Source organism: Panicum virgatum, chromosome 9N (genome assembly GCF_016808335.1).
Source record: "Panicum virgatum strain AP13 chromosome 9N, P.virgatum_v5, whole genome shotgun sequence".
Classification (NCBI taxonomy): domain Eukaryota; kingdom Viridiplantae; phylum Streptophyta; class Magnoliopsida; order Poales; family Poaceae; genus Panicum; species Panicum virgatum.
In genome coordinates, this window is record NC_053153.1 from 63,238,834 (window position 1) to 63,309,485 (window position 70,652).

Below are 70,652 nucleotides of genomic sequence, written 5' to 3' on the forward strand. Positions count from 1 at the left end.
GAGCCCGTGGGGGCTGTCCCTGTGCGTTCCGGCGACCGGTGCGAGATCCGCGCGCGGCGGGGCTCGGATGGTCTGCCCCGCCGGCCAAATCTGGCGCGCCGCGGCGGAGCTGCCCCTCGCGGCGCCCCCGGCTCCCTCCTCCTCCTCTCCGGCGAGCTCGAGCTCGGCTTCTCCGGCGGGGAGGCGGCCATGGCGCGGCAGAGGACCCCGACGCGCGCCCCTCCTCTCTCCGGCGGGGAAGCGGCCATGGTGGCGGCCGAGCACACGGCGGCGCGGCGCACGGCCGCGAGCACTGCTGCGGTGGCGCGGCCGCCCTCTCCCTTCCCTCGGCGTTCGCGCAGGCTGGCCCTCTCCGGTGGCGGATCAGAAGCTCTAGCTCCGCGGCAGCTCGACAGCGACGCCGAGCTTCCCCTCCCTCCCTCCTCCCTCTTCCGTCCTCCTCACGGCGCCTGGGTCCCGCCGCGGTCCCCTCGCCCAGTCTCCACTTCCCACCCCGCCTGACCACCCGCGCAGGAGGCCTCCACCGGAGCGGCGGCGTGGCCATGGCGGGCCGGAGCGGTGACGACGCGAGCTCTTCTCTCCTCTGGCGCGGCTCCTCGAGCACGGCGGACGGAGCTCGGCCGTGGCTCCCGTGGGCGGAGCTCGGCCGCGCCTAGCTTCGCCCCCGTGCGCCTCTCCTCCTTGCAGCTCCAGGCGTCATCCCCATGGGCGAGGAGACCGTCGACCACGACGGCGTCCAGAAGCGGCGGCGGGCCCGATCCGGCGGCGCCACCTCCCGCCACGTCCGCGCGGCGGGGCGGAGACGCAGTGTCCGTGGGGTGAAGGCGCGGTGGACGCAGGGCAGGCCTGCAGGGCGGAGGCGCCCCTGCTCTCCTCGGCTTTGCGGGGCGGAGCTCTTCATCCTCAATCCTGGCCGGCGCGGCGTAGCGCGCGGTCCTCCTAGTTTTATGATCCATCCTCTTCTCCGAGTAGGAGGTGATTTTACGGGGGAGTCCCTCGGGATTACGATGCCTTCGCGAAACGGTCCACGTCCCGCCGTCGCCGCCCGCGTGAGCAGGGCTGTGGGCTGCCTGCGCAGGCCGCCACCCGGTGCCCGGTGGGCGGCGTGAGTGACTGCGTGCGTGAGGCAGCAGCCAGCCGCAGTGTGGTGGGCGTCGCGTGACGTTTGCAGACGACGCGTGGGTAAACGGCTCGCGCGGCCCGCCGGACTCGCGGTTTCCGGGCGATGACGCCGAGCAAGACCAAGATGGTGGTGGTCACTGCGCGTGGGAGGGACGACGGCCGCGCGGGCTGGCACATTTGGCCCGGTCTCGGGCCTCAGCTGGGGCAGGCGCTCGTCTGCTTTCGGCTCGTTTCCAATCTCTTCAGGCTAAAGACCAAGGAGAGCAAGTGTTTAAAGCTTCAGATTTATGATCAGCCCTACTTCACTTGAAGACAGACATCTTGACGATCAGCCCTCACATGACATCTTGGGAACGGGATGCCAAAATGCTATACATATCAGTTTATTTTTAAGAACAGCATGTAATAAATGTCAGTAACGGATTGGTAACCACTTGTCTCTCAAGCACCCACATTTGATCATGTGCCTAACTTAGATGATGCAATGCAAGTGTCGCCCACAATGCTTGGCATATATGTTAGTCCCCAGAAGAATACCAATATCCAACAACCAGTGTTAATTTTACGGAAATTAAGTTAGATTTGCCCTGGCCCTTGTGGACTGAGCGTAACTCGGTAGGCGCTCCCGTTGTGGACGCTGCCCACCCTCGCTGGCAAAAGTCAGGGTTTGGAGGGTTTTTCTGTGGCCAGTTGCCACGAGGCTTTCTCTTATTGAAAAATTGGTGCCGTGGCCCATCAGCACCCAACTGGACAAATGAGACATAAGGGATGTAGAACAAAACAATAAATATAAGTTAAACTATACTACCTCCTTTTAAGATTATATCTAATCGCTCCTCCCATTTAGCCTCCACCAATCAATTCGCCAACCTAGAAAACAAGATATGCAGAAAGCACACGAAGATAACATATCAGTGGATAGGGCAGGCATATATAAATGTCCCCTTTAGTGAAAAGTTGGATATGCTCATAGCATTGGGCATGTTACCAACACACGAAGATAACAATCTGTCACAGAAAAAAGGTGTTTAGAAACTCAAGAAACTGTCGAAAAAATAGACAAGCTAAAGTACTAAACATATATCTATCTATCCAATATACAAACTGACTACCTAACATGCGCTGGCTCGCTTACACCAAGACGCGGGGCATGAAGTGGATGGTACTCGACGTCGCCATCGGGGAGAGGGATCGGACCGGTTCGTTGACCTGGCCTACGAGTCTAGGACACCGGCGCCGGCAAGGTCTACCGCGTCACCATGTCGGGGGACGGGCACGTGCTCACTGGTGGAGGCTGTAACATCCCGGATTTTTCCGGAATGTTATAAAGTCGAAAAATGTAAATTTCAAAAAAAATTCGTGGCAATACTGCGATTATCATCTTAAGTAGAATTTCTGCCTTCCAAAATTCCTAGTACTATATTAGGCGACGTGTTTTTCTTCCGTGTCACTGATTTCAGTGTCTCCTTTGTTGGTTTCTTACGTAGTGAGTACCAATGGCGGAAGCAAGAACAGCTGGGTCTCTCCCGGTGGCTAACGTGCAGGTGCTCGCGGAGGCTTGCAACGGCGAGGTCGATGTCCAGCAGCAGGTGCCCGAGAAGTACCTCAGCAAGCATCCCAGCTCTGAGGAGGTCGTCGCCGGCGACGACGGTGCTTGCGCGATTCCGGTCATCGACCTCCGCAAGCTGCAGGACCCGCAGTCGTCGTCGGAGGAGTGCGCCAAGCTGGCGTCTGCCTGTCTGAACTGGGGCTTCTTCCAGGTTGGTACACCGTCCATTTGCTTTGTCATCTCAGCTTATAATACTTGCTTTCAAAACCAAACCATGCATAATACGTGCAGCTCATCAACCATGGACTCCCAGAGGAAGTGACTGGAAACCTGATGAATGACGTGGTCGAGTTCTTCAAGCAGCCGCTCCAAGACAAGAAGGAATGCTCACAGCAAGCCGGCAGCCTCGAAGGGTATGGCCAGGCCTTCGTCGTGTCTGACGACCAGAAGCTGGACTGGGCAGACATGCTCTACCTCCAGGTCCATCCAACCGAGTCCAGGACCATGCGGTTCTGGCCTACTCGCCCTGCATCCTTCAGGTGATGATCTTCTTCCAACCGACAATAATGTCGTAAAAAATAAGTTCAAAGTTACTCCTCCACGGTAGTGGCGGAACTTAGGGGGGCTGGCACGGGTCGTGGCCCCCTAACAACATAATTTTGGTTTAAATACCTTTTAATCTTATCTTAATTTTTTAATTTTATCTTAATTTTAGATTAAATTTTTAAATATCCTTTAATCTCATCTTAATTTTAGCTCAAGTTTTCAAGTACCCTTGAACCTCGGCTTAATCTTAGCTCAAGTTTTTAAGTACCTCTTAATCTTTAACCCACTTCAACCCACAACAAAAGCCTAGAGTATCATTCGGTTCAGTCCACAATCCACCCTGATCTCAAGCCTCGGAAATTCTCTTCGTTCTCTGTACATAGCTAATTGCTAGTCACAGCTCATCACTGTCTTAATGGACTGTACCAGCGGACTAATGTCTCACGATTGGCATCGCGCGAATGCACGACAAGGCGCCGACAGCAAGTAGGTAGGCGGCCACATCTAAGATGGACTGCAACAACAAACCCACTTGCTCCACTAATGCGATCGCATGAGCATCAAAGCCATGGATTCTGTCTATACTTCTCCAATTTAAATCTATATGAATATATTATTGTTGATAGATATGCTCTGTAAACATTATTGATCTCGTATCGCATAATAGAATACATTATTTTAAATTAGACCTATTCTTTATAGGAAACCAATGCAAAACTAAATGAACAAGATATATTTACTGCTCCTTTTTTTTTCCTTTGTGAATTGTCATTGCATGGTTAAATAATATATAGCATGATTAGCTAGTGCACATTAGTACGGTCAATAAAAATTAATACAAATTGCCATTTGTACCTACAGATATTATCGAATAAGTTTGTTCGGACCCGGTTCTCTTTAAATTTCTTTTCAGTTCCGCCACTGCTCCACAATCGAGTTCAAAATTTTGGCATGTCTTGCTTATCTCAATTTTCAAATCTGGACGAAATGCATCAGGCATTCCGTACACGTGTACTCCTCGGAGGCCAGGCAGCTAGCGTATCGCCTGCTGGAGTTCGTGGCCAGGGGCGCCGGCGCCGAGCCAGCGTCGCTGCGAGCCGTGTTCGAAGGGCAGGCGACCCAGGGCATGAGAGTGAACTACTACCCGCCGTGCCGGCAGCAGGCGGACCGGGTGCTGGGCCTGACGGCGCACACCGACCCGTGTGGCTTGACGCTGCTGCTGCAGACGAACCACGACGTGCAGGGACTGCAGGTCAAGAAGGACGGCAAATGGTTCGCCGTGAAGGCTCTCGAAGGCGCCTTCATCGTCAACGTTGGCGACGTCCTTGAGGTAAGTGATGCTTGCGTGGGCGCGTGAGAAGTTGATCTTGTCTTCTAGTTTGGTCCCGATGGGGTAAATTTTAGCCCGGTTACGTCAAAGAAAATCTTGTTACTTAGAAATATTATTAAAACCTTAAAGTTTACTTACCAAACTAATTGCAGAATCTCATGACTAATTCGCGAGACGAATCTAATAAGGTGTATTAATCTATAGTTAGCAAATGCTTAATGTAGCATCGTCACGACTGTAGCAAATTATGGATTAATTAGATTCATTACATTCATCTTGTGAATTAGCACTGCAAAAAGTTTTGTAAACAGAATTTATTTATTACTTCTAAGGACAATCTCAATGGAAAAGTATAATGATGAAAGTGTCATGATCATTAAATTTACTTACATGGCAGAAGAGAGAGAGAGAATGAGGAGTATCATGGAATGTGAGGAGTGTCATTTTCGTAACACTCTAGTCGAGATAAGTAGTCAAAGTAGTCGATAGCGGATCACCAAGTGTCCTTGCAAAGTCGAAGTAGTCGTCGGCGAGTCGCCGAACGTTCTCATGATGTCATAGTAGTCGACGGTGTGAGACTTGCCCTCGACTAGTTTCAAGTCGATACGCGTAGTTGATGTAGTCGCCGGGTGCTAGCGTTGCCAACTTATCAAAGTAGTCATAGCTGCGATGCGAGCGGGAGTCGAGCCGAGTAGTCAAGGTCAATGTAGTCATAGATATGGCGCAAGCTGGAGTTAAGCTGAGTAGTCGAGGTCGATGTAGTCGTAGCTACGATGCAAGCTGGAGTCGAGCCAATTAGTCGAGGCTGATGTAGTCATTCGATCAAAGATCCGATCTCGAACTCGACAAATTGGTTCGCTGTGTGGAGTGGATAATCTTGATGAAGAGGTCCTTCAAGCTCGCCCAATGATCTCGACGATCAGCCCCACAGTGTGTGCCAAGTGTCAATATTTTTACCGCCGGTCTACCTAGGGATACCTTAAAGTAGGAGATTGTTTGGTGACTGATCACTGAATCTAGAACATAATATAAACACGAGGACACAAGACACATATTTGGACATGTTTGGGCCGCCAGAGTAGCGTAATACTCTGCGTTCTGTTTAGAGTGTTTTATATTGTACCCTGCGCTGGGGTACGGTGTTGTGTTGTGTTGCCTGTTAGCTCTTGGGTAGGTTCTGCCGATCTAGGTATCTCTACCCTCCTTTATATACTACAGGCTGTGTGACACTAGTCGGTTACAAGGTAGGAGTTTTAGTAGGATTACAATGTATAGTCCTAATAGGATTAGAGAGGAATCCTAGTAGGACGCCGACTTCTTCCTTCCTTGCGTATCCGGAGATCTATCTCGATAAGGAGTTCTTGGCTACAATATAACTCCCCCCCACCCCATTCGCAAAAGAATGCAATTACGGAGGATCCGTGTCGGTAAAACTAGATCAAATTTACAGCAAAAAGTATTAACGCTCATATCTCCGAATATACTGATATGAAAGTATACTCGACAACTAATCTAATGATACTTATTTTGCATCATTAATGTATTTTTTATATAACTTTAGTCAACGTCGAAACTGTTTGATCCATCGAAAAATGAAAATTGCATTATTGTTTTGTGGATGGTGGTAGTAGTTGCCAAGATAGTCTAGTCTAGGCCTATATTTCTGTTGTCTCCTATGCTGAATTGCTGGTGCTATCCTTCAATTCATTATGCTGCAGATCATGAGCAACGGGAAATTCACAAGTGTTGAGCACAGGGCCGTTATACATCCAACCAAAGAGCGAATTTCAGTGGCATTGTTCCACTATCCTTGCCAGGATATGGTGGTTATTGGTCCTCAGCCCGAGTTCATAAAAGGCGATAAAGTGCGTTACAAATCAACCAATTACCAGGAATTCTTGAAGCAATACTTCACAGCAAAACTTGATGGCAGGATGCACCTAGAGAGATTGAAGTTGGAGCAGTAGCTACCACTCCTACCGTACATTGTGACCAGAAGAGAATAGTTCTGTCTTCAACCATACAGCATCAGTGTTTTCATTCTCAATCTTTAATGCTTTATGTATGTGTGCATCTGTGCTGCATTTCTCCAGAAAAGAAACATGACTGTTTGGTGAACGAACAGACATGTAATTAATATTCATATTTCATCATTAAATAACTAAATAAAGATGGTAATCGGTTAGCATGTTTCTTGACACAAAAATGCACAAACATTGAGAGCAAACGTGCACCTTGTGGAGTGTTTGCAACGAGACAATCCGATATTCACTTTTCACATCTGTAAAAACTGGAGAACGCCTTTCTGGGGAGCGGCCCGGTCAAGGATGGCTCATGCTTACCTTTAGCGTTAACAGGCCAACTGGGACGTCCATAATCATTGGATATTCTCAATTTGTCGTGTGGTCTCTCACATTTAGAACGAGGCTCCCTTGGCTTTTGCTTGTGGTCGCTGATGTGTGGGTCCATGTTAAAACGTTATTCACTCAATTGCAGTGGAAGAAAAAAATAGAGGAACCATTTCCCATATTTATAGGGTGGTGAGATCTTACCCGAATACAAGTTAAGATTTCTATGAAATAATGTAGAATTCCAACTACATCTCAGGTCCGTACAAAGCTGACCGAGCACTTCAAAGTGGAGCATACAATTTTTCTAACTATTTATATTAGTACCAAAAATGAAAACAGGTGCATGCTCTGGTAGGTAGTCAGGTTTTCACAGAACACTGGACGCGGTGTTCGATTTAGACGAGAGCAAAGCATTCTTGTCCAAGGCGATATCTTGTATGTGCGTTAGCTTTGGCCCCGCGAGACGCTGGTGTAAAATTTTAGTTAAAATGTATCTAGAGGATTGTCGCGTCGAGTGTTACAAGATGTTGGAGAACGTTCATGTTGGAAATTGGTGGGCTACAGTGGTCAAGTAAAATGGATCTAGTGGATTTTAGAAATACTAACACCCTATTTTCCGAACAACAAGATTGGACGTCATGAAAATATTCGTGAGTTATGATCAAGATTGTGCGAGTAGCTTACAGATGGGCACCAAGATAAAAAGAAGAAAATACTCGGCATGGAATATGGTTACAGAAAGAGGGTACGAACATAGTATCTATACTATTAAAAAGAACAAAGTCATATTCACCTCTATCGATCGTGGGTGTGCGTCCCCATGGTTCTACCCACAACTAAAAATAAAACACGCGTCTCCTTTGCCTCCCACGCACCCTCCCCTATAGATGGCCAACGGGCCCGTCCGACCCGGCCTGGCACGACGCCGAGTCAGCACGGCCCGGTTGTGCTCGGGCCATCACGGGCCATGCTGCTGCGTGCTTCATGCCTGGCCTTCGGCAAAATCAATAGGTTGTGCCAGCCCACAGCACATCACCCTTACAATACCTTAAACTATTCAACATAATCAGATATTCATCAACACTTTGTGATCAGCATACATATAAGTATACAACATATCACAAATTCACAACACACAAAAGTCAACAGATAATAAGAACATGATAATCAAGATGAGCTATTTTTTACATCATTAAAAATCTTTCTAGGCAAAACTCCTTATGAGAAACCCAAGAAAGAAAAAAAGAGTGCAGTCGGCTCAGAAATAAGTCATAGTGTTATTACAATCCATAGTGGCATAGTTCAAATAGCCACCTAGAATTATAGTGAGACCACACATCACTCACTCATCTCACAGCAAAATAACAATTCACTCATCTTTGTCTCAGGCTCTCAGCTCGATCATAGCAGCAGCAGCACCAGTTCCTTCTTCTTCATCAAGGAACAGGTTCTTGAATGCCTCCTTAAGCTTTGTGTCCTCAGCTTCATGTTGTTCTCTTCTTGCCCATAGCTCCCAATCCTCGATGCAGGTCAGCATCTCCACATTCTCTGGCAATAGGCGACGCCACCGCTCTATGGAGTGTGAAACAAGACTCGTAAGAGACCGTAGATACAGGAATAGACATGATATCTCTAACCATTATAGATAGGATTGGATATGTTAGCTTATGATAACGCCACCAGAGAAGTATGTCAAAATCATCCTCATAAGCAGTGACATAGTTACTGTCTAAGTAAGCTGAGAGCTCACTAACAGCAGGGGTAGATGAAGATGAGGTGGAAGAGATAGACAGAGGACCAACAACACATGAACTACCACGGCCTCCAAAGATCCTTCCCCTTATCTACTTTTTCTTACCAGATTGAGCTAATGGTTGTGCAACCCTTTGAGATCAAGCTACACCAAACTTGGTCTCATATTTGTTAAATAGTTTATACAATTCAATTTTGACATCAGCATAGTACGAACTATAACTCCAATCAGCATTCACTAATGAGCAACCACACTAATATAGTCCTCCTTAGCATTACCTGACCAAATGTCTAAAGTCAAAGAAACAAAAGAAGAAGCAGGCAACACAGATTTGCGCTTACCTGAAGATGAGGTACCATGAGTGTCAGTGGAGCCACACCCTGTCGCCGTCGCGGACCCTCCACCACCATCGCCGGCATCGACATTGATGATGTTGTTCGGAAGGCTGCCGTCACTGACATCAATGCCAAACAACGCAGCAGCATCCTCACGGACGTCATCGTCGTCAGGATGGGCGTGGAGGTCATCAGTAGGATACTCATCTGCCCCTCGGTATGGTGACCCCGAGCGCAGATGGGCCGGATGGCTGACCCTGACCTCCAGCACTGTCCTCAATGGTGCACTGGGCCGGCGCCGAGCCATGTCTATGCCAGAGGAGGAAGACTCAGCATCAGCCACCGACCTGCATAGAGGACAAAGAAGGAGAGTGAGTGAGAGAGACAACCACCGATCTAGGTCTGGGGTTAGGGTTCGAGGACTTATCTACGTTACCGGAGCCTGGTGCCAGACGAGGGCCACCCAGAGGAGACAAACGCAGATTAGGAATTGGAATCGATGGCGAGCGGCGGAGGGACTGGACAGTAACACGAACTCACATAGTTCACCGAGATCGAGAGAGAGGAGAGGAAGGGAGAGGAGGGAGGAGATAGGGTTAGTGAGCTCAAGCCTCAAGGCGAGGCGGAGGAGCGGTGCCGAGGTCACCGGAGTCGGGGACGGTCGGAGGCGAGCATCGACCGACGGATCGAGAGCGGAGCGAGAGGCAAGACAGCGAGTGAGCTGTGAGTGATGCGGCAGGGTGGAAGATTTTAGGGTTAGGGTTTGTTGGGGGGAGCAGGGGGAACAATTTTATATGGTGGGGACTGGAGGAGCTTCGTGGGCTGGGCCGGGGAGCCGTTGGGGGTTCCAGGTCACCAACAGGCCGATCGTTAGGAGCGGGCCATGCCCGTGCCGAGCCACGTGCTTGGGGTGCGGCCCAAGCATAGCCTGCTCCCTCGGACCATGCCAGCTTAGGCCCGTAGGTCAAATAGCTGGGCCGTGCTTGGACTGGGCCAAAAAAAAATCGGTACTCAAGGCAGGCCAATGGGCTCGACCTGCATGGCCATTTATACCCTCCCCTCTCGCGAGCGGTTCCAGCTTGCGCGCCACTTCGGCCTCCCTCTCACGGCGCTATCGCCTCACCCTCTCTCTCGCCACTGCTACCGCTCTGGTCCCCAGTGCAGCCCTTGCTTCCCCTCTCGTTCGTCGACGCCACCGCTCCGACGTCTCCCTCGTGCTTCCCTTGTCCCCCCCCCCCCCCCCCCCCCCCCCTCTAGCCTCACCGAAAGTGAGTAGCCACCTCTCCACCATGCCGCCGGCTGTGGACGTGGGATCGCACCCGCCGTCGCCACACCCGATCTGTAAGCGCTCCGGCCTCCCTCGCACTCTGTGCCTCTTCGGCCTCCAAGATCCGCACACCTCCAGCCTCCCCCGCTTGTTCCACTAACGTCGAGGCAGTTGGCGCCTCTCCATGCACTCCATTATGGCCTTCTCCACCGATCCGTCAAACCGACATCAAGGGAAGAGAAGGCGGACAAATCCCTCCCCACAACCGCCACAGCTGGTGCCAACGCCGGCGATGGGAGCGAGGTGAGCCACAAGGAGTGGCAGTGCTGGGGAACCTCCTCAATGCTTCCAGCAACGGTGGCCGCCGTTGTCCGCGAGCTACTCAAGATGGAGGTCGCTGCCAGAGAGAAGATGTGCTTCGCGGGCGTCGGCTCCAAGCTAAAGGTGATGCCATCGTCTACCCTTTTTGTTTTACTCAACCCCTTGTGTTTTTGAAGCTTCTGTGCGAGCAATGTAGCAGCGGAACTCCTAGCAACGCTACTAGCTTCGCAGTCTGATTTTATTTGGTCTTTGCAGGTGATTTCAAGGACATGGAGGACAAGAAGCACACGACTGTCTGTCAGACGTTTGGCCACTCCGATAAGAAGCTGCAGTATTTCTTGGGGCGGCAGATTTCTGAATATCATTTCATTCTGCATCACTTCAGCATGTAATTAATATAATGCTATCTAAAAATTAATTGCAATCAAATTCTATACTATATAGAGTTAATAGTGTGTCGCATCATAATAAATAATAACATTTGATTTCAATGTAGGCACTGACTATATGTCCTTCCGATTTGGCGGCCTCTTCGTGATGGTGGCGGCAAACTCCGGCGGCGGCGGACATCCATGGCCAGTGGTGGTCGGATCCGACGCTAGCCAAAACTGGGAGGGCTAGCCAAAACTGGGAGGGCAGGGGCGCTCGTCCAGGACTGCGCTGCCACCAGGGGCGGACGTTTGGTTGTGCGCGGTCACCGGAGTCACAGCTCGCCCTCCATGCCGGCTTCTAGTTGCTCGCCTTCGTACGGTAGGTCGGATGCCGCTGCTCGCCCTCATGTGGGGATAGGGGTGTTTATGGGCTATAGCCCTTATGCTCCTTTACAATTCAACTTGGCTTTTAATAGTTTTAATTTAAAATTGTATAAGATCGGAGCTCGATCCTTTTAGGACCCGGCTCTTAGAGCATCTACAAGAGACTCTATAAAATGATTGGAATAGGTAAAATTTTAAAGAAACTCCAAAAACTGGGATCCAACAGCCTCTTTATTCATACCCGATCGGTATCGAGCTCGGGAAAACAATCTGCTCGCTCGGCGCATTTGCCTGGCGACCAACGCTCGCTATCGCCCTCTCTGCTCTCTGCCCCTCGGCCCTCGCGCACCTTCCCTCCCGCGTGTCACGCCCTCGCGCTCCCTCCCTCCTGTCGGCGGTGGGCGCGGTCACGACAGAGGGCGAGGTCCCGGCGTAGGGTAGCGAGCTGGTCCAAATCGGCGGCGACGGCGCTGGAGGTAGGCGGCGGCAAGGTCGGCGCAAACCCCAGTGGCAGCAAGCTCGGCATAGAGGCGGGCGGCGACGACCTCGGCACTGGAGGCGGGCAGTGGCGACCTCATCGTGGACCCTGATGGCGGCGAGCTCGACGTGGAGGCGGGCGACGACACTATAGAGGGGCGGGCTGGCGACCTTGGCGCGAACCCCGGGGGCATCGAGCTCGTAGCAGATGTGGGCATCGAACGGGAAGCACAGGGAAACTGACAGCTGTGGCCCACAGAAAGGAGAGTATATGAAGAGTGGGATATAGCTAGTTTGTTGGTTCTCCAGCCCTTGGACTAGCTTTTTATTTAGTTACCTAGTCTTTAACCTAGTCATTTATCTAGAAATTTTACCTAAGCTCTTGGAGTTGTTCTTAGATTATCTTGTCAAAAAAATTAGGGTTAATTGGAACCATACCATTGCAACTTTCAAGAGTTGGAGAAACACTACTACAACTTTTAATATTGGAGATATGCTACTCCCATATATCTTTGAACACTTTGGGCCCACCAGCAGGGTATGTATTCCTTTTACTTTTCCGTGTGGACTGTATTGCCCTTCATCCCGTCGTCGCCCTCGATCATCACCACCTGTACGTACCGATCCATTGCCGTACCGCTCGGTCGACTGAACAGCATGGCGCGCCGCCCTTCATCCCGTCGTCGCGCTCGATCATCACGTACGTCTCTGCCCTACTGCGCGGTCGACTGAACAGCAGGGCGTTCGATCCATTGCCCCGCTCGGTCAACTGATGACTTGCTGAGAGGCGCCTTCAGCTGCAAGATCATCCACAGGAAATTGTTGTTCATAATACACAGGCATTAGAACGCATTGTGATTTGGAGCATACCGCAGTAACGAGTTGAGAATGAAGAAGTTCAGGCAAGTAGGTGTAGGCGCTGCCACTGTCAAGGACCACCTCCATCGGCTCTGCACCTATTGAAGTCATATGCCTCTTTAAGTTTTACAGGTTTTTACAGAATTGGCAACTAAAATGTGAAGGGAATACAATGTTTTGATAACTGCAGAAAATTCAGGAATCAAACACTGAAATTGATGTCTGACAACACTGAAAAAATCCATCAATTTGGCATGCCACAAACATGTAAACACACATTGGGCAATAGCTAGAGTGCATACCCGGGTGTTCTTGGTGCCATGGCGACCCAGGTTACACCTGAAGCGGGCACGTTCTCTTCCCCTAGGAGTCGACGGCGACGGTGGCCAGCCTGTGGCAGCAGCAGAGGGCCAGCCTCCAAAGCCGCGCACCGGCGCCAACAGTGAGCGCGGTCACCGCGTTGCAGGCCTCGAGCGGCCAGGGAGCCGGGCGGGGGCGGCCGGCCGCGACCAGGGCGCCAGCTTCAAGGGGAGCAGGGCGGCGGCTTGCAGGGGAACTGGGCGGCGGCGGCCAGGGAGCCGGGCGGGGGCGGCCAGCCGCTAGGGTCCCTACGGCGGCGCCATGGAATCTGCAGGGAGCACGAAGCTGTGTCCAAATCGAGGGAGGGTGAACGGTATATCTTCAACTCTTAAAAATTATAATAGTATCAACCCAAATAAATCAAAAAAATTAAGAAACTTTACCACCCTTACGTGGGGCCACTGGAGCCGCAACTCGTCCTCCGCGTGGGCTGCTGGTAGCCGCCGCTCGCCCTCGTGCGGGATGTTGGAAGAGCTGCTGCTCGCCCTCGTGCGGGGCTGCCGAAGCCGCAGCTCTCCCTCACTCGCGCGGGCCGCCGTCCGTGCCTCTACCGGGGGCTGGGCGCAAGTCGCTGCCCGTTGGATCTAGGCAGCGCTTGCCAAGCCGCTCTCGATTCCGGCACTCCTCGTAGCTACTGCTGGTGCCGGCGACTTTGCTCAGAGCAGGTACAATAACGAGTTTATAGCCAAGCTGATCAGTAATTTTGATGATATGGAGGAAAGAAAAGATGAGAGAGAAAAAAGCTTGGCTCCAAGTTAAACATCAAGCTGGACACGGATGCATAGGCAATAGTGGGTCCCAATAGAGATTTTTGTGAGGAAAAGAGAAAAGAGAATGAAATCATATAATAATTAAAAAATATTTGGAGCCAAATAAGAGTCTAATTATTATATAGATTGGCTCTTGTTCCTTAGCTATAAGTCAAATATTTGGCTCTATTATTAGCCATGCCCTTAGCGAGAGGGTCAGTTGTGCATAGGTTCCGAAGATGCAGGTGAAAGCAGGTCATCGAGCATGCCACGACAAATCCTTATTGGAGGCGTTGTTACAAAGCTCTTCCACCCCCCCCCCCCCCCCCACACACAACTATTTTTTATAGCTGTCGTTAGATCTCCGAGTGAAAACCCTTTCTTGACATACCAGATGAGGTGGCAACGATGTCGTCTTCTTTTTGGAGTGCGTCGCCTTGGAGATGCCTCGAATTGGCTAGCTTTGTCACCTTAGTGGCATCAAACAATTTGAACATCATGTTTCTAAGAAGATGATTGATGTGATAATTTGGTGCTATGATAAAACCTTATAAGGATGAAACACGAACGAAGAAGATTAAAGTTTAGTCTTCTAATTTTTTTTTCTTTGTGTTATAGTTTTTTCTTGTATTTCTGAAACCCTCATTTGAAGTTTAGAGCCTAGAAATTTTTGTAATTCTTGGCTATGTATATATATCCAACTTGTGGATATAGAGGCCAGTTAATCCTTTATCAAAAAATGGATACAATCAAGATCACACTTGCTGTGGACGATGCATAGTAGTTTCTTGATTCCCACCACCTCCTGGATGATTTTGCCGAATCCAGCAGTACTATTCTCTCATACTAAATCAGCACCAGCCACCAGCTACCAGCCAGTCAGCAGTACTGTTCTCTCATAACAAATCAGCACCAGTCATCAGCCACAGCCAAACGAACACAACCAATAAAAAAGAGATGTCAACAACGTATAAAACACAAGTACTCAAATGTTGATTCTAAGTACGCTGACCATTTCGAGTGCTATAATGTGTGTCCGCAAGACTTCCCGTGAAGATGGAATGGCTACTCGCGAATTACTACTGTGCGTGAGTTAGGACGCTCCGAAAACAGTAATCCTAATCCAAACTCAAAGCAGTCAATCTTAGATCTGTAATTGCAGAATAAATACTTATTGGCAAAATGGTTAATTAATCTGCTTAATACCAATGGTATGTGGCAAAGTCTACTAACAAACAAATATCTAGGATCCAAGTCTCTCACGCAGGTGAAGGCTAAACCTTATGACTCTCATTTCTGGAGAGGTCTTACGAAGATCAAAGATGAGATTTTTGCTAATGGCTCCTTCATTATTAAAGATGGAAGCGAGACTAGGTTCTGGGACGATATATGGGAAGGTCAAATGCCATTCAAAGACAAATATCCATCACTTTATAAGGTTGTGCATGATCCTCATGCGACTGTGACCAAAGTCATGGCCACAAGGCCACTCAATTTATATTTTAGGAGGGCTTTAGTGGATATCAAGCTGGTTCAATGGCAAAACCTTGTAGCTCATATCGCTAATGTTCAACTGGTGGATGGGTCGGATACGTTTAGATGAAATTTGACCAATTCAGGGTCCTTTACCGTTCGATCTCTGTATCTTTACTTATTAGATAGACAACCGCCTTTCATACATAAGATGATATGGAAATTGAAGATTCCTCTAAAGATTAAAATTTTTCTCTGGTTTCTTCAAGGGGATACTTTTAACTAAAGATAATCTTGCTAAGAAGAACTGGACAGGAAGACAAAAATATTGCGGATGTAATAGTAATGAGACTATAAAACATTTTTTCCTGGACTGTTCTTATGCGAAAATGGTTTGGAGGATTATCTTTTACGCTACAGGTTTAACGCCACATAGATCAATTAGTCATATATTTAATTCTTGGCTATCTAATCAATCTAAAAAGATTAGGAATTTCATCTGGGTGGGGGGTTGCTGCAGTATGCTGGGCGATTTGGAGATGTCGCAATGATATTATTTTTAATACAATCAAATTTAACTCGATTTTGCAGGTCATCTTCAGGGAAACTTCCTGGTTACGTTTCTGGGCGCAGTTGCAGCGTGAGGAGCACGTCAAGAACGCACTCTCCAGCTTGAGCAGACTAATTGAGATAGTAGCTCTTGATTTAGTTAAAGGAGGATGGAAGCATGTCTATCGCTTGTAGTAGTTCTTTGTCTTTCTAGAAACTGGTGTGCTATTTTCTGTTTTTGCAAACGTTGTAATAATGGTTGTGTATGCCCCTGGTCATAGAGGCCGGATTTGGAATCCTTTTTCTAAAAAAATCTCAAAGCAGTCAATCCTAACTGTGATGGGTGGATTCCTTTGATGGCTTTGAGAGTCAAGGGAAATATTCCAAGAAATATTCAGTCCAAAATATAAAGGAAAAAGTCTACATAATCCCCCATCTATCTGCACTTGACTACTTAATTTCCCAACCTATAAAATTGGGTATTCCACACCCAACCTTTTTAAAACTAGACAAATAACCACCCCAGCGGTTTTGGATGGTGGTTTTGTCTTTTTTTCTTTTTTATTTATTTTGGATGAAACATCAAAAAATCATAAAATAGAAATTTCAATTTTGTTAGACTCTACATGAGTGGAATATATAATATGGTATGCTATAGTACAAAATTTTTCATGTACATTTTGATATATTCTTTTCTATAATTAATTTGAATAATTCATAACTATAGTTTTTATAGTCCAATTGCGATGAAATTTTTATAGTGGCCTAAATATTGTATGCTTGAATGATAATAAAAATTTTGTATTTATTGGATCATATATAATTTAGTTATAGATTTAACAAGTATAAACCTAAATAAATCTATAACTATGTAATACATGATCCAATCAATATGAAATTTTTACTACAATTCAAGCATATAATAATTAGGTTTTCGTAAAAATTTCACCACAATCGAACTATAGAAACTGCAGTTATGAATTATTTCAATTAATTATAAAAAAATAGATAAAAATCTACCAAAAATTATATTAAAACATACCATGGTATATGTTCACTGTATAGTTCTGCTCATGTGGAGTCCAACAAAAATTAGATTTTCCATTTTATAATTTTTCTATGATTTATTATGATTTTTCGATGATTCATTCGAAATAAAAAAATAAAACCACTATCCAAAACCGCTTGAGGGGGTTATTTGTCCGGTTTTGAAAAAGTTAGGGTGTAGATTACCCGATTTTATAGGCTAGGGGTTAAGTAGTCAACTGCCGATAGGTAGGAGAGTAATGTGGACTTTTTCCAAATATGAACAGCTTTGAGAATGAATGGAAATGATCCAAATGAAGGAAAAATATTCAAAGAAATTTAAAAACTATTTTGAGTAATAAATAATATGTTCCAAGCAAAGAATACAAAAGGAAAATAGTATATTTTTTAAATAGTTTTACGAATTAGTTCAAAAGGAAATAACTAATAAAAAATAGTAAAATCTAAAAATAAGTAGCAACAAAAATATCAAAAACAATTTCAGCTCAAGAAATAGTAAAAACAGCAGTGAAAACATTCTGCCCGTAGCTTGAAACAGTTCCACACATCCCATCAAAACAAACCAAGTTTTTTTTTGAAACAATCAAAACACAACCTAGCTATAAAAAACTAAAGGAAACACGAAAGAAACGAAAAGAGGCCCACTAACTATATAACTATTAAAGGACCAGAAACACTGGGCCCCAATTAAATTCTACTGCATGCTAGAATGTTGAAAACTACACTTATTGCCGATGTTATCTTCAGCCCAGAAGACTTGAGAACTCATTTTGATTGAAACTGATCATTGTATCTGCCCAACTGTTGGAGGGTTTTTTTTATGAAAAGACAAAATAGAAAAAATGTTATGCTAAGAAATTAAATTTCTAAGTATAAAATAAAATGTCACAAACAAATAAAAATATTTTGTAAGCTAATAAAAAGTTCTGAGCATGGAAAATGTTTTGATAAAAATAGAAATCATTCTCGGAAAAATGTTCTATGCTCGATAAAATTGTCCAATCCAAAACGGCTTCTAGAACCAAGGGAAATATTCCAAACCAAGAAAAAAATATTCACAAAAATTTGTTTCAGTCAGAAACTGATATTGTTTTAGTAAGAAGTTATTTATTCCTAGCAATGAATACAACAAGAAAAAGGTATATTTTGGAACAATTCTATGAATTAAGATAAGAGAAAAAAAATAAAAAAACTAGTGAACCACATGAAATCTAAAAAACAAAAATATTACAAAAATTAGATAGCAACAAAAGTAATCTAAGAGAGAAAAAAAGTTCAGCTCAAGAATAGTAAAAGGAACAACGAAAACATTATTCAGACCTTAGGCAAAAACACTTCCACACTTCCCAAAACCTAGTTTTTTTTTCATGAAACAATCAAAACAACCTACTAAAACTAAAGGAATCAAGAAAGAAAAAGACAAAAAACGCCCATGAAGCGTCCCCTCATAAGAGAAGACTTAAATGTGATACAATTATCAGTCCCAGGAGGCTGATAACACATTTATTACATCAGATGGTACATCACCGTATAACTCTACGCGGAAGTGGGCAGTGAAGCGCCACTATCGCGAGAACAATCACTACAACCCACACGAGAATGTGAAGCATGAAGAAGTCATCAGAGTCTTGCTGTAACACCTGACTCGCGGACAGTCCGCTCGAGGCTGGCGGACAGTCCGCGAGGCATCGCCAGATATTTATCTGGACGGATGTGGGACCCGCTGGTCAGATCTCTCTTCCTCCTCATTTCGTCCAGAACCGAGCGACGCTAGACCGCTCGCCTCGACGTCGCCCTCTCCCCTCGATCTCCCTTCTCCGGCCATCCTAACTCGATTCCTTGCATGAGTACCTTCCCTAGCCCCTCCTCCAGTTTCCCAAACCTCCAGACTGGCTCCTCACGGCCAGAATCCTTCCCACCACCGCCAGACGCCATTGGAGGTGTTGGAGCTCAGTTCCACCGCCGATCCGCCTCTCCGGTCGCCCTCCACTCGAACCGACCGCGGGAATGGACTCGTGGTGAGTTTCTTATGCTTCACAGCCTTTTTCCCCTTCCATGGCGTGTCGCCGGCGCTGGAGCACGGCCTCCGCCGTCGTCACCGCCCTTGCTGCCGCCTAGTGCGAAGGTCAGAAATTAGTTATCGCGGACGGTCCGCCTGGGAGGAGCGGACGGTCCGCCGGTCAGGTTAGTTTTTGTCCAGAGACGATGTTGCCTCTGGTTGTTTTTGCAAGGTTGACTGCGGACAGTCCGCTGTAGGGGAGCGGACGGTCCGCCGTTGAGGCTTGAATTTGTTCCAGAGACGATGTCGTCTCTGGGGGTTCGCAGGGGTGAACTGCGGACGGTCCGCCACTTGGGCGCGGACAGTCCGCAGTAGAGTCTAGGAAATTGTCCAGAGACGTTTTCGTCTCTGGTGGGTTGAGTACTTGAACTGCGGACGGTCCGCCAGGGGTGGCCGGACAGTCCGCAGGTAAAAGGGGAAAAAGTTCCAGAGACGTTGTTGCCTCTGCTGGGTTGGTAGGATAGTGCGGCGGACAGTCCGCCACTCGGGCGCGGACAGTCCGCAGGGTATTTTAGTTAAAGTAAACTAGTTACATTCTTGGGCTGCACTCATTTAATTCATATGCATACGTGTAGCATCCGCATCTGAGGGAGCCGTCTTTGAGGTGATCGCGGCACCACAAGAGCAAACGACGCAAGCCCAAGAGGAGAGGTGTGAGCACCCGGCCCAAGGCCCGTCTGGCCCCAGTGTTGAGCAGCAGGCGCAAGGCAAGCCCCGGTGCACATCCTAGTATTTTAAATTATGACACCTATGTATGTTTCTACTACTGGTGCATTAAGTTCAGAAATTGTTTGGAACCCTAGTTGCATGATCCATAGGATTCCCTGAGTTATACTAGCATGTATAGGACGATAGAAGTGCTAAGCTTAAGGTTACCGGTAGAAGACGAGTGGTCTCCTACACTCGCGAGATGTAGGATGTTAGGAGCCGAGTAATTTCCGGTTACTCGCGAGATACGTTATTATCTTTTTATAATTCAGTATGTGAGATTGGTTTCGAAATGAACATGGAAATGTGAGACCGGGCGGGGATGATGGATAGGTATGGCAGCAGGACAGGGTTCCTGGGTGTCTTAGCCCCGTCTGTGTCGATTAAGGACCGGTGGATGTGGCAGTGCTGATCGGGGATTGAACTGTACTAACCGCATGCCGGGAGTAGGAGGTAGTCGAAACCGGTAAGCCGAGTACTGCCTTGCTTCGAAAGTACAGGAACCCGCACCCAACTCCTGGGGCGAGTCGAGTAGTCGCGGAGAATTGGGATGCATGTGTTTACTTTTGGTGGTCTCACGTTGAGCTCGGCTGACCATATGTCGTTGGGCTGGTTCCTGTAGTTCGAGGCGGGGAGGGGAATGGTTGGTATGTATAGTCCGACGGGGCAAATACGTGCCGTGTTGGTTAGGTCCACCTTGCAAGGTTAAATCGGATCGATTCGCCGTGTCTCGCGGTTATGAGGGCCTTGGTCTCTTTGTCACACCGTAGCAAAAAGTTGTAGAGTGTGAGTTAGGTATGTTTATATAAAATATTGAGCTCATTGAATTATTTTGCTTGCGTTACCTTGATTTCTATAGTAGGTCTTGCAAATGTTAGATAAGAGTTAATTTATATAGAACCTGAGGCTAAAATAATGAAAGTAAGGAACTACTTTAGTTGCCTGTTTTCTGCAAAAGAACCACCAGCCAAAAGCCTTGTATGTCTAGCTATGTGGGCTAAGTTATACCCACTGGTCGGGTAAGCCTTGCTGAGTATTAGAATACTCAGGGTTTGTTGCCAACATTATTTCAGGACACGCAGACATAGACTTCTGCCCCTGCTGCGCCAAGTTCATCCGCCGGGATGCGAAGGGATGGGTGGTCGTGGAGCCGGACGTTTAGTTAGGGATCTCTCTAGTGCTCACTTTTGGTAGCTGTAGGCCCCGTTCCTCTAGACGAACCAGGATTCCAGTATTGAAAAGTTTGTGAATTATGTATTTATTCAAACTTGGTTTGTAAAACTTAAGGTCAAGTTCTATGTATATTTGTTGTATATTCAAATGTGTGTCGTGCTTGTACCATCTGCGCCCACCTTCGCGTGGGACTATCGGTGATGTTTCGATCGGGACGTGGGTTGCGAAAGGATCGCCAAATTAGGCCGTTAAGCTAATGAGCCTGATGTGTTCAAGTGACGGCCATTACGCTTAATTAGAGTTTTAATTTGGCGGTTCCGTCACAGCTGGTATCAGAGCCGAAACTCACCGAGGATGGTACAGGCGTGACTAAATTTCGAGTTTTTCTAAAAATATAAAAATGGGTTTTGTGCGTAGGGCGAGCATGCATCTCATTTTTGTAAGGTTTTTGGGGTTTTTCCGTGGGAATTGGTGGGGGTGTGAGTCTACGATCCTAAGGACCTTTGTAGATGACGTACGGATCGAGAGGGTTGGTAGGGGGGCGTGAAAGGTTGCGAGAGTATCGTCGGCCGGACCGGACCCGCGGACGGTCCGCCGGACCTTGAGAAAAATTTACCAGAGCCGGGTGGAACTGAATCTGGTTGACAGTGCGCACGGCGGACGGTCCGCAGACTCTCCGCGGACAGTCCGGTCAACTAGGATTTTGGGAAGCGGACGGTCTGCCCATGTACTGCGGACGGTCCGCCGTACTAATTTCGGCTGGACCAGGGCAGCTCGGTCAGACCAATTGGTGGCGCCGATCGATCGCCTGGCCCCGCCTGCTAGTATCCTTCAGAATTGTTTTGAAGCCCTACATTCTGCATTGTGCCATGACTTGCAAGGATTAGTTGCTATCGGTTTTGTCTTGATTTACCATGGATGATGGAACTAACCTCGTCATGGTTGAATGCAGAATGGGAGAACCACCGAACCCTCCTGAGTTGGCCCAGGCCATTGCGGCCATGCTCACTGGGCGCGATGAGCAGACGGCACTCCTCCGTGAGCTCGTGGCGCAGGGCAGAGCGCCGCATCCTGGACATTACCACCAGCCGCCTGCTCCTAGATATCCAGAGTTTCTGGCTACTCAACCACCGCTCTTCCATAAAGCGGATGAACCGCTGGAGGCAGACAGCTGGCTTCGGACTATCGAGTCCAAATTCACCCTGCACCAGTACAATGATGGGGACAAGGCAGGATTTGCCGCTCAGCAGCTTAGGGGCCCAGCACGCACATGGTGGGATAATCATGTGACAATGTTCCCCGCGGACACTCGTTTCACTTGGGAACAGTTCAAGGAAGCCTTCAGAGCGCATCATATTCCTGCAGGGGTTATTCGCAGGAAGCTCACCGAGTTCTTGGCCCTGAAGCAGGGCAATAACAGTGTACTACAGTACTCCCAAGCATTCAACACTCTCTCACAGTATGCTGGGTACCATGTGGACACTGACGAGAAGAAGCAGGCCTGTTTCAGGCAGGGGCTCAGTACCAAGCTCCAGGATCGCTTGGCGATGGTCAGGTTCGACAGTTTCAGTGAGCTAGTCAACGGGGCTATCATACAGGAGGACGCCCACCTAGCTCACAAGGCAGAAAAGAAGAGAAAGGCGCCGGCAGCGGGATCCTCAAGCAGTGCCCCTCAGAGGTTTCGCTTGGTGCAGTCGGGCCCACAGCGAGCCCCCTTTCAGCACCAGCCACAGCAGCAGTGGGGATACAGGCCCCCTCAGTACACTCAGCCACAGGGGATGGTCAGCCCTCCTGCTCCTCAGCAGAATGAGCAGAAGGTCTGGGTGCAGCAGCCGGGGGTGCGCCCCAATCTGTTTCCGTGCTACAACTGCGGGCAGCCGGGTCACTTTGCACGGAATTGCCCAATGCCACCCAAGCAAGGCCAGCAGTCGAGCCAGCAGGGTCAGAAGCAGCAAGTGGCCCACTTCAAGCCGGGGCAAGTGCACTACACCACCCTCGAGGGTATTCCTGAGGGAGCTCCATTGATGGCGGGTACGTTCTCAGTAAATGAACAACCCGTTACAGTATTATTTGATTCAGGGGCGTCTCATACCTTTATTAGCAAGGGGTGTATTGTTAGACTGGGATTAAAAATTGAAAGCATGCCCAAGCCATACCACATTCATTCGCCTGGGGGAAAGTTAATCACCAATCAGTTTGTTAAGCAAGTACCCCTATAGTTGCAAGGAAAAATTTTCCCTATGGCCCTGATAATGTTACCAACCCAAAGGATAGATATTATATTGGGTATGAACTGGATGGAGGGTCAGGGAGTTACTCTGGACACGACCTCACAATCCGTGCACATCAACTCCTCTATTCATGGTAGTATGACTTTGAATTTGAGGGATCCAGCGTCTTTGACTCATGCGGTGCACCACGCTGAGGGCAAGAAGCTAGAGGACATACCAGTGGTGTGTGAATATCCGGACGTCTTTCCGGATGATTTGCCTGGAATGCCACCGGACCGTGATGTGGAATTTGCCATTGAATTGCAACCGGGTACGGCACCGATATCTAGGAGACCTTACCGGATGCCACCCAATGAGCTAGCAGAGCTAAAGAAGCAATTGCAGGAATTGCTTGATAAGGGCTACATCCGTCCTAGCAAGTCACCCTGGGGCTGTCCTGCACTCTTTGTGAAAAAGAAGGATGAAAGCCTCAGGTTGTGTGTGGACTACAGACTTCTGAATGCTGTCACAATCAAGAATAAATATCCCCTTCCCCGGATTGATATTCTGTTTGATCAGCTATTCGGGGCCAAAGTATTTTCCAAGATTGATCTCCGCTCTGGCTATTATCAGATAAAGATTAGAGCTGAGGATATTCCCAAGACAGCTTTTTCCACCAGATACGGACTTTTTGAATATCTGGTCATGTCTTTCGGGTTAACCAATGCCCCTGCTCATTTCATGTACCTCATGAACTCGGTATTCATGCCCGAGCTAGATAAGTTTGTCGTTGTTTTCATCGACGACATTCTTATATTTTCCAAGAATGAAGAAGAGCATGCAGAGCATCTCCGCATTGTGCTTCAGCGCCTGCGGGAGCACAAGCTGTATGCCAAATTTAGCTAATGCGATTTTTGGCTCAAGGAAGTCCAGTTCTTGGGCCACATCATCTCGGACAAAGGGATTTCTGTTGATCCTAGCAAGATTCAGGATGTCCTGGATTGGCAGGCTCCTACCTCTGTTCCTGAGATTCGAAGTTTTCTTGGGCTAGCAGGATATTATCGCCGGTTTGTACCGGAGTTCTCAAAAATTGCTAGGCCCATGACCGAATTACTCAAGAAAGGAGTGAGATTTAGTTGGGGTAACAATTGTGAGCAGGCTTTCCAGACCTTGAGAAGACTTCTGACGTCTGCTCCTGTCCTGGCTCAGCCAGATATCACTCGACCATTTGATGTTTATTGTGATGCATCAGGTACGGGCCTTGGCTGCGTCCTTATGCAAGATCAGCGGGTGATAGCTTATGCTTCCAGAGCACTTAGGCGACACGAAGAGAATTATGCCACTCATGATTTGGAATTGGCAGCAGTGGTGCATGCGCTGAAGATTTGGCGTCATTATCTTCTGGGTAATCCTGTGCATATATACTCCGACCACAAGAGTCTAAAGTATATTTTTACTCAGAATAAGCTAAACTTGCGCCAGAGACGGTGGTTGGAATTGATTAAGGATTATGATCTAGAAATCCACTATCACCCGGGCAAAGCTAATGTGGTAGCAGATGCGTTGAGCAGAAGGGCAAGTTGCAACTGTATCTCAGTAACCCCTATGCATGCAACTCTATGCCAAGAGATGGAGAAGTTAAATTTGGCTATAGTACCTGAGGGTACACTTACTCATATTACCCTCACTCCAACACTGCGGGATCACATTATTGCCGCTCAAAGAGATAATATTGGCATGGAAAGGATTAGGCAGAGGCTCATGGAAGGTGACCCTCGTGTGGCATGTTTTCAGTTAGATGGCGAGGGTGTGTTATGGTTTAAGAACCGGCTGGTGGTACCTAAGGATTTAGAACTCCGGAAACAAATTCTTGATGAGGCTCACCTCTCTAGGTATTCTATCCATCCTGGCAGCAACAAGATGTATCAGGATCTGAAACAGCGGTTTTGGTGGACAAGGATGAAGCGGGAAATCGCAAGTTATGTGTCAGAATGTGACACCTGTCGGAGGGTTAAGGCTAGCCACTTGAGATCAGCCGGCCCCTTGCAGCCATTGAGTATTCCATCCTGGAAGTGGGAAGACATTAGTATGGATTTCATCGTCGGTCTACCCAAAACTTCCAAGGGGTATGACTCGATATGGGTTATTGTAGATCGTCTCACCAAGTCGGCCCATTTTCTACCGGTAAAGACCACACATGCGGCGAAGCAATACGCTCAGCTATATATAGATCGCATTGTGAGTCTTCATGGAATTCCAAAAACAATCATTTCAGACCGGGGTGCTCAGTTCATTGCCCGGTTTTGGGAGCACTTTCATGCCGCCCTCGGCACTCGGCTCCTCCGCAGCTCGGCTTATCATCCCCAGACTGACGGTCAGACAGAGAGAATAAACCAAATATTAGAGGACATGCTTAGAGCTTGCGTGCTCACCTACAGTCAGAAATGGGATGAGTGCTTGCCATTGGCCGAGTTTGCTTATAACAACAGTTATCAAGAAAGCATCAAGATGGCTCCATTTGCGGCCTTATATGGACGGAAATGCAGAACGCCTTTGAATTGGTCAGAAGCGGGGGAGAGAACTTTCTTTGGGCCCGATATGGTGAATGAAGCAGAAGAGCAGGTTCGGGTCATTCAGGAAAATTTGAAGATTGCCCAATCCCGACAAAAGAGTTATGCGGACAAGAAGCGTCAATCCACCCTGTTTCTAGTGGGGGATCATGTCTATCTGCGGGTATCTCCAATGAAAGGGGTTCAACGGTTCGGGGTGAAAGGAAAGCTCGCACCTCGTTATGTTGGGCCTTTTCTTATTGTTGAGCAATGTGGGCCAGTGGCATACCGTTTGGAGCTTCCTGCCCACTTATCCGCGGTTCATAATATATTCCACGTATCTCAGCTCAGGAAATGTCTCCGTGTTCCAGAGAAGGTGCTTGACATTGAGAAACTACAAGTGGAACCCGATCTTGTCTATCCCGAATACCCAATCAAAATCGTTGATCACAAAACCAGGGTCACTCGGAATCAAACCAGTGTTTTCTATAAAGTGCAATGGAGCAATCACTCCGAGCGGGAAGCTACTTGGGAGACGGAGGAATTTGTTCAGGCTAAATGTCCGGAATTGCTACAAGTCTATCAAAGTACACACCAATTTATAACTCTCCCTTTAGCTATTCCTTAAATCTCGGGGCGAGATTTCTTTTAGGGGGTAGGATTGTAACACCTGACTCGCGGACAGTCCGCTCGAGGCTGGCGGACAGTCCGCGAGGCATCGCCAGATATTTATCTGGACGGATGTGGGACCCGCTGGTCAGATCTCTCTTCCTCCTCATTTCGTCCAGAACCGAGCGACGCTAGACCGCTCGCCTCGACGTCGCCCTCTCCCCTCGATCTCCCTTCTCCGGCCATCCTAACTCGATTCCTTGCATGAGTACCTTCCCTAGCCCCTCCTCCAGTTTCCCAAACCTCCAGACTGGCTCCTCACGGCCAGAATCCTTCCCACCACCGCCAGACGCCATTGGAGGTGTTGGAGCTCAGTTCCACCGCCGATCCGCCTCTCCGGTCGCCCTCCACTCGAACCAACCGCGGGAATGGACTCGTGGTGAGTTTCTTATGCTTCACAGCCTTTTTCCCCTTCCATGGCGTGTCGCCGGCGCTGGAGCACGGCCTCCGCCGTCGTCACCGCCCTTGCTACCGCCTAGTGCGAAGGTCAGAAATTAGTTATCGCGGACGGTCCACCTGGGAGGAGCGGACGGTCCGCCGGTCAGGTTAGTTTTTGTCCAGAGACGATGTTGCCTCTGGTTGTTTTTGCAAGGTTGACTGCGGACAGTCCGCTGTAGGGGAGCGGACGGTCCGCCGTTGAGGCTTGAATTTGTTCCAGAGACGATGTCGTCTCTGGGGGTTCGCAGGGGTGAACTGCGGACGGTCCGCCACTTGGGCGCGGACAGTCCGCAGTAGAGTCTAGGAAATTGTCCAGAGACGTTTTCGTCTCTGGTGGGTTGAGTACTTGAACTGCGGACGGTCCGCCAGGGGTGGCCGGACAGTCCGCAGGTAAAAGGGGAAAAAGTTCCAGAGACGTTGTTGCCTCTGCTGGGTTGGTAGGATAGTGCGGCGGACAGTCCGCCACTCGGGCGCGGACAGTCCGCAGGGTATTTTAATTAAAGTAAACTAGTTACATTCTTGGGCTGCACTCATTTAATTCATATGCATACGTGTAGCATCCGCATCTGAGGGAGCCGTCTTTGAGGTGATCGCGGCACCACAAGAGCAAACGACGCAAGCCCAAGAGGAGAGGTGTGAGCACCCGGCCCAAGGCCCGTCTGACCCCAGTGTTGAGCAGCAGGCGCAAGGCAAGCCCCGGTGCACATCCTAGTATTTTAAATTATGACACCTATGTATGTTTCTACTACTGGTGCATTAAGTTCAGAAATTGTTTGGAACCCTAGTTGCATGATCCATAGGATTCCCTGAGTTATACTAGCATGTATAGGACGATAGAAGTGCTAAGCTTAAGGTTACCGGTAGAAGACGAGTGGTCTCCTGCACTCGCGAGATGTAGGATGTTAGGAGCCGAGTAATTTCCGGTTACTCGCGATATACGTTATTATCTTTTTATAATTCAGTATGTGAGATTGGTTTCGAAATGAACATGGAAATGTGAGACCGGGCGGGGATGATGGATAGGTATGGCAGCAGGACAGGGTTCCTGGGTGTCTTAGCCCCGTCTGTGTCGATTAAGGTCCGGTGGATGTGGCAGTGCTGATCGGGGATTGAACTGTACTAACCGCATGCCGGGAGTAGGAGGTAGTCGAAACCGGTAAGCCGAGTACTGCCTTGCTTCGAAAGTACAGGAACCCGCACCCAACTCCTGGGGCGAGTCGAGTAGTCGCGGAGAATTGGGATGCATGTGTTTACTTTTGGTGGTCTCACGTTGAGCTCGGCTGACCATATGTCGTTGGGCTGGTTCCTGTAGTTCGAGGCGGGGAGGGGAATGGTTGGTATGTATAGTCCGACGGGGCAAATACGTGCCGTGTTGGTTAGGTCCACCTTGCAAGGTTAAATCGGATCGATTCGCCGTGTCTCGCGGTTATGAGGGCCTTGGTCTCTTTGTCACACCGTAGCAAAAAGTTGTAGAGTGTGAGTTAGGTATGTTTATATAAAATATTGAGCTCATTGAATTATTTTGCTTGCGTTACCTTGATTTCTATAGTAGGTCTTGCAAATGTTAGATAAGAGTTAATTTATATAGAACCTGAGGCTAAAATAATGAAAGTAAGGAACTACTTTAGTTGCCTGTTTTCTGCAAAAGAACCACCAGCCAAAAGCCTTGCATGTCTAGCTATGTGGGCTAAGTTATACCCACTGGTCGGGTAAGCCTTGCTGAGTATTAGAATACTCAGGGTTTGTTGCCAACATTATTTTAGGACACGCAGACATAGACTTCTGCCCCTGCTGCGCCAAGTTCATCCGCCGGGATGCGGAGGGATGGGTGGTCGTGGAGCCGGACGTTTAGTTAGGGATCTCTCTAGTGCTCACTTTTGGTAGCTGTAGGCCCCGTTCCTCTAGACGAACCAGGATTCCAGTATTGAAAAGTTTGTGAATTATGTATTTATTCAAACTTGGTTTGTAAAACTTAAGGTCAAGTTCTATGTATATTTGTTGTATATTCAAATGTGTGTCGTGCTTGTACCATCTGCGCCCACCTTCGCGTGGGACTATCGGTGATGTTTCGATCGGGACGTGGGTTGCGAAAGGATCGCCAAATTAAGCCGTTAAGCTAATGAGCCTGATGTGTTCAAGTGACGGCCATTACGCTTAATTAGAGTTTTAATTTGGCGGTTCCGTCACACTTGCGCCATACGAAACTTCCTGCGGGTGACCCTATGCACAGGCAAGGTTAGGTGCAGGACGGAACCCCTACTCAACGTCCTCGGGAGCAAAGTCTGGATCTTCCTCTGTAAAAATTAGAAAAGGGGTGAGTACAAACGTACTCATCAAGTCCAACCACACCCACGGAGGGGGTATAAGCAGAATATAATGCACAGGGTAAATCAAAGATAAGGCTAGAGTTTAATTTGCGGAAAGCTAATTTTTATGCATAGGTTCATTTGAAAGGAAAGGATTTTCAAAGCAATTTTCTCGTACCGAGTAACACGTAGGGTTGATCCACACAGGATCCAAGTTTTAAATTGCTACTAGACTCCTCATCCGCTGTAGCACACGGCACAGCTGCCGGACACTTTCCAAAACAACTCACACCAGCCCATCCATTTCCAGAAGAAACACTAGTTGTGTGACCAAACTATAACTCGCCCAGTACCATGGGCACGGCTATTCGAATAGGTTTTAACTCTGCAGAGGTGTGCAACTTTACCCACAAGCGGGGTACCACAGCACGATCACCTTAGTGTCGGTGCAGATCCCAACAAAGCCATTACCCATCTTAGCTAGACCTGACTAGCCACCACGGGATCCACCAAGGGGCCATTGACCTATCTCCGAGGTACCGGGGTATAAGTCACACAGAGCTTATCCCTTCTCCTTAGTCACCCGTTGCTCTCAGCTCTCCTGATGGCTATCAGATTAACTAGTGGGGTTTATGCTAAGCCATTGCCACATACAACGGTCGAGTGGTTTGCATGATAGTAGAGTTAGGCAAGATGATACATCAACTCGGTCCTTAATTGTGACAAGATGGATATCTCCCAACCCTGCTCAACCACACAGGTACGAGCACACCTTTTGGCAATTCACACAGAAGTGCCATCCATCTCGTCCTTCTTTTGGTTCCCAAAAATTCCACATTTTCCCTTTCCACACACTCACACATTTTCCTTTTAGAAAATAAGTTGTACCGTGTTTAAGGTCCTAAGCGTTCTAGCAGCGATTAACGTCCAAATAGAACAGATCACATTTAGACATTAATTTAGGTGGTCAAGGAATGATTATAACAAATCAAAGGGTGGCTATCCAACCATGTTTTCAGCAGTCAAAACATATGCAGTTTTATAAAACAGGCCAGTAGGTTGTGTCTATAAAACTATGACAAAACATGCATCAAAAGATGTGATTGAACTTGCCATTCTCAAAGCCTTTCGGGAAGTTCTGATCGAGGTACTGTCCTTCGGGTTCGGGGTCACGGAACTGGTCCTCGCACACTTGCTCGCGGTACTGCTCATCGACGGGTTCTCCCTCGTTCACACCGTGATCTACGACGCTGTTGACGCTCCTTAGTGCCCCAATTTGTATACCGCAAGCGCACGGATCATGTAGCTTTTCCCTTAGAGTATTTCTCCAAGGTTTATCAATCCACGGAACCAAATATACAAGAAACAATCTACTAACATAGAGAATCTTTTGTGTTGAGATGGTGTAAAACGAATCTAATCTACTAAAAGCGACAAACACCGAAGGTAGCAAGAGAAAGTTAGAGATAACCAATCTAGATCACCTAGATCATGCACATGTTGTAGTTCAAAACTAGATGTAGTGAAGCAAGATAGATGTGAATCTAAATGAAAAGCATCTTTAAACCAAAATCTCCAATCCAATCCTTCGATAACCCATCTTACTAAAGCAACGCCCTGTCACGACGCCCCCTTTTGGACTAAGCTACCCCGAAGCATGATAAACAAGTCGAACCCCCTTTGGTAGTTCCGCCATGAACCTCTACCCACCATGACTACAAGATCATGCTAATGGATCTATCTCGATAATAGATCTAGGATGAAGCAAACCCAAAGAAAAGAACAAAATCGAAAGAGAGAACATGGTCGCTAAAGATTCGGAATCACAAGTAACTTCACCATGAATGATTGTACATCACAAGATCACAACCGGGGCCCTACCTTGATCTTGATGATCCTAGCTCCAGAACTCCGACGTGGTCTTCCTTGCAAGGTTTCCACGTCGGCTAGGGAAGCCCCTAGACAACTAGCACGACCCTCGGCTCTCCGAAAGGTGTTTCTCTATCTTCTCTGCTCCTTGGCGTCGTCTCCCGAATGACTTGATGCATGAGCCTCGGGGAGGGGGCTTTAAATAGCCCCAAGAAACCCTAGGTCCAAGGGGAGGCCGAGGCGCCCTGGAAAGGCCCTAGGCCGGCCGGCTTAATGGGCCCAGGCTGGCCGGCCTGGCCCATTCCTTCGCCGCCTCGCATTCTCCTTTCTCCCCAAGTCTTCTGGAGTCTTCTGGAGCTTATCCCTTTCACGATTGCACCCTATTGGACGTCGTTATCTTCGAGATATCTTCGAGGGAAAGGATAGGACGGAGAATCCTTCCTTAAATCTCTATTTGTTTTGCTTAGCCCCGAAGTATCTTGATCTCATCTTGTGGGCTTTGTCCTTTGGGCTTCATTGGAGGGTGGATGTGTATGAACGGGCTTCTAGTCATCATGGCCTTTGGTCCTTTGTTTGTGCTTTGGCCTTCGTCTTTCTTCGTGTTACCGCGTGATCATGGGCCTTGTCATTTCAAGCTCTAAAATCGGCCAAAAACCTGCAAAAACGAAGTACCTCCAAAATATATGTGCAAATATGAAAACAACCAATAATTGGGCCGAGGTTATGATGGTCAGTGATTTTGATATTAAATTCATGCTATTATCAAAGTTAACAGGGGATAAAATGGGTACTTAAGGAGTGCCAACAGACGCACACAAACAAGCACACAATAAAGAAAAAGAAATAAAGATTTTATCGTTGAGCTCAAAACGGAAACAATTAAGATATAGAGATAGGAGTAATATTTTTGGGCGGTTTTCTAATGGCACGGCAGAAATTATGTTAGGAATGGCATGGTAAAGTTTCAGGTCATTCGGAGAATGTTTGGCGCATGAAATGGTAGGTTAAAGGAGTGGTTAGGGCCAAACCGGGGTTCAGGGGCCTCTTTGTAAATATTCTCGGGAGTGGAAGGACTTGAATAGAATTTTGGAAAATATTTGGGCTACTCTGGAAAGAGGCAGGGGTATATTTATAAATATGTTTATATGGTGGAAGGGCTGGTTTTGGAAAAAAGAATAACAACAGGGGTTTCTTTTGGAAATAAACATAGAGAGGAGGGGCTCTTAACTAAAAAGGAAAAAGTGCAGGGGGTCTGGGCAAATTTGCCCTTCTTCCACCTCCCCCCGCCGAGAAACAGGGGAGGGTCGAGGGGGCGCCGGCGGCGGCCTTGCCAGCGGCCTCGGGGCACGACGGCGCTCGGGAAGAGGGGGAAAAGGGAGAGGAGAGTGAGAGGGTTCGATTCCCCTACTTGCTTCGGCCGGAGACGGCCTGCGGAGGCGTGACCACGGTGGCGGGCGGCGGCGGGCGGTGGCGGCCGTGGTGGCGGCGCTGCAAGGTTCGGCGGCGGCCGGGGCTAGGGGGAAAAGGGAGAGGGAAGCGAGGAGGTTCTTTTCCCCTCCTTACCTCGGGCAGTGGCGGCGCGAGAAGGCGGCTTCGCGGTGGCCGGCGGAGGCGGGCGGAGCTATGTGTGGCGGCGTCGCTGGGAGCTTGGGGAGGGGTTGTGCGGTGGTGGAGGTGGTTGTGGAGCTCGGAGGCGAGGTGGAGGGCTCTTTTATAGGCGCTGAAGGCGGTGGAGCGGGCGGGGCGCGGTGGTGGTCGGCCGGCGAGCTTCGCGGGGCACCTTTAATGGTGTGGGGGCGGCTTGGCTGCTTGCCGGCGGCGCGGAGCGGCGTGAGCGCCGAGGGCGTCAGTGTGCAGGGCGAACGGTGGCGCGTAGTGGTGGAAGCGGCGTCCAGGGAGGTGGCTCCGTGTCGCTGTGCCCGGCGTCGAGCTGAGTAGTGCGAGTACGGCGGCACAGGGGCGGTGGCAAATGGCTGGCGCTGTGCCGGGCGGCGCGGCGAGCCTCGGGGGCGCGTGTAACGCGTGCTGCGCACAGGGCGCGCGCGCGGCACATGGGTAGGCGACGGGACGAGTCGGCAGCGGCGGGCGGCGCGGCCGCGTGGTGTGCGTGGGCAGGGGCGCGCGTCAAGGCGGCAAGGGGGTACGGCTTGCGCAGCGGGGATGGGGCAAGCGAGCAGGAGGCGGCCGTGCAAGTGGGGGCGGCAGTGGCCGGGCCGGGCGCCGGTGTCGAGCGCGCTCGGCGCCGTGCTGCGTGGGCGGGAGGGCGCGGCAGAGGAGAGGGAGGAAGAAAGGAAAACGAGGGAAAAAGGAAAAAAGAAAGAGAGAGAGAGCGCGCGGCGGCGAAATTCGCGGCGGCGACTGAGGGGTCGGTCGGCGGATCGGACGGCGACGCACGCGGAACGAGGAGAAAAAGGGAGATGGAATGGTGATTGAATTCGGGGGTCGGGACAGAGATTCGATGGGAAAGGTTTCGGGGGATTTGGGGAGCTCAGCGACGAACCAAAATTTTGAAATAATTTTAAAATTTATTTTTAGCAAGCAATTTATTCGGGTGAATTTTTTGGATGTCACGGCCCACTAACTAATAAGGGCCCAGCAGCACCAGATCCTAATAAATTCTACGTTCTAGAATGTTGAAAGCTACAATCATTGCTCCGACCGGGACTTCATTTGATCGAATCTGGCCATCGTATGATTTGTGCTGTCAGACAACCAGATAGCAATGCTTTCTCTTATATTAAATTAACACCAACCACCAGCCATCAGCTAGCCCAACAGTATTTTTCTCTTAGACATCAGCTACACCCAGTTGAACAAAACCAAATTAATCTCAGTTTACTGCCAACAACAGTATCCGATGCCAAGCATGATGGACTTGGTACTCTGTTCATGATGGACTTGGTACTCTGTTGGCTCCTCGGATGACGGCAAGATGAGCTAGCACAGGCTGAGAAGTTCCACTTGGGGTGACGAGGCGCCACTCCGGGTACAGCTCTTCGCTGGCTGCTGGTCCGGGAACGGATCCCAAAGCCTGCCGTTCATCACGTGGTCACATCTGCAACCGAGGGATTACCGCTTTCACGTTCCCCACGGGGTCGTCTGGATAGCTGGTCAGGGAAGACGACGGAAGAGGATCAACAACCGTTTGGGCGTATCAACAAACACTGAGTACATTTTATATACTTCATCGTCTCCATCAGCATCCATCCAGTCCCAAAAAATTCCAAGGTAAGCAAGTGGAGATTCTCTCCCCTCCCGTTGACCAGCGTGTACTTCTAACTTCCTCCGTCTGGTAATAAGTACACTTGTAGAGCTCAAAATTTGTTATAGATCTATAACAAATTTTAGTCGATCAACAAACAGTACGTTTTATAGCTCAACATCGCCATTAATCAGCATCAGCAGGAGTGTGGAGGAGCGGCAGCCGGAGCTCCGGAATGGCGGATAGAGCAGCTGGGTCTCTCCCGGTGGCTAACGTGCAGGTGCTCGCGGAGGCTTGCAACGGCGGGGTCGATGAGCAGCAGCAGCAGGTGCCCGAGAGGTACCTTAGCAAGGATCCCAGCTCTGAGGAGGTCGTCGCCGGCGACGACAGTGCTTGCGCGATTCCGGTCATCGACCTCCGCAAGCTGCAGGACCCGCATTCGTCAGAGGAGTGCGCCAAGCTGGCGTCTGCCTGTCTGAACTGGGGCTTCTTCCAGGTGGGTGCATCGTCCATTTGCTTTGTCAGATCAGCGTATACACTATCATGCATTCATGTGACCAAACCATGGAACGAATACATTGTACGTGCAGCTAATCAACCATGGACTCCCAGAGGAAGTGACTGGAAACCTGATGAATGACGTGGCCGAGTTCTTCAAGCAGCCGCTCCAAGACAAGAAGGAATGCTCCCAGCAAGCCGGCAGCCTCGAAGGCTATGGCCAGGCCTTCGTCGTGTCTGACGACCAGAAGCTGGACTGGGCAGACATGCTCTACCTCCAGGTCCATCCAACTGAAACCAGGGACCTGCGGTTCTGGCCTACTCGCCCTGCATCCTTCGGGTGATCTTCTTCCAACCAACCTTGTCAAAAATGAGTTCTATAAGTTACTCCTCCACGGTCGAGTTCAAATTTTTTGCATCCACTGTACATTTATGTCTTGCTGATCTCATTTTTCAAATCTGGATGAAATTTATCAGGCATTCCGTAGACGTGTATTCCTCGGAGGCCAGGCAGCTAGCGTATCACCTGCTGGAGTTCATGGCCAGGGGCGCCGGCGCCGAGCCAGCATCGCAGCGAGCCATGTTCGAAGGGCAGATCCAGAGCATGAGAGTGAACTACTACCCGCCGTGCCGGCAGCAGGCTGACCGGGTGCTGGGCCTGACGGCGCACACCGACGCGTGTGGCCTGACGCTGCTTCGGCAAAAGAACCACGACGTGCAGGGACTGCAGGTCAAGAAGGACGGCAAGTGGTTCGCCGTGAAGGCTCTCGAAGGCGCCTTCATCGTCAACGTCGGCGACGTCCTTGAGGTAGGTGATGTTTACGTGGACTCGTGAGAAGATTTGTTCGTACAATTAAGATCACTAGCCTACCAACCCCTGCTTAAGTACGAACTATTTAAAATTAATATATAAATAATATTTATGGATAGTAATTATAATTATTTATCTCACGCCCTCTTTCATCTATCAAATATTCTAACACATACCTAAAATTCAAATTTATCATTATCTAGTTGCAATTAATTTTATTGTGCATCACACCTACATGTGTGTTTCATATATGAACAATTTGTTTGTGAATTGGTATTCTTATCTCTTTCATCCTACATGAATATATGACGATACATATCGTGGATAGATTTATATAAATAATAACATAAATAATTATATTACTGATAGAAAAAGTAATTTAGAACTTATTTTGGTGCACTTGAATATTTTGTTATAATTATATAATTTAGATTCAGATTTAGGGGTTACTTTAACTTTTAATAATGATATAATTAAATAATTTATATGAAAATTTACGAGACTATTTGTATTATCTTAATAATGGAATAAGTAGGTAATATACACAAAGATTAGGGTAATTTATTCTATTTTTATAATAGCAAATGTGGGTAATTTACTAGAAAAGATAACATATCCGATGACTATTATACTTTCAACTGTCAGATTCTTGGCGGGATGTTTCTGATTTTTGTGAAATTTCTAATTTTTTTATTTTTGAAGGGTTTACATAGGATCTTAGGTGGCTTCACGTGATGATTTTAGAAGCCGCCAATTAGTAAGATGACAGGAGTTCTTGGCTATATTAGTTGTCAGAGATAGTCTAGTCTAGGCCTATATTTCTGTTGTCTCTTGCGCTGAATTGCTGATGTTATCCTTCATTTCGCCGCAGATCATGAGCAATGGGAAATTCAAAAGTGTTGAGCACAGGGCCGTGATACACCCAACCAATGAGCGAATTTCTGTGGCACTGTTCCACAATCCTTGCCAGGATATGGTGGTTGGTCCTCTGCCAGAGTTCATGAAAGGCGATAAAGTGTGTTACAGATCAACCAATTACCAGGATTTCTTGAAGCAATACTTCACATCAAAACTTGATGGGAGGATGCACGTAGAGAGATTGAAGTTGGAGCAGTAGCTACCACTTCTACCGTACATCGTGAAGGATGGCAGTTAAAAAAAAATTCTATCTTGTCCACGAATATGAGTACCAGAAAATAATTCTATCTTCGACTATACAACATGAGTAGTGTTTATTCTCAAGCTTTATGTATGTATGCATCTATGCTGCATTCCCCCAGAAAATAAATATGAGTATTTGGATATATTCTCAATCGATCATGGCCCCTCATTTTTTTTAGAATGGAAAAAACATTCCATTAAACGTGAGCTCCAGGTTTGTCACCGGAGACCAACGGAATTACAAATTCTGGTACATGGTCCATGAATATTTTTGAGGCATCCGCGACCAAGCTAGCACCATAGGCAGCCAAACTGTTTGCAACTCGGTTACATGCTCTATTACAAACGGAGATTACAGATTTAGTAAAATCAAAGTACAACAAATCTGGTGTTTACCTGAACAAAGCCCCATACGGACTCCTATCCCAAGCAGATGATCTAAGTGTTTCACTAAGAATTATTGCATCTATCTCCAAAACAATATGAGTCATTCCCAATTGGACAGCATGCTCCACACTGCGCAGCGCTCCTACTGCTTCTGCATGCAGTGGACTTGAAAGCCTTTGTAGCTTTCCAAACCCCACCTCAAAAACATCTCCTCTACTATTTCTTATTACACAACCTCCAGCCGCCAGTACCAGTGTTGTGGCTGTAAGAAGCTTCACAGTTGATCTTGAAAAATTCAGACTCAGGTGGTTTCCACTTTACATTGTATTTTTGGGAGATTTGTGTAATAAAAAAAAGAGGAAGAGAAAACCTTTTTGGGAGAGGGTTAAGGCCCAACCAGCCCACCTCCTCCCTCCCCCACGCCAACTCCTGTCCGTCCCGAGCCCCTCTCTCGTTTCTTTCTCTCATCCCCCTCTCCTTCCTCCTCTCCCATGGCTGCTCCTCCCTAGATCTCCCACTGCAGCACTCAATCCTTGGATGGGAGTAGCAAAACGGAACGAGGAGAGTAAGAGAAGCTCGAAGAGGTGTTTCTTTGGGGCTGATTTGCTTTCCCCCCTCACTTCCCGCGGCTAGGGTTTGGGGAAACCCAAGGTGAGCAAGATTTGCCCTTTTCCTACCCTAATTAGACGTTCATGGTGGAGTATGCCTTTAAGTTTAAGTGGATTAGAGGGGAGAGAGAAGATTTTTGGGTGTCTCCCTCGGATTTCAGTTTCGCTGTTGCTGTAGCTGTGTTGAGAGGATGGTTTGTGCTACTTAGAGGCCGAAATAAATCATGGGGTGAACTACAAAGTTGTAGGGAACATTCATATCTAGTAGTTCGTCGAATTTCGTGATTTTAGCCCAAAGTATTTGAGAGAGATGGATTTTATGAGCTAGCTGTTATTTTCTGACGAAAATCTGGACAGGGCTGAAATAAGGAGGATTATGAAAACCTTAAAGGCACAATTAGACTTTACAACCTTGGGGAACTTGTACTACTTTTCATTACCTTTTCAGATTGGTAAAGATTGTATTTTTATGATAAGTATAGCTTCAGTTTTAGATTTTATAAAATCAGTCTTCCTGTTTTGACAGCGGAATTTTTAGTAAGGTTAAGCTCTTCTTTAGGCCATCTTTTTTACCCTTTCAGCAAAGGTTTATACTACCAAAGTTGAAGGTTGTGGAGTTATCTACCTTCTGGTGAAGTTTCATAATTTTCGGACATACGGATTTTGGGGTACAAAATTATTTAGGCTTGTTGTCCTGATTTTCTAGACAGATTCATATGTCTGTTTTGAACTGCAATTTAGACCTTTTTAGAGGCCTGAGAAAAATAAAGTTTGTACACGAAACATTTAGTTCTTGGTCTATAGATTCCAGCATTGTATTTCTTTGCTGTCATAGCCTTTATGGATTAAATAGTACAAAAAGAGAAGCAGCAGTGCTGCACTTGGCTTAGGCCTCTTTTGCTTTTTGAGTGGGATGTAGGAGCGCACTTACCATAAGTACTTGTTGGTATGAGTCATTATCTAATCTTGCAATGTCAAAACAGGCGCGGATCGCGCTTAAAGCGGCATCTCTTCATCGGAGGCAAGTAAATGTAGCGGTGGTTGCTACTTGCTTTAACTTGTTATTTATTCTACCTCCACTTTAAAATTCAGAACCACAACTAATATAATATAATCTATTTAACCATGTTCTAATTGGGTTGATATATGTTCTATGGGTTCGATGTGAATATTTATGTTTCTCTATTCTGTGGTAATCTGAAAAGTTATACATGACTTTCATAACTATTGGGAAAGGTGTGAATATGTTTTTCTTCCTAACCAATGTAGCTATGTGGTGGGTATTTTTCTGTCTACTTTAACACGAGTGTCTATATACATAAAATATTTGTTGGATGATGGTTTTGATATTATGGTTGACGTTGATAAACTATTTACATATGGCATATACTTAGTAATTTATCCTATGTCATGTCTTCCCGTGAGTAAAATCTATGGAATGCTTGGCGGTTTACTAATGAGTGGGATGATTATAGTAGAGGTTATGTTCCCATAGTATATGATAATCTCTATGGTGTTTACGCTACCTATGTCTCCTAGTGTATCATACATTGGGTAAATTAGAGTTTGGATTGCGAATAAGGATCCAAGCAGTTTTCCTACTATTCTTTGGTATATGTGTAAAAATATAAGGATTGAACTTTGGGTTGACTAGCTCCATTTAGAAATGTTATTTTCTTCCTTTGATATGATAGATATGCTACGGGCTTGGATTATAAAATTAGAGTTCTTCTCTATGTTTAAATCACTTCTGGCTACATGCTATCCTATTTCCTTAAGATTAAGGAGATCTATAGACATGATGATATGATTAACTATTTGGTTGACGTTTGGCATATATGAGATTATATTATTATTTAATCATGATTGACACTATTTATATTACAGAAGCACTGCTTGTATCTCTCTATATTAATTATCATGGACTATTCTCTTTTCTCATCATGGTACATGGCATTTGGATCTGGAGTGTACGGTATTTGGATATTATTTGGATATGGCATCTATCTTATGGCATTACATCATGTTGCATTGCATTGCACTGCATTGGCATATGGAGTTATGTCGTGAACCTATGGTTCCGACCGTACCGGTACAACATCGTTTATTGGGCATAACGATGCAGCTTCATACCTTGTTGGGTATGAAGGCAGGAGTTCATATGCATCCATGTGCATACATTATTGGTTTGGCATAGAGATGCAGCTTCGTACCTTGATGGCTATGAAGGCAGGAGATCATGTGCATTTATATGCATTTCTGTATGGTTTTGGGAGTTGGATGTGAGGAAGTATATTGCGATATATTATGAATAGTTATGTCTCACGCTGTGCTATGGCTTATCGAACTTTGGATATACTATACGTGGATTGTATGGATACTTGGGTATTGGTTTAATGTAGTTGCATTGAAACTAACATGAGTGGAGATACTTTTCCTAGTGAGGTGAGTTACGATTTGGCTAAAGGGGTCGTGGAGTTATTATTTATTTTCCTTCCTTGCCATTTATAAGCCCTTCAATTTCTTTACATGTTATTTATTTGGTTATGGGATATGATCTACATTTATGCAACTGTATTTGTCGCGGTTGTTATGGTAATCTATATGTTATGGCTGGTGTGGGTGACTTTCTATTGTTCTATTAGGATCATAAACTATCGGTCAGGGGTAACTCACTACAAACTAATGCTATGTTTTCATACCATGATCACCTAATTCTTTGAGAAAGAAGCAGATATGCGAGGGCTATTCAACACTTGTTGCGACACTAAATGATTAATTAATCTGATGTGGTTTAAATATCTTGTTAAAGTAGTTTGCTTGCTGAGATTTTTCAATTTCACCCTTGTTTTCTTCCCTCTCAGGTTGTCCTTTGAAGAGAGTATGGGAATATGGGTTAGTTGCACATCCTACACTTTTGCAAGATCCCGCTAAGGCGGTTTGCCCTGAGTCCTAGAGTTGGTAGAGAACCCTTGCTAATGTTGTTAAAGATAGAGTTGTTTTGTCGGAGTATCACGCTTCAACATATTGTCTATCTATTGTTGCTTCCGCTTTGTGCTCGTTTCAAGGTTTATGCTATCAAAATTTTCAATTTTGGCTTCTTGAAGTGTAGTTGTGTAGTATCCTAGGATTGCGTGATACCTGGAGTGTTACAATTTGTGTGGGCAATTCCTGGAGCTTCTCCCACTCCAACAATGAAACTTTGTGTTACTACAAACTTCTGATACACTGGCCATTTTTTGCCCTTCATTAGCTATGTTTCTTGCCAACCACCATTGCCATAAAAAAAAATCAGAATCCTATGCTGCAATTTCTGCTCCAGGTTTACTGTTGTGCTCATTACTTCAGTTCCCTTCCTGCACTGCTCTAGCATCACTCTTACATTCTCAAGGTTCATTTGGCGCCAACATTGCTTAACTCTCTTGCACTTGAAAAAAGGTGGCCACAGTCCTCATCTAGGCAATTACACATTGGGCACACAGTATCAATTTTGACCCCTTTCCTTGCAATATTCCGGCGCACTGGCAAGCTATTGTGAGCCATTCTCCAGGCAAACATTTTAACCTTGTTTTGGAGTTTTATCTGCCACCAAAAGCTCCCTCCCTTTTCAATATTCGAACCAAAGGATGAAGCATCTCTATTCAGCTTGCTGTCCCTGATTTGCACTGCACGTTTATAAGCAGATTTGACAGAGAAGAGGCCTTTTGGGTCAAAATGCCAAGCTGGCCAATCCTCCATCTGCATATCAATGGGAATTGCAAGGATAGCTTGAGCATCTTCTGGCCAAAAGGTATCAAGGATTAATTGTTTTTTTTTCGCGACCGTGGGCATGTTTTGCATTAAGAGAGAAGAAAAAGAGGTCCGTACAAAGAGATAAGGAAAAGGGGTCCTTAACTCGCAGCAAACAAAAATAAAATGCCCTTACACGGCTATCATTTGGCGACCATGCAAGCTATTACAAGCTATTATCAAGGATTAACTGTTCATCCCAGCTTTCTGTCTGTGGATCAATCAACTCTGAAACTCTTGTCAGCAGAGACCGACCTCTTGGTGTAGCAAGTTTTCTGGTGTGTCCTCATGGCAGTCATGGATTAGACCAAATATTAACAGAACTTTCATTTCCAATTCTCCAAATGATCCCCTCCTTTAGCAACTCGACTCCTCTCAGAATACTTCTCCATGAATAAGAAATACCATCACAAGCTGTGCATCGAAGCATTCTTATGTTTGGGAAGTATTTGATGGCCCCTCATATTTAGAACGAGGCTCCCCTAACTTTTGCTGAGGCTCCCCGACCTTTTGCTTGTGGTCGCCAATGTGTGGGTCCAGATCAAAACATTAGTGACTCAATTGCAGAGGAAGAAAAACCAGATCAACCATTTCCCATATTTATAGGACGGTAAGATCTTACAAGGCAAGATTTCTATGAAATAATGTAGAAACCGGACCAAGTACTACAAAGTGGAGCATACAATTTTTCTAATTATTTCTATTAGTACAAAAAATGAAAACAAGAGCATGCTCTGTTAGGTAGTCAGGCTTTCCCAAAACACTGGACGTGCGGTGTTCGGTTCAGATAAGAGCAAAGCATCCTTGTTCAAGGCGATGATCTTGTAGCTCTGGCCTGGCGAGACGGTGATGTAAAATTTCCGTTAAAATATCGATATATGGTACACGGATTGTCGCATCGAGTGTAACAAGATGTTGGAGGACGTTCAGGTAGGGAAATTGGTGAGCTTCGGTGAGCAAGTTAAATGGATCTAGTGGATTTTAGAAATACTAACACCTATCTGTTTTCCGAAAGATAAGATTGGACGCCATGAAAATATCCGTAAGATATGATACAAGATTGTGTGAGTAGCTTACAGATGGGCACCAAGATTAAAAAAAAAAGAAGAAGAAAAAAATTTCTCAGCACGGCCAACTGTGCGCCGGCACATGGTTCTCCCTCCCTATCCCTAGACCGGGTCTTCCTGCACTACGGAGGCTGTCCAGTCCACAGTCCACAGCGCGGCGCAGGCGGCAGGCCGGCCGTCGCGTGGCTCGCTCGCTCGGTGGTACGCCTACGCTTATCCGGCGACGTGATCCACGATGCGAGCGAGACCGACACAGCTGGGACCCTGATCCTCGCGTCCTGCTCTGCTCTGCCTGCTCTACTTGACCCTGACGCCACCTTGTGCTGCTGAAGAGTTGGTCGTCTCTACCCGATCCGCATCCGCCTGATGAATCTTGAGGTGAGCCTGCCTCGCTCGTCATCCTGTTCCCCCTCCCGAAGAGTAGTGGTTTCGATCTCCTCCCTGATTCTGATGCTTCTTGTACTCCTGTTGAAGCTCGGGCCTCATCTGGATCAGGGTTCTCTTATAGATTCTTTTCCCTCTGAATGAGATTAGATTATTACATTGGGTTCCTCCTCGAGCTGCAATATGTCGTAGATCTGTGGTTATTTGTTGGTTCTGATGTAGTTTCCAGCCCATGATTTCTTCTCTCACGAGTAGCAGACCGTCCTTCGGGTTCATGGCCACAACTTGATAGGAGTGTTCGTTGTCCGCTCCCCGTGCTTGCCCAAAAGACTCATAGATTGCTTAATGTACGTTGTTCTCCTTTAATTAAGCACCTTTTTCAGTGTTTAGTTGAGCAATGAAGTGACTACATCGTTCTTTGCCTCTCGAACTGAAAAATAAAAAATGTTGGTTTAATTGATTGATATGCAATAGAGGTGGAGAAAGAGTTAACCGTGTAATTCTCCGATGTGAATCAAAGTGCAAGTTTTAGGGCTATTCCGTCCATAGCCTACTACTTTGCAGACTTGGAACTGGAGATCTTAGTTCTGCTGTTGCAATTTTACCACATTGCTATACGTTTTGCTAATGCTATGAAGCGTTCTCCACTTCCTTGGGAGTTGGGACTTCCAAGAAATTTAACTGATGGTCCAAATTTTCAGCAATCTACCATATATTTTGTTTTCGGAACAACATTTCACTAAAATCGGATATTGACACGTTTGATGACTTTGAAGATTTGTGGATATTTGTCAACTGGCATGCTGGGATATAACTGACAATTGTCCTCATGCCACAGCTGATTAGGTATAATCTCTTTTAGCCGCAACGAAGAGAAGGTGTGATCATGGCATCACTAAGTGCTGACCTTTTCTATGACATACTCAAGCGTCTTGATGCTGCAGCTCTGGCAAGAGCAGGCTGTGCTTGTGCTGACTTCCGTGCCATATCAAATGAAGAGGACTTGTGGGAGAATGCTTGCACATCTCTGTGGCCATCGACAAGACTTGATGATGTTAGGAGCTTGATTGTTTCTGTTGGTGGATTCAGGAAGTTCTATGCTGATTGTTTCACCCTTATATTGAACAAAGATGTTCCTGTAGTTCAGACAAATGAAACTAATCCCTTTGCAGAAGAATGGGCGGAGTCTGACTACTACTATGATGACATGGATGAGCTTGAAAACTCCCAGCCTTCAGACTTTGTATCTCTAATTGATGTATGGTACAAAGACCGTGTACTCTACTCGAAGGTCATATGGGGAATTCCCAACTCAGATGGTGCCAATGGATGGTTCTATAACTGTCCATTCCGTATAGACTTATTTCATCACTCAGCTGAGAACAACGAGAACAATAATGGAGAGGTATTTCTATCAACCATCAGTGACTTACCATTGGTGCCCTCAATGGAGCAAGAAAGGAAAGATGGGAAACTTTGGAGGGAACTGAATGATGGCATAAAGTTGAGCTGGATCATTGTCAACAGAAAGATGAAGCGGGCAGTGAACTTGACAAGTTGGCACCCACTGGGTGGGCAGAGGCACTGGCCGACTGATAGTGATTTTGTTCTACGGTTTGGATCTGTCCTTCCAGCAAAGGAGGTCCTGCCGTGCCAGGTAGCAGAATGCATTCTGCTGATGAAATTCCGCATGACAAGCATGGGGAATGAGGAAGCTGGAGAACCTTTGATGCTTGCATTGACAGAACTGAGTATGCAGATCGAAGACATGGGTGGTGTTCATCTCAATGGGCGTTGCAGCCTCCTCCTTCTCAAGGAGGCACTCAGCTGCCATCGGAGTAGGAATTATGATGAGGTGCTGGAGTCTTGCAATTTGTATCTGAAGGCACAGAGCGAGCTGAAAGAAGAGAAGATACGCAGCGAATGCCGGTTTGACACACTCTGTATTGTCAGTGGCATTACAATATTTGCTGCCATCTGCACCATGTGCTATAGAAAGTTTGAGAACGTTTGACTTAAGTTCCAGAGTTGCTGAATTCTACATGCGTAAAGCATTCTGTATAATGTGGATTTCAGAAATGATGTAATGCGTGCTTGTGAGCTGGTAAACACAGCCAACAAATTGCTGGGTATTAATTCACCTTTAGATCTTTCAGGGGGGAAATAACCTCATTTATGAAGATGAAAAGCAATTACAATTTCCTGCTAGCAAAATTCAGTTACTGCTACTGTACTCGCAATTGATTCAGAAACTGCAATAGTTCGCAGGAACTTAGTTCTTTTTTTTTTAAGGGCTAATTGGGAATTTTAACATCAGTTCATCACCACACATATATTCATACTTTGAAAGCGTACAGCATTTTGATAGCTGTTGCATTGTATATAAGATTAAAGAGCTACACCTATACGAGGTAATGGGACACTTTCTAGTGTCATTTCTAGATTATAAAACTCCTACGTTGCTCATCCAACTACGACAATGAAACATATCATAGCAATATCTGCCTTTAAGAGAACAATGGTTTACCATAAAGATCCTTCATGTCCCATGAGCACTGCTGCACTGCTGAGCGGTAAAGATGGTTAAGACTTAGACCCGTAGAACAGCACCAGACAATAGAAGCTTCTTAACAAAAATATGTTCCATACACCTTGGTGCCAATGCATCATCACCTTACAAAATTTCACTAGTAATGTCATTTACACCAAAAAAAAAATTTCGACGAAACCATTTGAACCAATTTGATAAACACAAAGAAAACAAAAACATAAACAGGCAATGCTCGGTAGGAGCTCAGAATAATGGAGGGGCCAGGGTTATGACCCCATGGACCTATATAACGTGCCCAAACCGTGTGCAAATAAAGAAGTACCCTATACAGCTCACAAAAACAGCAGAACAAGCTGCTGGTGATCATCCTTGCAACATGATGAGAATGCTGGATAACGTGGGCACTCTTCTGAAAAAAGAAGAGGTAGGAGTGTAGAATGGAAGGGATTATTCAGGGCCAGCCATGTTTCAGAAAAGATCGGCTTTCTTTTTCTGCAATTCTTGCTTCCACCTTGGCTGCTCATAGAATTCCTCTTTGGTCATACCAAACACAGTCTGGAATTCACTGTCCGCTAAATATGTCTGCAGGATCAAAACGAAGTTAGACTTTGAAATCGTTTGAAACATGACGGGCAGTAAATGTAGAAGAGGCTGCCATCATTATAATACATATTCCAATAAGAGACGATAACTATTAAAAAAGCATCATCAATTTAGGTGCATCTCTAAAAAAGCCCCAACTTAATCATTGTACTTCAATAAGAGAAAAATTCACTATTCCTTGTGTTCCACAGAACTGCTGGTTGTGCTACTTAGGGAATCATGGTTTAAGATGTCATGAGGAACTAATGAAGGCCTAAAATTTACTAAAAGCATCACTATCTTGCGGGTATAGATAAATCTGAACTATAAGGATAGAACGGTTCCATTATGGGTGTGCGTGTGGATTGAGTTGTAGGTGCTGTACTCTATGTGTTCTTAATGCGATGATACTCAGCTCTCCTTTGTATTCGATAAAAAAATAGAAAAGTTCCATTTTCTGGAGTTCTAGAAACAAGAATTTGGCTGTGATTATTATGTTCAAGTCTTCACTCTTTCATTTTGTACTTCTTTTCTAGTTCATTGTTTTTTTAGTTTTTGCAATAACCTTTGTACTCATAACTTCATTCTGTACTCATAACTAGCAGCAATTGCTGCAAAATGCCTACAATCCTGACTGTTATTTTCTAAATTTTAAGTATGAGAAATTAGTAACCAGCAGTTACCTCTCGGAAATTCGACTTTGATGCAGAGCTTATAATAAATTTCTAAAGCAAAGAAATTCTACTAGCTTGTCTTATGGGATGAGGAAATAGGATCCAATAAATACTAAAGTAAAATGCCCAATTCCTCTATAATTACAACAAATACTCAGCCCTTTCACAAGGAAATGAGGTAACAAAGAAAAACTTTTTTTCAAGGGTGCAGTAGAAGGTACAAACCTCTCTGCGCTTGTAGTCTATTCCACTAACAGGGTCGGTGGACTTCGATATCAAGCGTTCATAGCTAAAGATCGTCTGGCCTCCATTTTCGTTTGCAGTTTGTTCCTGTGAGACATCGGGCTCTGTCCTGCCATCTTCTGTGCCATCTGGCTCTATTTCTGATGGAGGAGAAGCAGGAGCTAATTCAGTCTTCGCAGCATCTGCATCAAGTGAAGGTGTCAACCTTTGGCATGAAACTAGGGGGGGGAAAGAATGTAACCACAGAATTCTCCTAGTGCCATCATCATCTACTTTCTGGCAGTTACTAAGTGCACCCTGTTCCACTATAAACAAAACGCAAAGAAACACAGTCAAAGCACTACAGCAGATTACAGATCTCCTTTTACTCTTCTACAGCGAACAAAACAGGCACGACTTTTAATATTTCTAAAAAAAAAAGGATGCAGAGAGCTAAAAGTATCCAATATTAGTTACCGGAGTTACTGGTGACACAGGAATAATATCAGCGATCTTTCTAATTTTATTGTCTTCCTAAAAGTATCGAAACTGCAAACCAAATTTTGGCCGACAAGGTGACAAGTCTTACCTGCTGTTGGGGACGCCCTACTGTGGTGGGGGCTATGAGATCCCTCGGCAGTCAAAACATTGGACAGTGCGGCAACAGCAGCAGCTCGTTGCGACCCTTGGCCTGAATGAGATTGTGTCTGGGATTTTGACGATGTATTAATGGAGGAGGACAAGGCAGCCATTGCTGATGCACGCTGAGTATGTCCGCCATCACCTGAGCTTGGGGGCCTCTCATCCGACTGAAACACAGTATTGGGTGGTTAGAAGATAACAAAAATTGGGACGGAAATTATTAGCAATACCTGTTTTCCCTGGGAAGATGGATTCAGAGCAGATGAAAGAGCTGCCAGTGCTGATGCCCTTTGAGTTGGCCCACCATCACCTGAGCTCTTAGGTCCACCCTGCAAGTAATTAAAAATGACATGAATGAAAAAAGAAAGAAAACAATATGAGTCACTTCGTAAATTGAAAAAGAAATGTGGACTTACCTCTGAACGCATTCCAAAAAGGACTGACAGTTTCTTCTCAAATGAATTCCCATGAATCTGTTTTAAGGATTGAACTTTTATGACATAACATAACAGGCGCAAGTAAAGAGAAAGGTATGGCCAGAAAACACATCATATTCATATTCAAAATAAGGGAAAAGTCTATTTACACTAACAACGAATAAGAAATGGTATTGTCATAACAATAAATATCCTTTGTGTAACTACACAAGTTACACAATTTATTTCTTATAGACAGAGATACATGTTCTGTATTCTCTTTCTATTTTCAAATTGAAATGTCAACACAACCCTGTGCAGCCTCCCCAAACCACGAAATTAATTCTATTGTGCAGTACAGCTCAACCTAAATTAGTGAAAAATAAAATTATGAAAGGCAACGATAATTAGTTCCTGTTTTCGTGAATTCATCTACATCCAGCTGATACCAAAAGTACTCTAACTATTAACAACAGAACGCTTTTTTCCCTCAAAAGGAACATGAGAAAGTTTTATGCTTGTATCATGTTACCCTTAAATAAAAAGGTAAAACCTTCAAAATATCAGCTATCTTATACATATATTGATAAATAGAGCAGAATTAGAAGCACAAGTTAAATTTTTGAAATACAGAAGTAAATATGTAAGAGTTACCACAGATCGTGTGCTATCCCAGGAGAAGTATGTCCTGAAGAAGCAAGGTTCATTTCCTTCAATGACTTTATAGAGAGGTACATCAGGAGAAATACCTTCAAAGGCCACTGCATGTTCTACATATTTCTGGAAGGGAAGTAGTCATTGCTAGGAGTTGAACGATAGTTAAAAAACTGAAAAACGGAAAAGTTAAACTTGATATCGCACCTCACCAATTTCAAATGCTTTCTGTTTCTCTTTTGTCTCCACACCCTGACCCATCCAAACAAAAACCTCAGAGTGTGTATCCAGTATCATCGTGTCTTCTGTCAACAAATCGTCTTGTGAAAAATTGAAAACTTCAGTAACCTGCATAAAAACGAGCTTTCAGAACGAGAATGATGGAAGCCTGGAACATGAAAATTTTAGATCAAATAAATACAGCAACAGACCTCTAGCTTCCCTGGTAAATGGCGAAGATGTTATTGTAATGAAGCAAAAAAAAAAGTAGAATTAGAGTCAATATAGAACATGAGAAACAGAATGTGATAGCAATAAGAGAAATGTGTATATAAGGGTTTCGATGACTACTAACCATTCCTAAGAGAGAAGGTATACAAATGAGGCTCTCTGATACCAACATCAGTTGAAACATTTTTGCTTGTATAATTCTGCTTTCCACCAATAGCTGACCAGAACGTAGAGTTCTCAGTTCCCTCCTTGCAATGTTTGACAGCAACACCAGGCTGTAAGATTGGGAGTACGAATAATCTTAGTGAGTAATAGTGGCCAGGGTAAGGAAGTATCAATTACTTTCAGTTTTATCAGAGCAACCGGGGAAGGAGGATTTAACACCAACATAGTTATGTGACAGAGTTGGAGTTGTCAAGTATGCTACAACATTTTACCACATGAAAAATGAAATCAGTATAACTTTTGGAAGTATAATAACGAAAAATAGATACCCATTGATGACAGCAATTGTGAATAACAATCATAATTCAAATATAATAGACATTAATCAGCGGTTTATTATGTAAACACTACTCCTGACTAAAATAAAAAAACAAGGAATATAAATGTTAACATATTATCGTATATTATTGTTTCGCTGGTTACCTTGGAATGCATATTGCAAAACCAAATTATATATCTTGTCTTTCATGTATAGCAGGTTCATGATATCAGATTCACATCCAAGGTATTCTGATTTCAAAATAATTTATTATTTTCGGTTATTCATACTTCATATGTCCTAAAAGACTAAGACCAAGTAAATTGTAATAGAGGGTACTATTAAAAATAGGAATATCATAATCGGTTTCATTGCTCCTTACCTTCAAAAACTCGGCAACTTTACCAGCCCATTGTTGTTGTTCATAGGAACTTGAGTTGCCAATCCATATAAACATCGCATTTTTGGATTGCAAAATGAAACAATCCGTGGAACTCAAGGACATTGAGACCTGGAAAGTAAAAATAACTATAAGTTCAAGGGAGTAACATTTTGTGTTGTTCTTAGTTCTTTATAGTTTGAGTGTGCGTTAGCTAAGGATAAAGCTGCTTGTTATTAGAAATGAGAAACTCATCTATTACTATGCCCAAAGGGGCAAATATGAAGAACGTAAAAAAGTGCAGATAGAACCCTAGACTATTGATTAATTACACAAAGTATATATACATCAAACACTTAGGGATGGCAATGGGTATAAATCCACTGGGTTTTGCCGTCGCAGACCTAGACCCATGAAAATTTCTAAACCCATTAAAAACCCATACTGTGATGGGTTTTTGAATTTTGTCAAAACCCGTGCCCGTCGGGTTAACTGATACCCACGGGTCTCCTGTGGGTCTATACTTTATTATACTATCTTTTATCATAATCATCAAGTTTAATATAATAATTATAAGTTTATAGTGTATAGAAATACATGATAAGCAAGAATTTCATTGTTCACTAAAATTACTAGAGGGAAAATAAATATAAATAACAAGTTTTATATTCAAGTGATCATGACACCATACAAAGTCACCAATCCATCATATGCATACAAAACACTACAGCAACAAAGCAACAACATCCCTAGCAGCCATCAAAACATTCAAGGTTCACCAAAATAAGAAGTGAAAGAGAAGGGATATTAAGTTTATTATAAATTTATAAAATAAAATAACAATTGCACTAGGTCGGACCGGGTTTAAAAAAACCATGGGTCTATAGGTTCGGGTATTATAGGAACAAACTCATGCCCATAAACCCAACAGGTAGGACTTTGTACCCATTAACAAACCCATGGGTAAGAAAATTGACCCATACCCATACCCTAATATAATAGAGTAAAAAACCCATCAGGTTTCGGGTACCATTGCCATCCCTGCTAACACTTATATGCATTCTTTAAGTCCAACTGCCCAAAAGAACACTGTAAAACACAATGAGAATGCTAGTATGCAGGACCATTAAGAGAAGAACATAGCAATTCCATCAAGTATATTTCCATACTTCAGAAACAAAAGCGATTGAAGTATGTTTACCCACATTTTCTTATAGATTAAGCTTTTGGATGAGCTGATAGTTGTAAAAATTTAAATATGTTATAAGAGACAAAAATCTTGAGTTCGAGACCAAATGCATTGTTGACCAAGAAACTTGTTGTGCCCCATTTCTTGTCCACACCACAGGCCTAATGGAGGTTAGACATGAGGGATGTGCTGAAGTATTATTATGCCTAGTTTTCCTCATTAGATTAAGCTTTAAGTATGGAAAGTGAACAAAGTCAAGAAAAAAATTAATCTCATTTTAATATCTTTATAAGAACGGGTTTAGGTAATAATACCGCATCAACTTGAAGTGTCTTATTGTTATGAACTGATGTTCCAGAAACTCGAATGAGAGCAATGCCATCAGCACAGTATGTTTCATCCTTCAGACCCTTTTCTTCTACAAATTTCTTGTAACCAGAGCTAATGCCACCCTGCATGATTTACCAAATATATTTATCTGATAATAAAATTATTCTTCAGCTCTATAGACTGCTCCATGAGTTCCTTTGTGGAGCAGCACTCATTTGTCATTAAACATGGCACAGTCACAGTGAGGATCATACCTTAAGAATAACCATTGGCTGAAAAAGTGCAACAAATTGAGGTGGCTCTTTTCCTTGATAAATACGACCCTAAAATGATGCAACCAATACATGAAACTCCTCCATAGGAAATGTTGTATGTGTCACAAAAAAAAAGAATACAGTACCAGGACAGGTCTTCCTTTCATCGAATTCCAAAGGGTATTAGTCATTTGAAAAACCATCTCTTGATCTTCCTATGTGATATAAACCAAGGGTAAGTTCATGCATCACAGAACAGTTGTATGGGTAACTAAGTTCACCATGAACCCTTGTATAGTATATATGCCATTACTATTACAATATGTAAAGTAAAGGATCAACACTAATCAAACTAGCACAAGTTTTTCTTGTGTGTGTGTGTGGGGGGGGGGGGGGGCAGGTTAGAGAATTTGAGCTGCGTCTTAAGCATTTATATACATAAACTATAATTACCTGGAGACTGTGTTTTCCAATCCAATAAGTTAGATAGAACTCTTCTTTTTTGTCACCAGAATGATATGTGTAAAGAACAATATAACAGTCTCCACTGTAGAATTTTCCAAGTTCCTCCTTTGGAAGAGCAGTCTTTGCACTGCCATTAATACACCAAACCTGAAATATTGAGATTGTTCTTATGGTTTCATTTATATTAATGCATTCCCTAATCCCTTTTGTACTTGACAAGAAAATGCAACTTAGAAAGTAAAAAGCAAGTTCAGCTAAACCTCAGGTTTTCCACCACCATCTAGCAAAGGAGGAACTTCATCATTTACTGGCGCACTACTTTTTGAGATTCCTTTGACATCGACACCTTTCTGCTTCAGTAGTGCTACATAAGACATATGCTATTAATAATGACAAAAGGTCAATTTTAACATACCAATAAATAAATATATTACCTGTAACTTTTATCCGGCCTTCCTCTGTGCTGGCATTCCCTGCCGTGTTGCTTACTGGCCATGACTCAAACTTAGATTTGAATGTATGATTCTCATAACCTTGAATCACTTGAGTTATTCTTGTTGTCTTTGGCCTATTTTCTTTAATAATGAATTTCTACAGGAGGTAATTTTTATATAAGGAAAAAAAATTCAAGGCAACAAACCAAGCAATTTGGGTTCTAGGTTTTACCTCAACCGCTGCACTGGCAGTTTTCCTGTCCTCCACCTGTGTTACCCGACCAACCCACACAAATAGTTCAGCCCCACAATCAAGTAAAAAGCATTTATTGTTCTCCAGAATTGATTTTGTAAGAACAATGTCTTCTAACTTCAATTGGCCATTATTGATACTGCAAACATAACAATTAACAGTATGGAATAAAACTATTGGATTAATAAATAAAAGATGTTCGCCTGTGCGATCGAGAAAAAACAAAAGTAAAATAAAAGATGAAGAATTGAAGAATAGGAAGGCATATATAAAAACATACATAGGGCAGTCAGACGTAAAGGTAAAGTAATAGGCTTATGAACCAACTAGAGTCTTGAATTATGCTGCGCAATTTAGTGCGGTAAAATTCTACAAACATCCAAGAAGAACTATATAAAGCACCAGACCAACAAACTTTTGTACTAAATTTCCAAAAGAATTCATCTGTGTTCAAGAAATGAACTTCTGTAGAAGAGTAAGCTGTAAATTCAGCAGAACAAAATATATTACTAATCTTGGTTCTCTCCTCCAAAAAATGTGTTCGTCAGAAAGTTACAAGTGGTACTAACTTGAAGCAAACCAAATACATTTTATTAACAAGTGTCTTTGTGCTCGCCAGACCTATCAGTAACCTCCTTTACCTGGGCTGGTGAATTTTAAAATACCATCTCACACTTCAGAGTGCTTATATGTGACGTTAAGTGATTTAGCTAAGCCCCATCTCAACCATCCAGCCCACACTCAGTTCAGTGATCTCTTGCTGCCAATTATTCACTGGGACTCGTGTAAGCAATGCATTAGGCAAATTTTGACACAGATTTTGATTGTCCTTAAGTGTCACCATGAAAATTCGAAAGCATCATAAGAAAAACTCTGCAGCTCTTGCGAGTCAGGAACAACTGTTTTCAGAAAGGCAGTACCTGTAAAGCTTTGGTGCTGTAGTTTCAAGAACAACATCGTCATCACTTGTAGCCTTCTTACCTATTGGTGCAAAACCTCCGAAAAGGACCCAGAATTCACCGGAATCTGATTCCGCTTGCAATTTCCCATCATCTATTATTGAGAAAAAAGGTATCAGTGAAGTCTGTGGACTTGATGAGGTTTTACATGTATGAAATTTATGTGCAGGTCATCTCACCAACAATTGCAACGTTACACACTCCATCATGATATTTCTCCTTTAAATGTTGAATCACTTCCAAAGCTTTGGCTCTTTCTTGAATATTGGAGTTTGCACCATTGAATTGATATATTTTCTTTTCAGTATCCAAGATAAAGACATCGTCATGGTTCAATGATGAACGAGAAAAGGGAACCTGAATAAAGAAGTCATTTAGTTAATGCATCACAAGGATTGACTTAAATAGTTGATTAAACATAAATGAAGCAAGGAGGTGGAACACAGTGCACCTCTTTAACTCTGATAGCTCTCTTCCCTTTGCAAATGTACAGCCGTGTTTCAAACTTCTCCTCTTCTGGCTTTTTAAACCCAGAAGCAAATCCTCCCTCCATGGGTATGATGCATGGCTTGAAGTATGACAGGAATTTATCAGATTCATAGCCTTGTGGTTCCCTGTGCTGCACTGCACGACCCCCAAGCATGGTGTCAAGCTCGATTGTCTTGATTGCTGCAGTTCCAGCTTCATCCTGCATAACATCAATGCAAGAAGTGGGCATGGAATTTGACTTATAACCTAGAAAATCTGAGGTGTTATAGAAAAACTACCTGGCTAGAATCTTTTCCAATCCAGAAGTGGATGTCAAGAAGATAGGCACCTCCTTTGTTACAAGTCGTCTAAAACAGGACAGATGCATAAAAAAAATCTTGTTTCTAAAGAGAACTACAAAAATGCCTATAGAAAAAAAAGGAAGAGAATCAAAACTACCTGCAGAACTATATACGAATCTCCACAGTAGAATTTACCATAATCTGATTTTGGCAAAGGAACTGGCTTAAAATCTTCAATCCTCCATATTTCTGTCCCTCTGTATTTAAGTTAAGGGGAATAACAACATAAAGAGAACAGAGAAGTTTTGACTGGAAAGATAAAACAGACAAAATAAACCAGCAGCCTATTTCAAGACATCTAAGTAAAGGATACGGTTTATGGCCAACTCCTTGAAACGCAGGCTCAAGCACCACTTTTGCATTTGACATTGCACTGGAGTCTTACAGAAGTTGCCAACTTCAGAGAGGCACCAACCACCAAACAAAGGCCACAGAACACTAGAAAGCCGTGAACTGCAAAAGCGCATTGAATGAGATTGAAAAACCATTAGGAACAGTGTAATCTAAAACTCCTAGATACAGAACACTGTACAAGGTCATATCTGCAAACAGATTTGTTTTCAGTTAAGAGATATGTGCAGCGCTTCTATACGGAAGACTGGATGACATGCAGCAAAACTTATCAAAGTTTACAGAACCCACCAAATCAAACTCGTTAAAGGTCATGTACTGATTTCACAGTGTCAGATTAGAAAGCATGTCAATTTTAGTGTGCATCAGGAACTCAACTATGTGGATCCAAGGATGTGAGTGCAAGAATTGGTGCGACCGTACATAGAACCGTACATGCTCATTTATGAACAAAACTACCACGGCAACCATCAACGAAAAATGTGAGCGCGACGAAACCTTTTGAGTTTTTAAGGGACATGCCTCCCCAGTAACAGAATTGGTGCGCAGTGCCACAGTGACTAAAAATTGGTGGATTCATGCCAAAGTAGCGGCGGCAGAAGTGACCGTAGATCAACCTCAACATCACAAAGCATATATGCGTATTGTGTGTGTGTGTGTGTGTGTGTGTGTGTACATGGACGCATACGCAACACTAGGCACGCAAGCAGCAACCGCCGCCTCGTGCGCGGCTGCGCGCCATCTAGCTAGCGTGGCAGGCTGGCAGCCTCCCCACTCGGCTACCGATCCAGAGCAGGGACGTTACACTACTGCACTTGCCAGATGTAGCCGGTGTGTCAATGCACAGGCAACGGCGAAATCCGTGACGCCAACCGCCAGCGCCGCCGCGTTAGTGAGGATCCACCGGCTGGCCACTCCGCGTTTCGATCGGGCTGCATCGATGGCAAACAAGAGATCTCTCGACCACCAACGCCAAAGGCATATCACCCCGCGGGCCGCCGTCGTCACGGGGGTGTGGCGGCCCGAAACCGATCGCGCGAGTGGAGAGAAAACAGAGGGAACCCAAAACCAACCGTGTCCGTCGGAGGGGGGGGTACCTGGCCGGGCGAGAGGGAGGGGATCGCCGGTGAGAGGCGGCGGCCGGCGGGGTCGAGCGGGCGGGATAGCGTGGAGCCGTAGAGCGAGGGGGCGGGGAGGTGGCAGGCGCCGCGGCAGAAAGAGAGGGAGCGAGGGCGGTGGTGCCCGTGCCTCGGAACCGGACTTGGAACGGAACGGGTGGACGGGGTGTTCCGCGACGCCGCGCGTTTTGCGCCTGCCCGGTTTTAGAATGGCCCCGCTATTTATACGCGCCCGGGCGGCAGGGGGAGGACGAGTGGACGACGGCTTGGTCGGTGGCAAGGGGCGAGCTCGTACTACTCTACTGACTACTCAGTACTTGTGTATAATATAAGTAGTGTTTTTTAAGAAAAGTAGGAGTACTTGTAGTAGTTAAGTAATCGGTACGTGCGTGTGGGAGTGGGAGAGAATGGGATGTGCGGTCGTTTTACCTGCAACATCGTTCGTTTGCCAAAATGCTCATGGAATCTGGAGAGAGCTTGGCCAACTTTTGTACGAGATGAGTAAAGATTTATCTCTGAAGATTACAGGATGGATAAGTCTCCGTCCAAAGAAACTGATGGGAGAAAGTTTTGTACCAGGTGACGGACTCATGTGTCCGGGGAAAGCTAATTTCAGCTCACGAGGAAAGCCAGCTCCCCAGCTCGGCTCAGCTGTGTCCGGGGACCGTGGACGTACACCACACTGCAGCTATCAAAATCGATTGCTAGCTCGATCGGGCCAGAGGTGACTGTCTGTCACAAGATTCTTCTAGCGCCGAATCCGCATGCATGATCGCCGTCAGGTCAGGCCGTCAGGGCCCAGCGGCTTCGCATGATCGAAGGCGATAATTGCGAGCTTTCGGCCGGCCGGTCGTCGGACGGGGCAGGCACGCACCCACCATCAACTCAACCTCAACTGACGCGCTGCGAGAGCCGACATCCGGAATAATCAGGCGGCGTACGGGTTCACGCACGGCCGCCAGGGATGATGCCCATCTGCCATCGGCGATCCGGCAGCCGGGTCCGGGCGCGTGCGTGTTTCCACTGTTCCACACGTACGCCGCGTCGCCGCCGCGTGCCCACTCGTGTCGTGCGGCCCGCAGGCAGCACGGTGGACCGCTATCGGGCCGGGCGCGAGGTCGAAATCTATACGTCGCGCATGCAGGTGGCAGCCAACGCATCGGAGAAGCGCCTTCGCCTGTGTTCATCTTCTTCCGTGAGCGGATAGAGGGGAGCGGCCGCCGACGAGCTAGGGGATGGGAGGAGGTGGCCGGGGAGGGATGGTAGGTGGGTGGCCGCAGGTCGCCGGCAGCCGGGTAGTGGTTGAGGTGGTGAAGCCTTTAGGTTCCGGGGTTGCCGGGACTTCCATGGCTGACGGTCCTAGAGAAGGGGGCCAGCTGTGATGGCGGCCTGGCGGTGGCGGCGGTTTGGCTGACTGAGGGCGAGCTGGATATCCGGCGGGCGGTGGACGGATGGCGCGGCAGCGGTGGACGAACGGCGTGGCAGCGAGCTTGGTTAGCGTCGGCGATGGTGGAGGGTGGTGGCGGAGACGCCGGAGGCGGGGACACTCGCTACTGCGATTGGATCATTCCGATCACACGCGACGAGGAACAAACACCTCCGTGCGCGAGGGACACACATTGCAAGTTCGCAACGTGTTGAGAAATGGAGCGAATATGCTATTCTCTTGCAATCAGGCATGTCTAGATGTATCACCGCTGTAATATTTGAACTTTAGATACACTAATTTGCTAAGTTATTGTACTAAATTAAGTATTTTACAAGTTGTTGGATCGATATACATGTATCTTCCAAGTCATTATATGGTGGATGCAATTTATTCCAACTAAAGTATTTATATTAAAATAATTTTATATTTGTAGAAATTAATATGTATGCATAAGAAGGGCGTCTATTTTAAAAATTCAAATAAACAACTACAATTGGTATCACACACATTAAAATTATTCAATAACAAAAACAAAGGTCAAGCTCCAATAACCACAGAAATATAAATGTTGAATTTTTGTAACCTCGACTCAACTATCTTCAAAACCAAAATATCATTCAATATAAATATTTGGAATGAATTCATTTATGAAATGCAGCATTTTTATAGTACATTTTTTAGGAGATCATTTTCACATATGCTTATTCATATATGAAACTGTACTACACAACTATCTAAATGGCCAAGTCAAGCTCTTTTTGGCGTCCTTCTTGAACAAAAGGTCAAATAACAATAGATCTTGTCCAAAACCATCTCCAGCCTATGCACCCTTTGTCTTCAAAGAATCCATCATATCATTTTGAGATCTCACATAAATTTCTGATAGGTCAAAAAAAATATCAAATTTCAGATGGAAGGAGTTAGAAGCTAACTAGTTATATCAGGAAGTATTCATAAATGCCCACTGTGACTCCAGGCTGATCAGACTCGGAAACCACAATAAGATGTTCTATGTTTTTCACATAATGCCACGTCCAAATGCATCAGATCAGGATCCACTGAATAATGCAGAGTAACATATTGAATTTTAACACAAACGGGCTAACTGAATAATGCAGAGGAATAAATTCAATTTTAACTTACACCGGCTAACCAACTGAATAATGTAGATAAGCAAAGAAGCACATATGCCAAATAGCTATGGAACACTGTTGTTGCAGATAGAGCACCTTACAATGATTTCCTTTTCTAGTGTCTCCATCAGACAAATTAGTTAAAGCTTTCAAAGCATACTGCAAGGTGAACAAATCAAAATGTTGTCAGACATCCTTCATGTTTTGAGTAGAATTTCATTAGCATGAATTCATATTTCTAGTTGGAATGCATGTTGAACTCTAAATATAAATTGTGTTTCAGAGCTAGTATCTAGTTGGAAGTATGCTACTTTGTATAATTGTTGTGGCAACATATATAGGACCCTTGTACAGCTCAAACTCCACCCCATCTTTCTCACAGAGGAGCATATATATCTTTTTTAGAGTACTAGCATGTTTAAAACATGTACTTTTTTCTCGAACACACAAGAGAGTTGCGTATCATTGCATTAAGAAGAAGAGATTGGCCAATTTACAACACCGATCACCCACCTTGGGCCAGAATGGGTGAAGGTTAAATAGAACTCATAGAAGACTCTTACACAAAGAGATAGAAGGTAGGACCTGACCAAAACACCCTAATGGCGTCTTCACTCTACCTGTCCTACACACAGGGCCCTCAGTCCCTTAGCTCCAGCAGCTGCCCAAAGCTGCAGTTCGTCCTTATAAGCTCGTAAAGCAGCTTGGAGGCAGGGAGCTGATCCATCAAAGACACATGCATTACGGTGTTTCCAAATGATCCAAGCTCCCAGCATGACCAGAGAATTAAACCCTTTTTTGTGCATTTTAGGGACCTTTCTCCAAGCTCTCAACCACCAATCAGCCAAAGAAACAGTTCTTCGGCTAGGGACTAATGCGACCAAATTCAAGGGCTGCAAAATAGCGAACCAGAATTGTCTAGCAAATACACATGTCGTGAGGATGTGTTGTACTGTTTCATCTTCTTGATCGCAGAGGGGGCAGTGATCCGGGTGAGGGAGTCCTCTTTTCTGTAACCGGTCAGCTGTCCAACAGCGATTCCGGATTGCTAGCCAAATAAAAGTTTTGCATTTTCCCGGAGCCCAGGATTTCCACAGACGCTTCCAAGGTTCAAATGTAATGGACCCAAAAAAAGAAAGCTCGGTAGGCAGATTTAGTAGAGAATAAACCTGAGGATTCCAACTTCCAGTGATGAACATCCTCCAGAGCATTAAGAGTAAAATCTGAAACTAGATCTGGAAGGACCGTGATGTCGCCTAGAGGGGGGGTGAATAGGCGCACCTACAAATTTTCACTCAAATGCAGCGGATTAAATTCACTGTCTGCCAAATCCGGAACTTCCGGGTTTCAAATCCGGAACTTCCGGATTTGGGCTTGACAGTGGGTGAACTCGGAACTTCCAGGTTTTCCAATCCGGAACTTCCGAGTTCACTCAGAACAGAGTGAACATAAAGAGTAGTGCTAATAAATGAATGTAAATTCAAACCCCAATTGTAGAGTCTGCTCAGAGAAGTTCCTTGAGCAGGTTCACGCAGATCCTGCACATACGAAACACAATATCTCCAAGACACAAGTGTCTAATGGAGAGCTCCTCAAATCCACAAACAAATGTAAATGCGATGAACACAAGGATTTGTTTTACCGAAGTTCAGATTCACCCCGTGCACCCACGTGTGAATCCTAGTCTCCGTTGAGGAAGCTTATGTCGACCCAAAGGTCAAGCTATCTCCTCCTTCCACTATATGACCATGCGCCCTTGTGGCATAAGATCGGTGCTGCAACAAACTTGCCGCTGCTCACCACAATTCTTGGGAGCTAACCGGCGACGCCTAGCCGTCTAGGAGGCTTCACCTCCAAGAGTAACAAATGTGAATCACACAAATCACGGCTAATCTCAAATGCTCAAGGTTTGTTGTGCTCTCTAGTGCTCTCAAGCATTCACTCTCTCAACCCAACTCAAGAATATACACTAATCACACAATCTCACAAAGAGAGGTTGGGGAGAGCTCAACTATGGCTACCAAGCTTCTTGGGACGACCAGCAATGAACAGAATAGAGCCTGGAACAGCCGCCCACCAAGGAGAGGGCTAAAGGGTATAAATAGCCGGTCCCAACAAAACTAGCCGTTATGTGACAGTTACAACCCGGAAATTCCGGATTCAATAACCCGGAGCCTCCGGGTTTTCAAACCAACTAGCCGTTAGTACTACGTGTGCCAAATCCGGAACTTCCGGATTCAAAACCCGGAACTTCCGGATTTGCCCTGGCAGCAAAGTTAATATGTGTACGTGAGGCTTTTGTGTCTCTCTCAACTCACATGGGTTACTTGAGCACTGAGACTAAACCAAATACCATTGTGATGCATCCCTCTTGATAGTACGGCATACCTAAACTCAAGATCAAAGATAAATTACATTTCAACTTTTTGAGCTTCTCTTTTTCATCTTATGCCGTGTGTTGATCAATCACAATCTGAGGTGTGCATCCAACTTGGCTTCTTTACTTTGAGCACATCTTCCTTGAGCTAGTGACCTTGAACCATTATCTTCGAATGAAATCCACCTCTAGTTCAAGTCACGGTCTTCACAATAAGATTCTAGAAAGATTGATACTTCCAAACATGAACACCACACATGACCAAGATTCTCCAAGTTGAACCCAAAGAACGTTTCGTCACCCTAGCATTTGTTCCTCGGCACAACCACAATTGCCCTTCTCCAAGCTTAGTACCTAGAAACCCATTCCCGAATTCCAACTCTTCATCCTTGCATCACATATAGCTTCATGTAGGCTTGTATCACATTTAACTTACAGTGAAATCTATTTTGATCCACAAGCAATTTTTCTTCTCTAATGAATGACACTTGTCAATATGAAATTCTCCATGTCTCTTAGAATTCTTGGGCTTGATCATTATCGGTTTCTTTGCTCATGCCAAGCCTTTGCTTACATAGCCTCTAGAAACACGCCTTTCGATCCCATCCATTTATCCTCAAGAGCCCTCTTGAACTCATATTGATTTTGCCATTACAATGAACATCATTTCTTTCATGCTTGCTTGATCATCAACTATATCATACATTCCTTATGACAAGTTTCTCCAATTGTGAGACTATGCCTAAGCATATACCTTTGTCTCATTCACAATACCTTGGCTTGTCATTTTGAATTCCACTTACATCAACAAGCTTCATTTGGATATACGAATAAATTCTTTATCGTTGATACATATCCCAATTTCCATGGTAGCTGTTGTTTGTTAATATTCTCATACTAGAACATGTCATTCATCTTGTTATATGAGCATGTGTCTTGAATCTTGATTCATCTCATCACATGGATTACAATTGTGATAATCAATTCCTGCTCATATACTCAACAAGATAGTTAGCCCTTTAATCGTGGTGTCAATCAATCCACCAAAACACACTAGGGGCCGAGATGCACTTTCAATCTCCCCCTTTTTGGTGATTGATGACAACACCGATTAAAGCTTACAAAAAGATATAACAAATATAGCTTTTGAATTTTCAGATTTTGTAGGAGCTCCCCCTTACTTTGTGCATTGAATGGAATTCAATAAATTTGGCCTCAAATGCCCTTTTGCACATATTCACAAGAAAAACAAAGAGCTCCCCCTAAATCTTAGCATCCGTGGAGTGCAAAATAAATGTGTGATCAAATAATACGTGATGCATATGACAGATATCTCACACAAAAGCAAGATAAAAGAAGCAGGGCAGTTCTGGTCAGGCAAACCCGGAACTTCCGGGTTCCAAATCCGGAACTTCCGGATTTGCCAGGCAGAACTGGCCAAAAACAATAAAACATCATTTCATCACATTTTATCACACTAACAAGCATCACATACTAGTTTAAAGCATCTAAACATGGTTCACCACACAATATCACACAATACAATTTGTTCTCAAGTCCTCATGAGCTAAACGAATTTATTACATGGCATGTGGCATCCCACACCCAAATCCGGAACTTCCGGATTTGGAAACCCGGAACCTCCGGGTTTGCCTGACCAGAAGCACTGAAAACTGAGTAGAAGCTTTAATCTTCAATAATCTCTCCCCTTTTGTCATCTATCACCAAAAAGGGCCTGAGAGGAGTCTTTCTGGGGCTTCTACTACTGATCATCATCCTCATCGTCATGTCTTTCATCTTGCCTACTCGAACCTTGTCCGGCATCACCAACATGTTGGTCAAACATCCAAGCTCCATAAGCATCGAACCCATAAGATGGAGGTGGTGGTGGAAACTGAGGAGCCTGAGGCACGAAAGGAGCGGTCGAGGGGTCAACAACAGTAGGGTTAACATAGGATGTGGTGCTACTACCATAGAGCTGCCCCCAAAAATCTTCTTGCTGATATCTAGCATTCATTTGCTCCATAGTTTCAGGCTCACTTTGTTGTCCTTCTGAGCCAATGGGTGAGGGAGGATCATTGGGCAACATGGCTTCTTGCAATTTCTTTAGCCTCAAAGTGTCTTTCTTCCTTCTTTCCCTCTCCTTGTGCACCACATCATTTGTGGACTTGCACATCCCAAAAATCATGTTGAACATCTTTCTAATTGGAGAGGGAGGCTTTTCCCAATTTTGAGATCTAGAGCCACCACGCCTAGAATAGGAGCGAGTAGGAACATGTGGTGCACTAGGAGCATGTGTAGGAGCATGTGGGGCTGTATCACCATCACCTGGAGCTGCATCTTGCTCTCTAGATGTAATAATTTCAGCAAGAGTGGGTCCGGGGTGTGAGTCCATCTTGACATCAACAGGAGGATGTTTGTAATCACACTCAAATCTTTTATTGGTCTTTTGATCAATCATGAACATGAGATAAGCTCCAAAACCACAACATTTTTGAGGTGATTCAGATATGGATTTGATTTCCTCCCATATGTAATCAAACACACTGAACTCTGGCTCACTAGGAGTTAAAGCATATAGCAAATTCTTTCCATATGATGATATATTGTGAGCATCACCCTCTCTTGGAGCAAGTGTCTTCCTAAAGAACTTGTTAAGATATGCATAAAATGGAATTAGTACTTTAGGCCCCCCAAACTCTGACTCTTTGGGGAGAGGAGAGCTAAGGTGAAGTCTAACTCTTTCTGCATCAGCTCTCCCAAATCCAAACATGATTGCAAACTCAACATAACTAATCTTATACCATTTTCCCTCTGTCATCCAATGGACCCATCTCATATCATCATGTGTTTCAAAATAGCAAGTGGCATAAAATTGGGTAATCACTTCTATGTTCCAATCATATTGAAAAGCCATGATTTTGTATATGTGCTTAGCCTTGCATGCACTAATGATTTCATTAAAGATTGGATCTCCCATTCTCTCAAGTTTTGGCCAATTCATAAATTGAGAGCGTGCCACTTTGTATTTCTTGCTAAGAATTGCACTCACATAGAAGTCTTGATGGAACTTGGTTTGAAATCTATAATCAACACTTCTTGCTTTCTTAGCACGCAAAGGATTCTTCAATCTTTCTTTTCTTACTTTGTCTGTCATTCCCCTTTTCATGTAATCAGTCATGATATAGTCATGGGGAACACTTGGCTTTCTTATCATGACTCCAGTCACAAAGAGTGGCTGACCGGACTGCTGTTGCTGCCCCTCTTCTTCTTCTTCTTCATCGGGTTGAGCACTACCACTGCCAACTCCATGGCCACCACTGCTGCTGCTGCCCCTCATTTGCCTACCACTTCTCTTTGTTCCATGGGGAGGTGATTCATGATAATTTGGATCACTTTCCTCCCCATCATCACTAGATGTGTTGTTCTCTTCTTGAATTTCCGGCTCATCTGCAATGTGCAAGGTGCCTCTGGAAAGTTGCCTCATGGATCTTCTTGTCCCAATGGGAACATTAGGATTTTTGCTCCTTCTCCTCAAAACAAACCTTTCATCATCTGAATTATCTGTGAAAATCAAAGAGGAACCTTGGATTTAGGACTGGACAGATTTTGAGTGAAAGAATCCGATGATTTGGAAGATCAGAACTGGATTCCAGTTTTCTGGGTAAATCCGGAACTTCCGGATTCGAAACCCGGAACTTCCGGGTTTACCCAGAAAACCCTAACTTCGAGCACCATCAAAAAGGACCATGGAAACATGATTCTTTTGCTAGGGATAACATCTATGGTCTAAATGTAGGTGTTCTACCAAAGGAATCGAACAGATCAATCCTAGGTAAAGAGATCGGGCAAAAGGAATGATTTTGTACCGTTGCTCATGGTGGGAAGGGTTTGAAATCGATTCCGAAGGGTGGATCCGGAACCTCTGGATTGAAATCACCAAGAGCCCACCTTTGCCCCTTGAAATCCTTGGTCAAACTTTGAATCGCCACAAAATCGCCTCTCCCGAACAGGGAAGTGTCGGGCAGTATGTGAGAGAGTGAATGAGGGGTGAAAGGGTAAGTCACGGGCCAAATAGTGATATAACTGTTGAAATCCGGAACTTCCGGGTTCCAAAACCGAAACTTCCGGATTCACAATCCCCCTCTGATTTGACTTGATTTTGAGTGTATTTGCCCTAGATAAAGGTATGTTCCAACTTCTTGAACATCCATAATAGTTTTGGAACTCTATAGCCATGGAAATTTTCTCAGTATTTTTGAGGTGAATATTTTTACCCACTCGAATCCGGAACTTCCGGGTTTTAAACTCGGAACTTCCGGGTTTACTGCTGTACCTGGGTAAACTCCAGAGAATCCGGGAGAAACGCCAGAGTATCCGGGCCACCCCAGAGTATCCGGGCTGAAACCCAGAGAATCCGGACTATTCTCAGAATTGGGCAAAATATCTCAAAAGAGTTGATAGAGTTTGATTTCTAGATGAGAGGGCCTTGACGAGAATGATTTTGATATTTTGGTTCCTTTGTCTAAGATATCCATTTGAAATAGGAACCTAGGCTTGAATTTGATGAGAAATAGCATTTCCAAAGAATATAGCCCTTGAGATGAGATTGGAATAGATCCTATGGACTTGAGAGAGTCTTGTTGCTTTGTGGTTAGCCAACAATCAAACAAGTATAATTATAACCACAAGGCAACTTGACATGGTCACAAAGACCAAGAACCAAAAGTTTCCAAACAGCATACAACCTAGCATACTAGTTGGGTTTTTGAAAAATCTATCCTATAACACTCATGTACCTAGTAACTCAAGTCAAGCACTGTCCTTAGCATATTTGGCTCATACCTCACAACAATTTAGTTCTCTTGACACTAAGTCAATCTCAAAAGAAGGTATCAACCAAATATCTAAAGTTACACTAAATGACTTTGAATTACTTGATACAAAACATGCACACACTAGCATGTAGAGGGCCTAGGTGCAAATCATAAATATTTGACTCTAATAAAACATACCTTGGCCCTTTAGGTTCCATGTCCTTCACAAGAGAAGGATCACACATAGATGGCTTGCACATAATCATTATAAACATACATTGAACTCTTTTCTTTCGATTAATCATGAAACGCTCAGAAGTCCAAGTAAATCACATTAGTAGTACAAGCCCTAGCTTTGTGCTTGATGATTCTCTAAATGTGGAAGGCAATGAATCGTCAAGCAGTAAAGCCTCATAACATGGACTAAGTTTCTCAAGAGTGAATAATGCACACATGTATATGGAGGCAAGTATATGTGCATCTTTTGATCGTTTAAGACCAAATGAGGAACTTAAGCCATATTATGTAGAGCAGCCACACAAAGTGATAATCAATCCAATTTTGAGTTTATATACACCTTTTTCAAGTTGGATTGGTGACCTTGAAGTCAAGAGGCATACTTGTAGTGAAGCATATTACCCTTGTGATCATGTATATGTTTTCTACACACATGAAGCCTTGAAAGCAAGGTTAGTAGCAAGACACAAAATAATGAAATAATCTCCCCCTAAATAAGTGCATCAAGGATAGGATTCTTGAGATATGCACTTGTGATTAATAAAGATACTTGACGAGACTCATTTCATATCTTGGTCGGATTTAATCAAAGATTGTATCTAAAACATTGAGTAAGTCAAGAATGAGCTCACAGTCCTAAGAGTCAGGTCAAGACCACTGTCTTTCTGCAGATATTCCTCGACTGTGATTTCTTTGGAAATCCGGAACTTCCAGGTTGCAAGATCCGGAACTTCCGGATTTTCCAGACTTTCTTGACTGAGGGTAATCCATGAATTCTTGATCCTTCTTGAATCTTCAATACTTGTAGATGCTCCTGTAATGTTACTAAGGCACTAGCTCCACCAAATAGCTTGTTAAGAGCATCACAAATGATAATTGCATATATTTTACAAGTTAACAAAGTGAACTAATCATCCCTTTTATTTGAAATTACACAAAGCAATCTCAAATTTAAGAACTTGATTAGCACAAGGAAGAGGTACGTGTTACCGGAGATGCATTGGAATGATGGATCGGTTTGAGTTCAACTTGGCAATTTTCTAGATGAACTTTGGACAATGATATTGAGGTGAAGCTCTTCCCATGTTCGCCAAGTGCACAATGCATCTCTGAGTACCTGCTAATTCTTTCAAGCACATTTTGGTACCCAAACCATGTTGGGTCCACAAAGGTTAGTCAACAAAGATTTGAGGACCCAAATAGCTTTTGGGCGAGTAGTTGATGAACTCATCATCCTACCAGCACCAAAACCATTTGAAGGTCTCCTATAGCACAAAGGTACATTGTTGATCAAGTTTGGCTTAGGAGAGTTACCATTTGGACAATCCTTACCAAGATGACCTTTTTCTCGACATGTATAGCAAACTTTGTGCTTGATGTTGCTTGAAGGATTGTTCTTATTGATTTTAACTATTTTCCTCTCCAAGTACTTTTCTTGAGCTCTCTTGAAACCTTTGTTTGGCTTGAAGTGCCGTTGAGATTTCAAAACCGGAACTTCCGGGTTGAACAATCCGGAACTTCCGGGTTTGCTTGACTTGTCTGGGCAAGTTGCAATTCTGTGTCCAGTTTTGCAGCAGCCAAAACATCTTCTTTTGGCAAGGCTTCTTTGTCTCTTGGAGAGGGTCTGCTGGCCTTCTATCTTGATTGAGCACACTGAGGCATAATGTCTCATGTTGAAGCATTTGTAGCACTTAATATGATCCATATTTTTCTTCCTTGCTTGATACTTGCTCTCCTTTGACTTGTGTATAAAGTTGAATGAGTTTTGCACGGTGGATCCCTTCTCAAGCTTCTTCACCATGGTCTCACGGTTATCTTGAGAAGGTTGTACAACACTCTTGCCTTTCAATTTTGACAAGTCTTGTGAGAGCTTCTCAACCTCTTGTTTGAGCACTTCATTTTCTAGGGCGACGTCATCATTGCAATCTTCCACGACCACTTGCTCATATGAAGATTGTTTCTCTTTGTTCTCATTTTGTGAGCAAGTGTTGTTAATTTGCTTGTATGATTTCACCACTGTAACTATGACCTCATGAGCAACTTCTAGATTGACAAATGAATCCACAAGTTGGTCATTGGAGCACTTGAGTTTCTGATGCAGATTTTGAAGGTCCATATGCTTGCTAGTAAGCTCATCCAATTCAGTCTTGAGAGCATGATTTCTCTCTTCTACTAGAGCAAGACATTTGATTTCATCATCCTTTTTGTTGAGAACCTTCTTTTGTTTCTTTATTTCTTGATCTTGCTTCATCACCTTTTTCATCAGCCCAAAGATTGTTTCTCTGCTCTTCTTGCTTACTTTTCTAAGTTCAAGCATTAGCTCCTCATCATCATCATCACTATCACAATCACTACCACTATCAATATCTGAATCTGAATTGTCTTCAGCTGTGGCCATAAAGCACTGATGATGACCATAATGTGATTGAGCAGAACAATTAGAGGCTAATTCATCATCTGATTGACATATTTCAGCATTATTCTCCAATCCGGAACTTCCGGGTTCTGAATCCGGAACTTCCGGGTTTGCTGAAATTTTTGGAGTTGAGTCAATGCCTTTTGAATCTTTGTTTTCATGACTCTTGACAAATGATTCTTGGTGAGATGTGCTTGTTACTGATGATACTGAGCAATTTTGGTCATAAAGATTCTTGAGAAATTTCCAAATGAGATAGGCGTTTTCTCGCATTTCTTCATTCTCAAGAATGATATCAATAATTTCTGTGCATACAACACTCAACAAATAATCAGTAATTAACGCGTTGAGTTGCATGCAATCCATTTCCCTTTCATTTGTTATATCAACATTTTTCCAACTAAAATTTGGAGGAAGGATGATTGCAACTACAACCCGTTCAGCAAGCGGACCAAGCTTCCGCAAATGTTTATAAACATGAATAGACCAGGAAGCATAATTTGAGCCATCACTTACAAGCGGCTCAAAGGGTACCTCATAGGACGTCGACATCGTTTCTTCACGGCGGTTAAGCTTTGATTTGAAGTTAGGCTCTGATATACCAATTGGAAGGACCGTGATGTCGCCTATAGGAGGGGTGAATAGGCGCACATACAAATTTTCACTCAAATGCAGCGGATTAAATTCACTGTCTGCCAAACCCGGAACTCCGGGTTTCAAATCCGGAACTTCCGGATTTGGGCTTGACAGTGGGTGAACTCGGAACTTCCGGGTTTTCCAATCCGGAACTTCCGAGTTCACTCAGAACAGAGTGAACACAAAGAGTAGTGCTAATAAATGAATGTAAATTCAAACCCCAATTGTAGAGTCTGCTCAGAGAAGTTCCTTGAGCAGGTTCACGCAGATCCTGCACATACGAAACACAATATCTCCAAGACACAAGTGTCTAATGGAGAGCTCCTCAAATCCACAAACAAATGTAAATGCGATGAACACAAGGATTTGTTTTACCGAAGTTCAGATTCACCCCATGCACCCACGTGTGAATCCTAGTCTCCGTTGAGGAAGCTTATGTCGACCCAAAGGTCAAGCTATCTCCTCCTTCCACTATATGACCATGCGCCCTTGTGGCACAAGATCGGTGCTGCAACAAACTTGCCGCTGCTCACCACAATTCTTGGGAGCTAACCGGCGACGCCTAGCCGTCTATGAGGCTTCACTTCCAAGAGTAACAAATGCGAATCACACAAATCACGGCTAATCTCAAATGCTCAAGGTTTGTTGCGCTCTCTAGTGCTCTCAAGCATTCACTCTCTCAACCCAACTCAAGAATATACACTAATCACACAATCTCACAAAGAGAGGTTGGGGAGAGCTCAACTATGGCTACCAAGTTTCTTGGGACGACCAGCAATGAACAGAATAGAGCCTGGAACAGCCGCCCACCAAGGAGAGGGCTAAAGGGTATAAATAGCCGGTCCCAACAAAACTAGCCGTTATGTGACAGTTACAACCCGGAAATTCCGGATTCAATAACCCGGAGCCTCCGGGTTTTCAAACCAACTAGCCGTTAGTACTACGTGTGCCAAATCCGGAACTTCCGGATTCAAAACCCGGAACTTCCGGATTTGCCCTGGCAGCAAAGTTAATATGTGTACGTCAGGCTTTTGCGTCTCTCAACTCACATGGGTTACTTGAGCACTGAGACTAAACCAAATACCATTGTGATGCATCCCTCTTGATAGTACGGCATACCTAAACTCAAGATCAAAGATAAATTACATTTCAACTTTTTGAGCTTCTCTTTTTCATCTTATGCCGTGTGTTGATCAATCACAATCTGAGGTGTGCATCCAACTTGGCTTCTTTACTTTGAGCACATCTTCCTTGAGCTAGTGACCTTGAACCATTATCTTCGAATGAAATCCACCTCTAGTTCAAGTCACGGTCTTCACAATAAGATTCTAGAAAGATTGATACTTCCAAACATGAACACCACACATGACCAAGATTCTCCAAGTTGAACCCAAAGAACGTTTCGTCACCCTAGCATTTGTTCCTCGGCACAATCACAATTGCCCTTCTCCAAGCTTAGTACCTAGAAACCCATTCCCGAATTCCAACTCTTCATCCTTGCATCACATATAGCTTCATGTAGGCTTGTATCACATTTAACTTACAGTGAAATCTATTTTGATCCACAAGCAATTTTTCTTCTCTAATGAATGACACTTGTCAATATGAAATTCTCCATGTCTCTTAGAATTCTTGGGCTT

The 70,652-nt window shown here is 44.9% G+C and overlaps 4 protein-coding genes and 1 long non-coding RNA gene across 8 annotated transcripts; 3 read left to right on the forward strand and 2 right to left on the reverse strand.

Annotated features, from left to right (window-relative positions):
- The first annotated feature begins 2,574 nt into the window (after positions 1 to 2,574).
- LOC120687254 (2-oxoglutarate-dependent dioxygenase 11-like) lies at positions 2,575 to 6,739 on the forward strand. Its single transcript, XM_039969242.1, has 4 exons — positions 2,575 to 2,882; positions 2,963 to 3,210; positions 4,214 to 4,547; positions 6,266 to 6,739. The coding sequence occupies exons 1-4, from the start codon at positions 2,619 to 2,621 to the stop codon at positions 6,512 to 6,514; spliced, it is 1,095 nt and encodes a 364-aa protein (XP_039825176.1). The 5' UTR covers positions 2,575 to 2,618; the 3' UTR covers positions 6,515 to 6,739.
- A 5,483-nt stretch (positions 6,740 to 12,222) lies between these two features.
- LOC120691356 lies at positions 12,223 to 13,469 on the reverse strand. Its single transcript, XR_005682203.1, has 3 exons — positions 12,967 to 13,469; positions 12,677 to 12,762; positions 12,223 to 12,603 (listed from the first exon to the last, which is right to left on the reverse strand). It is a non-coding gene; the product is annotated as an uncharacterized LOC120691356 (long non-coding RNA).
- Positions 13,470 to 33,927: 20,458 nt separating this feature from the next.
- On the forward strand, positions 33,928 to 36,638 carry LOC120687733 (2-oxoglutarate-dependent dioxygenase 11-like). The gene is made up of 4 exons (XM_039969768.1): positions 33,928 to 34,521; positions 34,616 to 34,863; positions 35,001 to 35,331; positions 36,206 to 36,638. Exons 1-4 carry the CDS (start codon positions 34,261 to 34,263, stop codon positions 36,449 to 36,451), a joined length of 1,086 nt encoding a protein of 361 aa, XP_039825702.1. The 5' UTR covers positions 33,928 to 34,260; the 3' UTR covers positions 36,452 to 36,638.
- Positions 36,639 to 37,278: 640 nt separating this feature from the next.
- LOC120690433 (probable F-box protein At2g36090) lies at positions 37,279 to 44,931 on the forward strand. Of its 4 annotated transcripts, none has more exons than XM_039973073.1 (3): positions 37,279 to 37,533; positions 38,474 to 43,077; positions 43,569 to 44,931. In XM_039973073.1, exon 3 carries the CDS (start codon positions 43,617 to 43,619, stop codon positions 44,742 to 44,744), a length of 1,128 nt encoding a protein of 375 aa, XP_039829007.1. In that variant the 5' UTR covers positions 37,279 to 37,533; positions 38,474 to 43,077; positions 43,569 to 43,616; the 3' UTR covers positions 44,745 to 44,931. The 4 variants fall into 4 exon arrangements, with proteins under 4 accessions (XP_039829007.1, XP_039829006.1, XP_039829009.1 ...); XM_039973072.1 differs by having other exon boundaries at positions 38,474 to 42,724; XM_039973075.1 differs by having other exon boundaries at positions 38,474 to 38,511.
- Positions 44,932 to 45,329: 398 nt separating this feature from the next.
- LOC120690432 (villin-2-like) lies at positions 45,330 to 56,148 on the reverse strand. The gene is made up of 24 exons (XM_039973071.1): positions 55,947 to 56,148; positions 54,812 to 54,951; positions 54,596 to 54,695; positions 54,436 to 54,504; positions 54,120 to 54,356; positions 53,848 to 54,025; positions 53,630 to 53,762; positions 52,689 to 52,848; positions 52,457 to 52,613; positions 52,283 to 52,386; positions 52,011 to 52,169; positions 51,704 to 51,772; positions 51,558 to 51,626; positions 51,288 to 51,425; positions 49,788 to 49,916; positions 49,046 to 49,196; positions 48,903 to 48,913; positions 48,679 to 48,819; positions 48,472 to 48,597; positions 47,818 to 47,874; positions 47,632 to 47,730; positions 47,349 to 47,568; positions 46,763 to 46,962; positions 45,330 to 45,863 (listed from the first exon to the last, which is right to left on the reverse strand). The coding sequence occupies exons 2-24, from the start codon at positions 54,865 to 54,867 to the stop codon at positions 45,750 to 45,752; spliced, it is 2,877 nt and encodes a 958-aa protein (XP_039829005.1). The 5' UTR covers positions 54,868 to 54,951; positions 55,947 to 56,148; the 3' UTR covers positions 45,330 to 45,749.
- Positions 56,149 to 70,652: the final 14,504 nt, after the last annotated feature.

Coding starts and splice junctions, on each gene's coding strand:
- LOC120690432 (XM_039973071.1), bottom strand. CDS start 54,867: ATGTCAAATGCAAAAGTGGTGCTTGAGCCTGCGTTTCAAGGAGTTGGC. Junction 52,170..52,282: donor ATGGTGGTGGAAAACCTGAG/GTTTAGCTGAAC, acceptor TCAATATTTCAG/GTTTGGTGTATTAATGGCAG. Junction 51,426..51,557: donor AGCCAATGGTTATTCTTAAG/GTATGATCCTCA, acceptor TAAATCATGCAG/GGTGGCATTAGCTCTGGTTA.
- LOC120687254 (XM_039969242.1), top strand. CDS start 2,619: ATGGCGGAAGCAAGAACAGCTGGGTCTCTCCCGGTGGCTAACGTGCAG. Junction 2,883..2,962: donor TGAACTGGGGCTTCTTCCAG/GTTGGTACACCG, acceptor TAATACGTGCAG/CTCATCAACCATGGACTCCC. Junction 4,548..6,265: donor ACGTTGGCGACGTCCTTGAG/GTAAGTGATGCT, acceptor ATTATGCTGCAG/ATCATGAGCAACGGGAAATT.
- LOC120687733 (XM_039969768.1), top strand. CDS start 34,261: ATGGCGGATAGAGCAGCTGGGTCTCTCCCGGTGGCTAACGTGCAGGTG. Junction 34,522..34,615: donor TGAACTGGGGCTTCTTCCAG/GTGGGTGCATCG, acceptor TTGTACGTGCAG/CTAATCAACCATGGACTCCC. Junction 34,864..35,000: donor ACTCGCCCTGCATCCTTCGG/GTGATCTTCTTC, acceptor GAAATTTATCAG/GCATTCCGTAGACGTGTATT.
- LOC120690433 (XM_039973073.1), top strand. CDS start 43,617: ATGGCATCACTAAGTGCTGACCTTTTCTATGACATACTCAAGCGTCTT.